The 51,537-nt window shown below is 39.8% G+C and overlaps 1 protein-coding gene across 1 annotated transcript; it reads left to right on the top strand.

Moving 5' to 3' along the window:
* Positions 1-1,980: 1,980 nt before the first annotated feature.
* LOC108709326 (lysophospholipase D GDPD1) lies at positions 1,981-49,921 on the top strand. The gene is made up of 10 exons (XM_018249066.2): positions 1,981-2,379; positions 20,927-20,969; positions 25,867-26,002; positions 36,549-36,594; positions 38,289-38,410; positions 40,554-40,643; positions 42,572-42,705; positions 44,242-44,301; positions 47,508-47,559; positions 49,543-49,921. The coding sequence occupies exons 1-10, from the start codon at positions 2,244-2,246 to the stop codon at positions 49,663-49,665; spliced, it is 942 nt and encodes a 313-aa protein (XP_018104555.1). The 5' UTR covers positions 1,981-2,243; the 3' UTR covers positions 49,666-49,921.
* Positions 49,922-51,537: the final 1,616 nt, after the last annotated feature.

Raw genomic sequence — 51,537 nt, 5'->3', positions numbered from 1 at the left:
AGCCCGAACCTGCACAACCCACGGGTAAACCGGCCTGCACATCACTACAGCACAGAAAAGGCAATTGCAACACGGGATAACCCCCAAGTGTTTATTGTGTCACAAACAAAATCACTAGGTTTTGGGGGCTGACCCCTTCGTCGGGTGACACCTTTTTGTACCAACAGTACTGGCCTTGGGAGGTGGGTGGTGATGTAATTTGGAGGTGGGGCAATGATGCAACAGGGTGTGGGAATGGGCAATTAGAGTGGAGTAATCAGACATGGAGAGGGGCAATGAAGGAAAGGTTTTATGGGAAGGGTTGCCACCCTTACAAATTTCCCTGCAAATATGTTGCTAGTAATTTTATAATATTTGCTCTGACTCTGGCTAAGCTGAGAAATACCACCTGAGTGCCAACCCTAATTGACAGTTTACCTAGGGGACCTTGGGAGAACAGCTTCCTGATTCAGAGAAAAAACATATCTTGGCTAGGGGAGCTCTGTATAATTATTACATTTTGTATATGGGTTACTTTATTATTTATCTAACAATAGTGTATATAATATTAGGTGAGTGCAGGCTGTATCCGGCTAACATAATACAGTAGAACCCCCATTTTACATCCCGATTTTAAGTTTTCCCTCTTTTTACATTGTTGATTTGTAGTTCCGCCTATATACTATGCATAATACATTTCCCTGATTTTACCTTTTTCATGGATTTTACATAATTTTTTTCTGGTCCCCTGAAAAACTCAAAATGGGAGTTCTAATTTGCATACCTCCCAACTGTCCCTTTTTCGGAGGGACAGTCCCTCTTTTGACATCTCAACCCACAGTCCCTCATTTGTACTGGAAAGTCCCTATTTTCTCTGCTCTGAACAGCCAGAAAAAGAAACAAAGTTTCTAACTTAATTGGCTTTTAGCAGAGAGCACAGAACAGCCAACAGGTGCAAATAAGATACTTTGTAACAATTTTGAAACACAAAAAATATAGTTTAGATAAGGAGAAAAATTTTCAAACTTTCACAACCTGCCAAATTTTGTAAAATGAACATGGTAATTAGGGGGTGTGGCCACATAAAGGGGCGTGATACAAAAATCCGCTGTTCTACGTGCAAAAAAATTTTTTGTCCCTCTTTTTACTTCCAAAATGTTGGGAGGAATGCTATTTGAAACAGAGAAGAAATTACACAGAGAATAATAGAGTGCTTATATTTAAAACTTGAAGTAGGAGGGCCTCGGAGACGTTGCAAGGGGGAGATCTATGGGACGAGAGGCAGGGCGGATGGAGACGCAATAATTCTATCAGGCATGTTTACTAACATTGGAGATAAATATCTGGAGAGATTTCTGGAGATGTTGCCCATAGCAACCAATCAGCAATTAGATTTAAACAGCAACCTATAAGTAAGAAAACAAAAGCAAAGATTTGATTGGTTGCTATGGCCAACATCTCCAGAAATCTCCCCAGATATTTATCTCCAATGTTGGTAAACATGCCCCTATAGCCCATAAAAAAGATGGCCGAGGTATGACATCGCTTGGAGGAGGGGCCGGGGGTGACGTTGCATTGAGGCGGGACGAAGGATGACATCACAGGGAGGAGAATGAATGGGGAAGCTGGGACCTGTCAGGAAGAAGAAAGAGGCGATAGCACAGCTGACATTGCCGGCAGGAGGGAGGAGGATGAATGGGACAGGGGGGACCTGTCAGTACAAAGTAAGAGGAGATGGCATATCTGTTACCAGCAGTGCGATAAGAATTTCATAGCAATACGGAGATTTTTAGAGAAGGGGAGAGAGCAGGACGCCGTGTAGCTTTACAGACAGATGTCCTAAAATGGACACCGTATTCCTTGTGTCTCGCCTGCAGAGCAGCTCTGCGTAACTACAGTCGCATAGGCATCGCATAGCTGCCGAGGAGGAGATACGCCGGGGCTCTGTCTCGTCTCACTTGAATCAGTGCCTTCAAGGTCTTCATTCGGACATCTGTCCCGTGCTGCCCTGTTTAGAGAGAGAGCGAGAGAGCTGTTTGTCACTGCGAGGAGGAAGTGCACATTGCCCCTCAATAAGGCGCAGTGTTAGCGTTACAGATAACTCACTGTCTCTGGTGCCCCGGACAATCCAAGGAGAGACCTTCCTCCATCCCGTAGCCGATACTGGGGATCTGACCATTGTTTCCCGCGGAGCCCTGAGCGGCCCGACTCGCAGCAGCTTCAGAGGATCTGTCCATTATCAGCGGGTGCTGAAAAGCCTCAGCATGTCTGTTGCTCTGTATTTCCTGACCACCCTGGGGGGGTATGTGCTCACCTCAGCTCTGCTCCTCAAGTTCCCCAACCTACTGCACAAGAAGAAGCAACAAAAGTTCCGCTGTAGACACATATCCCACCGAGGGGGTAAGTACTTGCTCCTTCCCTTCTGCTCTTCTACTTACTATTTGCCCTACACCTGGTGGCAGCACCCACTTTTGCCTTCTCCTTTTGCTTAGAGGGGGGTGCCCAAACTGCCCACCCAAAACAGCTTATTTGTACGTTTAAAGGGAATGCAATTCTAAGCATCTCTCTAAAGGACTTCATTCATCATTGTCAATGGTCTTAAAAAGGGCATGTAAAGTCTAAAAAAGAATAAGGCTAGAAATGCTGTAATTTGTATACTAAATATAAACATGAACTGCACCACAAGCCTAATCAAACAAATGATTTATGCTTTCAAAGTTGGCCACAGGGGGTCACCATCTTGTAACTTTGTTTAAAATCTTTGCAAGACCAAGACTGTGCACATGCTCAGTGTGGTCTGGGCTGCTTAGGGATCAGCATAAATTATCAAAACAGCACAAGTCAAATAATATCTGCCAGAAGCCGATACAGCAAGACTGATTAATAATCAGAATATACAGACTGCACTGGGTCCTGTGTTGTCACGTAATCTAATATGGATTTTATAGTTTTTGTATTGTTTAATACAAACTTTCTCAAACTCTGCAGAACCAGTGGCTGCAGCAAAATAATCCTCCAAATAGAATCCCAGTTTATCTGTTTAAATCTGGCTCCATGATCTTTGTCCCTGCAGCTGGAGTTGGAAACCGTAAAGGTGGCCATAGACGTAACAATTACAATCTTTCTTGGAAAGGATCTTTCCAAGAAAGAGCGTTCGTTTCAATACACACGTGTATTGAGCTGAATCCTCAGATATACAGGTTAGAGTCCTGCGCGGGTCCAATCCTTGGAACCCATACCCGCAACCTGCAGTCCACAACCCAGACCCCCAACCCGCATTCTTACCCGCTACCCTACGCGATCTGCAAGTACCTTATCCGCAACCTGGACCCGGGACCCGCTGACCATCAAGAATCAGTAAGTGCTGTCATTGTAAACTGGAAGTGACATCATCAGAAGTATGCATGAGAAGACCCGCGACCCGCAAACCCGCAGAACCGCCGACCCACGTCTATACCCGCACCTGGAACTCCTACCCGCAACCCACAGGGTACTGCAGGTTTTTGTGGGTAACCCGCGGGTACCTGACACGCTGCAGGACTCCAATACAGATAGAAGCAATAGAATTCTACCTGTATCTGACGTTCAGCACAAATAATGGCCAATGTTCTGGTGCCTTCAAAGGCACCCAATCAGAATTTTCCGTTCAGCCCGATTGTCTAAGCGACCGATATCCAAGTCTTCTGCCAATAGCGGTCGGCTCTTTTCACACCATACACACATCGAATATCATGCGAAAATTTCTTTCATATGATATTATCTGTGTGTCTATGGCCACCTTAAAGGAGATGTAAAGGCAAAAATAAAATCCAATACAAATCTCTACACAATCACCGACTGCTCTACAGGGAAACAAACAAAACTGCTTGAGTTCTGCATGGCTGGGAAGTAAGGCGGGGGCTCCCCCTGCTGTTCACAAGTATGATTGTTTCCCTGCTCAGCAGTTAGGGACCGTCTGACAATTCCTATACAGAGGAGTAAATGAAGGGAGAATTTCACTGCATACAGTCAGGTTTCCTATAAAAACGGTACACATTTTTTTAATTAAAGTATTTTGGAGATAGGTTTCTTTTTCATTAAAGTAAAAATGGACTTTAATTTTTTTGCCTTTACATGCCCTTTAAACCTATATCTTAAAGCAATATTTGTTTATCCTCTTCTGTACCCTGGTTCTGACTCTTGAATTATTTTTTCATCTTCAAAAAAAAAAAAAAAAACAGGTTTTGGATGGATATCCCCTTTAATGCTGTGTCCTAATGTGAAGCTTTCCTTCCCTATGATGCCATTAGTTTGGTATCAGAGTCACAGAGCTTGCCCTTTGGACTAGATGTTTTGTTTTTCAAGGGCATGTCAGGACGGATGCTGGGCTATTGCATTATATTAAGAAGTATGATATGTTTTGATGCCTTGTATTGCTTTTTTTTCCCTTGGGGTTTGATTCTTGGGCCAGCTTCTTGTGACCTTGAGCGAATTACTTATGTGTTTGTGCTTAAACAAATGATAATCTTAGCAATGTGTTCTTGATTGCAGCACAGCATTCCCATCCTTTTTGTCCCCAGTAGAATGAATACGTTTCCTAGGGTTTAATAAAGGCATTTGGTTATCATATGTATGTAGTACACTTGGGATCTTCAGGGATGTCCATCCTGCTGCACTTTAACTGTTGCTAAACTACAACTCTCAGCATTAAGTGCCACAGCTCACATACATTCATTTATACTATGGATAAAATAATTCATTTCAGAAATTATCTACCAGCCTATCCGCGTGATAACATGTCAAGTCATTTTTTTTTATACTTATACCCGCAGGGGAAGAATAACTTTAAAACACAATAATATGCTTTATCTTTAATTTATTGGAATGAGACAGAACAGTGAATTGAGCTGTGTGAGTTGCATTGCAAATACAGGATCATGTTACTGTTCCGGCAGTTCTGTTACAGGAACCCAAAATATGATGTTACACCATAGACTTTTTCATGGAATAACCTTGACTTTTTTTTATGTGAGATTAACAGGAGACAAGGAATAGCTGTGTACTAAACTGGAGGGAGCATTAGTTATTTCTCCCTCCGATCTAAAGGCCTGCTTTGTCTGAGCTGCACTGAATGCTGTGTTTCTTGGCTCTTTGCACCAAACCTGATATGCCATACACAGGGAAGCAATTGCAGTCTGCTCATTGTTGTCAGTCCAAATGTAGTGCAGCATTTCTATGGGGAATAGCTGCAATGCACTGCAAACAAATATAATCCTCCCTCTACATGTTTGTCATCTTGGTTGTTCTTTTAGTAGGTAGCATATTGGTGCAATAAATCTCTATTTTGATTAATTGTGGTGTTTTTTTCTCTGCAGTGTTTCCCAGGGAATGTTGCACTGGGTGACTGTATTTACAGTTGTTATGTTCTAGTTAAGAAACTAAAATCAGAAACTTTGTTATAATTGTTTATATGCAGTATGGCATCTTTGTGAGTATGAGTCTGATGCGAGACAGGTACAACTGTTCTTCTCACAAATTCTCAATCAGATGACACAGCATGCCCTAAACCATAGTGCTTGTTGCTCTTTAATTATTTATATTAATTAATTTATTAATTAATTTGGTAGTTCTTTTATCAAGTGCCAGATATATTACACAGTACTGTAGATAAGTGACATAAAGACAAACCAACAGGCAAAGAGGCCACTGTCCACCAGGGCTTACAATCGAAATATACTTTGCAAAATACACAGTAAGATGGTTTTTCCATTTCTTAAAACTGGATGGTTGGAACAAATTCATTGAACCATAAAAATATCAGAATCACCGATGTTTGCTTAACCTAATCATGTAGTTATGCATGTTGGCATATTCCATGTGAGATCATTAAAAGAGAGATAAGGATATTGTATTCCCTGACTCTTGATGCAGTTAGATGCAATATCAAAGTGTGTGATCTCCTGAAGTTCTTGCTTTGGATCAGATTTGCTGCAGTGTGATGTAAGGGAGGTCAAACAGCACCAGTGAAAAAATACCAGCCCAATTAACGGTATGGGCAATAAAAATGAGATCTAATTTTTATGCAGCTGCACTCATATGAAAAACCAGTGCAGCAAGTGCATAAGGCCTACCCCTTTCATGACAAAGGGGTCTTACTTATTACTAAGTAAGAAAGGGCATTCACCTGCAGTATATTTTTGGATCAACTAGACTGGTTTTAGATACCCACACAGCAACAGTATATTATAAGGAGTCATTTACAATGACCCCATATGCAAGTGCTAGAGTACTAAGGCGTGCAAAAGTGTTAGGGGTAGAGTGCAGCACGCGGGTCCATTTTGGAGACTTGCGGTGATTTAGAAGAGGGCACAAGTGTGCAAAAAAAAAAAAGATGTTTTTTTCCTGTTCCTTGCGTGTTGCACCCTACTTGCAGTTTGTAAATGATCAACACTGAAGTCTTAGGAAATATATGCTGCTTGCTTTGAAGCTTTGTTGTATGTCTGCCCATAAATTAAACCTCTCCTTAAAGGGGTGGTTCACCTTCATGGTAACTTTTATTATGTTATAGACCGGCCAATTCTAAGCAACTTTTCAACTGGTTTTCATTATTTATTTTTTTATAGTTTTATAGTTATTTGCCTTTTTCTTCTGACTCTTTGCAGCTTTCAAATGGCTGACTCCCTTCTAAAAAACAAATGCGCTGTAAGGCTACAAATGTATTGTTATTGTTACTTTTTATTACTGATCCTTCTATTCAGATGTAGTTAAGATGCAAATTGAAGAGCTGCTGAATAAAAAGCTAAATAACTCAGAAACCTTCAATAATAAAAAATGAAAACAAATTGGAAATTGTCTCTACATCATACTAAAAGTTATCTCAAAGGTGAACCACAACCTTTAAAGGGGTGGATCACCTTTACCATAACTTTTAGTATGTTATAGAATGGCTAATTTTAAGCAACTTTTCTATTGGTTTTCATTTTTTCTTTTTTTTAATTAATTATTTGCCTTCTTCTTCTGACTCTTTCCAGCTTTCAAATAGGGGTCACTGACCCCATTTAAAAACAAAGGCCCTGAAAGGCTACAAATGTATTGTTATTGCTACTTTTTATTACTCAGCTTTCTGTTCAGGCCTCTCCTATTCATATTCCAGTCTCTTATTCAAATTAATGCATGGTTGCTAGGGTAAATTGTACTTTAGCAACCAGACTGTTGAAATAGCAATCTGGAGAGCTGCTGAATAAAAAGTTAAATAACTGAAAAACCCCAAATAATAAAAAATAAAAACCAATTGCAAATTGTCTCAGAATATCACTCTCTACATTATACTAAAAGTTAATTTAAAGGTGAACAACCCCTTTAACTGGCATGACTTTAGGTTTAGATGGCAGTGTACAACACAAAGATTTATAAATAAAAAGAAAACATAAGGAAGGATCATTGATCTAGCACAGCGGCAATATACTTTATACAGGGATAGTGAAGGGTCTTATAGTACTTAAAATTGTATTATAACATTTTAAATAAAAATCAGCTGTTTTTAAAGGGGATCTATCTTGAAAATGAAAATTTAATATAAGCTTCATCTTGTTAAATTTTGTACCTTTTATGAAATAATCAGGTTACTCTTCACTCTTCCCCTCTGAGCAACCTGTCTCTCTTCATTTAGTTTTTGATTGACAGTTAGGTCTAATACATTTTTGGGGGGGTGGGTTGCACCCTCAACCTAGGTGTTCACTCTTAAAAAATAACTGCTCTGGTGGAAATCCTGTATCTCAGTATGTAGGACCAGAGCCTGTTATTTTGTTACTCTTTTGTTTGTGCTGGAGTTGGTTATTTGAGTTATTCTGCTAAGAAAGGGAGCCCCTTAAAAGATGTATTAGACCTACCTGTCAATCAAAATCTGACCCAGACCTCAGCATGAAGAGAACATGAAGAGAACATGAAGAGTATGAAACGGTATAGAATTTTTAGAAAGTGTCTTTTTTCAGTGAGATGAAGCTTATATAAAATTTTCATTTTCACGATAGATCCCCTTTAAGCAGCCAATATACTGCCTCTAAAATCATCTACTGTCCCCTACACTGAAGTGCCCTCTCCTGTTGAGACATATAAGTGGAGGTAGGCATTGAGATCACAAGGCCAAATCCTCTTGAAGAGGGCACAAGTGGTAGATTCTTCAGAACGTCTCTTTCTTTATTTTCTTTATGTGATCTAGTGAGGTAGGATATCATATTTCAATTAGGGAGTCCTAGAAACTTTAGGTTTCTCAGTAAAGAGTGGCTAAAGCACATTTTGTTCTTTCTTGAACAAGGGTGTTATAAATAAAAAATGAAGGTGTGGAAAGAGTCCTTGCTATGAGAGAACTTAATGCACAATTGGAAAGCAAGGCAATGTTCCCTATCTTGAAAGAGGCAGCAGAGGTCATTAATCAACACTGGGCAAATTTGCCTGTGGGCAGTTACCCATGGCAACCAATCAAATTGTTGCATTCATTGTTCTTCCTGCAGCTGCTTGAAAAAAGCCAAGCACTGATTGGTTGCTATGGGTTACTGCCTGCTGGCAAATTTGCCCGTTGTTGATAAATGAGCCCCAGTGTCATTACTACAATGTAGCAATAGGTGCCTTTCCAAAGTGGCAGCAAGATCATTTAACTGCACTGATGCTGGGTAAAATCAATGAAGCACAATTGTTGGTTCTTAAGCTGCATGAATTGGTGAGGCACAAAGAAATATTAAACTTGTTGTTTTCCACATTCCTAAAGAACATATCAGTGAGGTCTCCATGACACCCTAAGCTACAGTAAATTCATTAATAATTCCAACTGTGGGTCAGGCACCAAAGGTGGGGCAAAGCTATAGCTACAGGGCCCAAGGGGAATGATAATTAAGGTCATATTTGGGAAGGATGATTACCTGCTCTCCTACATACTCCTAGAATCTAAAGGTCAGTTTGTGTGACATTTTTGGTGAACACCTGTCTGCTGCCCTGGATATTCTTGGAACTATGACTGAATGGTTTTACAGCTTCTAATGTATCTGTAATATTGATAACAAGGGATGCCATGACCACATATTGGACCACAAAGTGACATGGGGGAATAGTCTGAAAACCTCTGGGTGGGCGGCTTTCTTGCAGAACTATGGAGATATCGGGAGACTTGGATAATGCATTTTGTGCAGAAAAATATTCAGGTATTATAGTCTACCATCATAGGTTTGTTTTTTTCAGTTTATTATTATTACTAGTGAGTGAAATACCATACCACTTATATTTAACGATGGCCAAATTGAGCAAAGAGTGCTATAATACATCTGTGGCTTAGCCAAGCTTAGGAAAAAAAACCTGAGACTTCCAGAAAGCCATAAATTGTTAGTATACGGTGGCATTAATTGATGTGCCCTTATTACTTGTGAGAGCAAGTAATAATTATATATTGCTGAAGTCTGTAGTTTACTTTCACATCCCTCATTTACCTGAAGGCCATAATCAAACATGAGAAGATGTGTTTTTTTTTTTATATATAAGTAATAATTATTCTAAATGGTGCTGGTACATCCAGAAATTACTGCTACTATATGCTATTTTTGTATCAAGAATATTTACATAATTTAATTGCACATAATATAATTGTACATAACCCTCCAGTCTTCAAACCCAGTTTACTGCTTGAGTGTTAGTACAATGAGATCTGAATTGTCCATGACAAGATCAGACACACCTAAACCTGATAATGGAAAGTTGTAGGACATTTGTCAGTTGTGGTTATTTTGGTTGGCGCTCATACTATTGTCTGGTTTTGTTGCAGTTGTGGTAGTGTTGTATGAAAATGATTACTGACTTTACTTATCATTTAAATTCAATCTATACCTTTCCAATATTGCCGCATATATCCTCAGGCACAAAGGTTACTTTGTAAGGGGGTTATTTGGTGTGATGTTAAGATCTAGGTGGGATTAATTTACAAATTATTGTGACTTTATCCCATATCACTTAAGACCAGATAAATACATCAAATTATGTTTAATTGTTTTTATCCCTGTGAAATGCCTATTTTATTGTAACAGATGAATACAATATTTATTCATTTTCTTTCTTGTTCATTTCATACTATAATCACGTTATATGGATGGTGTGACACAATATAACTCTTTCTTGTACAATTCAATAATAGCGTTGTCTGCACATCCTCTTCTATTGCTCCTCTTTGGCAATGATAATATGTTAGGAGTTGCGGAAAACAAGAAATAATAGATTGAGTTTGTACCATTTGTACTGTAGCAATATGAAGCAGCATAAAACATAAGTTGCTTGAGAAATAAACTCAGTAGTGGAAGATACAGATTTGCTGCCTAAGCCCTTTGTGGTGTTGTATGTGTCTTTTTTGTCTCATAGGCCTTCTATGTGAGCTGGTAAGTTTGTGTGTTTATTCTTCATGGTACTTAGATTGGACATGCCATTTTAAATTGTGTGCTTTCACCTGCAAGAACAAATCAGTTATGGGAACTATAGATGAACTACTAAGACAACTGCTTCCCCAGTAGAACAGATCTTTTGGAACAGACAATGATACTGTTCCCATTCATGAACATATATAACTCTATAGTATTTCATTATGCTAATAATAACCATGGAGAAATTGAGCAACTGTGAAACATCACATTTCTTGCATACTTGGCAATGTGTGACTGTGCCAATTTATTCAAATGAAATGAACCTCTTATCTGGGGTCGAAAATGCTGTTGTTTCTTGCATTATTATTTGATAATAATGTACCTACAAATATCATCCACACTTTCCCCAGTGTTCTCTATGCATATACAAAATTGTGTTTGTGTTCTTGCTTCTCAGTGTAAGCGAGGAGCTGGGTGATCATTTTGGCAGTGTTTAATTTCAGTTGATTAACATTCTCTTTTGAGATTCACCATTTGGCAAAAACCAAAGGACTGCATTGCAGGTTGCAGCTCTTTTTCTACTTACGCACTGTAAGCAAATCTGATGCTATGTTATCTTCCTATTGCTTTTTTTTCACGTGGCTCTCTTGTTGTTAAACTACAACTTCTATTACCCGGGGACAGCCTTTTGTAGGGCAGTAGGCAGGCCCTGATTTGTGGAAAGGCCACCTAGGCCCGGGCCTAGGGCGGCAGGATTTTAGGGGGGCGGAATGCTGCCCAACCACACCCACATTGGTTCAAAAACACTGGGGATTCGCTGGAGATACAATCATTTTTAAATTTGCCGTGCACCAATCCCCATTGCTCGGAGGGGACAGAGGCGATGAATGGCAGTGAGCCTAGGGGTGCCCACTATATAAATCCGGCCCTGGCAGTAGGCTACGCAAAGGGGCAGATTTACTACGATTCGCCAGCGTTACCGCTTTCAGGCACTTGCAATTTACTAACGGGCGCAGATGTAACTTCGCTAGCCAAAGAGACAGATGCTAGCGGTCATTCGCACTATATCAGCAGGCGAATTTTCACTGTGGCGTAACGGACGTTACTCTGCAAATTCACTAAAATGACAATTTTACTGAACGTAACCTCTTTCGCCAGCTCAGTCCAGGCGAAGTGCACTGGAGTGCATAGTTCTTCCTAAGTCTTCTGTTACTTATATCATATTTTTAGTGGAAAAGGTTTCTATGTCCCAAAAAATGCTGGTGTCTTCCCTTTTTCTGAGTGATGGCCTGCAAAAGTCCTTAAATTTTTTTTGGGGTAACTGGGTTCCCCCCTACATTTTCTAACATATGGAACATAAACTATACAGCGGGCTCATGTGTAGGGCAATATAACAACTCTTTTTTTCTTTATTAAGGTTCCCTGGACTTGTGTAGTGTAATGTATTTGCTGCAACATATATGTCCATTCAACTTTATAATTTCCCACCATATGCAAATTAGCCTGAGCGAAGTTGCGTTGGGTGGTTCACCTTTAAGGTAACTTTTAGTATTTTATAGAATGGCCAATTATAAGCAATTTTTTAATTGGTCTTCATTATCTATTTTTTTTTATAGTTTTATAGTTAGTTGCCTTTTTCTTCTGACTTTTGCAGCTTTCAAATGGGCATCGCTGACCCCCATCTAAAAAACAAATGCTCTGTAAGCCCACAAATGTATTGTTATTGCTACTTTTTAATTCCCCATCTTTCTATTCAGGCCTCTGCTATTCATATTCCAGTCTCTTATTCACACCAGTGCATGGTTGCTAGGGTAATTTGGTCCCTAGCAACCAGAATGCTTAAAATGCAAATTGAAGAGCTGCTGAATAAAAAGCTAAATAACCTTAAATACTAAAAAACTAAAACCAATTACAAATTGTCTCAGAATTTCACTCTCTACATCATACTAAAAGTTATCTCAAAGGTGAACAACCCCTTTAAGCTAGAGTAAGTATTTATTTCTGGTTCTTCATTTTGCCTTGTTCTGTGCTTCCTCTTCTTCCACTTTAGCAGATCTGCCAAGGTTACCAATCTCATATATTACTCTCCATGATGAGCAAGGAATTTAAAGGGAAATCATATTTTCACCTTTATTTTTCCATCGGTTTGTTTACACAGGGACCTATAGCAGTAACTTGTTGATATGATTTTTGGGGCTTAAACTGTCATTTCTTAACTCATATATGTGAACCCATCTGCAGTTACTCCAACTGACGGAAACTTGGTCGGCTACACAATTACCATTTCACCGACACAAACATAAAGATCTTTGCTAAATTCAAACAAAGCCGCTGTCCGAAAAGCATCTGTGTATAGGTAGCATCAGTGAAAAAGATAAGGGACATTGCAGCTGTTTACATCTCTTTCTTTTCCATGCCTTGGCTAACTTGACCTGCTTAATGTTTCATTAGTTTCAGTTCCACCTTTTGAGTTTACTGGTTCTTTCCATAAATGTGACATATAATGCTCTGTGCTTGGATCAAGAAAAGGGGTTGTTTTGTAGGCCAGAGTTCTCCTGTACCTAATTCATAAATAATTCATAAAGGGAATATTTGACACATAATAGATAAGTAGTTAAATCTTCTAGCATTTGATTTAGCAAGTATGGAATTAAGAACAGGTAAGGGATCCGTTATCCAGAAAACCCTTATCCAGAAATCTCTGAATTACGGAAATTCTGTTTCCCATAGACACATTTTTAAAAATGACTATTTTCATTCATCCAGGTCATGGTATATCTAGTACAGGTATTGGACCTATTATCCGGAATCATAGGGACCTGGGGCTTTCCGGATAATGGGTCTTTCCGTAATTTGGATCTTCATACCTTAAGTCTACTAGAAAATCATATAAACATTAAATAAACCCAATAGGCTGTTTTTACTTCCAATAAGGATTAATTATATCTTAGTTGGGATCAAGTACAAGCAACTGTTTTCTTACTACAGAGAAAAAGTTAATAATTTTTAAAATTTTGGATTATTTGATTATAATGGAGTCTATGGGAGACGGCCTTTCCGTAATTCGGAACTTTCAGGATAACGGGTTTCCGGATAAAGGATCCCATACCTGTATAGGTAAATCTAAAAACAACTGGACTTGCTGAGTAATCAATGAGTAATCAGTTCAACAGAAGAAGCTGCTCGGATGAGTAGTGAAACGTCTTTATTGATTACTCAGCAAGTCCAGTTGTTTTTAGATTAACCTATACTAGATATTTTTAAAAATGATTTCCTTTTTCTCTGTTATAATAGAACAGTACCTTGTGCTTGATCCCAACTAAGATATAATTAATCATGATTTATGGTTTACAAGTTTTTCTAGTAGACTAAAGTTATGAAGATCCAAATAACAGAAAGATCCATGATCAAGAAAACCCCCAGGTCCAAAACATTCTGGATAACATGTCCCATACCTATATTAGGCTTAGATCTGCATATCAAAGGGAAACTCTACCCAAAAACTGTTTTTTACATAATGAAAATTTTTATACAGTATATAGAGAGAGAGAGCAAACTATTTAAAATGAGAATTAAATCCACCCATAACAATTTTGCAGTGATGCAACCCGCAAAGAGCATTTTTATATGTAAGTGCAGTTAAAAGCAGTATTTATTAACCACTTTCTGTTCTCTGGTTCTGACTCTTGAAACAATGTAGCAGAATTCAAATCCTCCAGACCTGTTAATCTGCTTTCTTCTGCTCGACTCTTCCATGCATTAAAACCAGAATGACAGAATATATGTAAATAGACAGATACTGCCTTAAATAGTTAAAATCACCTTATACAATTGTTTGTGAAGATTCTCATTCATCCAGGTCATGGTATAACTATAGAAATAAGTTAAATCAACTGGACTTGCTGTGTTTTCTTCCTTGAAGACGTTTCACCAGTCATCCAACTGGCTTTCTCATTTCAGAATAATTTGTAAATCTTTCTCCGAGAATATATATCCTCTGGAATGTTCCAATCAGCATAATCTGTTTATCATAATCCACAATGATGTCATTAATTGGGTGTTGATCGTATTAGCAAAATTGGAACTTTGATGTGTTATTAAACCTTCCAGGGAGAGGTGCCAAAACAGCATTACATGTGGCAGACAATAGATGTTGCACCCCCGCCTCTATTCAGACTTGGTTTTTTAATTTTTACATATATGGCTTCTTTAACACCTCTTTTGAACCAGTCGCTCTCCCGGTCTAGAATCTGGACTTGGCAGTCTTCAAACTTGTGTCCATTTTCTTTTAGATGTAGGTACACGGCAGAGTTCTGACCACATGGCTCTTCTGTGTTGTGCCATATGCTGGTGTAGCTTTTGTTTGGTTTCCCCTACATACAAATCGGAGCATTCCTCACTGCATCTTAGACCATTAAACAAACATGAATGCAGTTTGGAAAGTTGCTTAGATTTGCCTTTTCCGCCATTATGTTAAAATCACATTTTGGCTAAAGTATCTCTGTGAAATGTTAAATGATGTTTTGCAGCAGATGTCAGCTGACTTTTAAGAGGAAAACATACCAACATGTAAGTATGTGTAGAACTGGTGATGGCTTTGAGCTGAATGAAGTGGAGTAATATATTTCTCTTGTTGTTGGTTTGCAACTTTGTCGTGCAGCTCATTACAAAGGAGGTATTTGTTCCGCACTGTGTTTGTTTTGCTGAGTGATCTCTCTAAGATACTTGTATTTATGTCCCTGTCAGGGTCTGATGTGTATAGACTTGTGCTTCTCTACTCAGCCAGTGTATTAAAGGCATACTGTCATGGGACAGATCAGTTAATAGTGCTGCTCAAGCAGAATTCTGCACTTCTCAATTTAATTTTGAAATCTGACATGGGGATAGACATATTATCTACTGTCCCCAATCATGTGACTTGTGCTCTGATAAACTTCAGTCACTCTTTACTGCTGCACTGCAAGTTGGAGTGATATCAACCCCCACCAGAAGTCTAACAACAGAACAATGGTAAGGTAACCAGATAGCAGCTCCCTAACACAAGATAACAGCTGCCTGGTAGATCTAAGAACAGCACTCATTAGTAAAATCCAGGTCTCACAGCAACACATTCGGTTATATTGAGTAGGAGAAACAACAGCCTGTCAGAAAGCAGTTGCATCCTAAAGTGCTGGCTCTTTCTGAAAGCACATGACCAGGCAAAATGACCTGAAATGGCACCTACACACTAATATTACAACTAAAAAAAAATATACTTGTTCAGGAATTACATTTTATATGGTTGAGTGAATTATTTTCAGTGTAAACAGTGTAATTTAGAAATAAAAACTACATCATAAAAATCATGACATAATCCCTGTAAGATAGAGGATCTCAATTATAAGTAGTACATTCTGAGTGGGGTAAGATAAAATAAACAATAACGTCACCTCAAAACCACAAGTTTTATTGTAGCATAAGCAGTGTTGGACTGGCCCACAGGGATACCAGGAAAACTCCCAGTGGGCCCAGGTGTCAGTGGGCCCTTTTGCTTTAAACATTTGGCCTATTTCATGGTCATTCCCTATTTCTTTATGGGAAAAATGCTTAATAATGGAAGAATATAGTAAGTAGATATAAAAGACTAGGAGAATAAAGAGGTTAAGTGAGGATAGGAGGAATAATAGCTTGGAAAGTGGGCCCATCGGTCTAAGGTTTTCTGGTGGGCCCCTGGCATCCCAGTCTGACACTGAGCACAAGAGCATCAGGCTTCTGGGTTTAAAGACCAGGCAACACTTGTGTTTAAAGGAGAAGGAAACCCTGTAGAAAAAACCCTGTACCCCCCACCCCACGTAGACCCCCTCCCCCCAGGCTAACTGCCCCTCCCCCGGGGAAATGCCCCATATTTTATACTTATCTATACTTATCTATAGATATCTATACCCCTCGTCACAGACTCTGGCTCACGGCATCCATCTTCCGGGTCCTCGGTAAGATGACTGGGAGATTGGTACGTTGGCGCATGCGCAGTTGGAACAATTTGCCGGTTTTCGACAACTGCGCACGCATATTGTCTGAGATTGCCGATCTCCCAGTCAGCTTACTGAGTAAAAAGATGTTGCGCTACACACACCTAATGTTTTTGTCTGTCTTTATAATTTTCAAATGTTGGGAGGTATGCAAATACCCAGTCACCCAGTCTGATGTTAATAGGCTTTCCTAGGGGTTTACCATATACTGCATTGATAAATATATTTTTCTATATTACAATTAACAGTCTCAAGAATTATCTTGCCATCTTCTGGCACTGCTCAGCCATGTTCCCTTTAATTCATTTTTTCTTTTAATCATGTGTACATAAAACATTTTTATACAAAATTTCAAATAATTTTCCTTTACTGACATTCTTGTCAATTACTTCAGAGTAAGGCCTGCCTTTCTTCCTATGTTCCCCCAAAGATCCGCTACAAACAAATGTAATAAAAAACATTAGTTTGTAAGAGCCCTTAATTATGTGTTTTCACGCTGAATTCTTTGTGTGCATCACAATTGGTTGTGTGCACTGGCCTTAAAAATGTGTTGGTGTGTACATTACTGCTTAGTCCGCCACTAGTGATGAGTGAAATTTTTTTCACAAAAATTATGTCCATAAACTCCAATGGGTGAAAAAAATTGTTGCACAACAAAAAAATTTGATGCGCTGCATCCTGTGACAAGAAAACTTTCGTCCATAGACTTGCAGAATTTTCGCTGTTTCACGAATTTTTGGCAAAGTGAAATGGGTCACATTCGCCCATCACTATCCTCCACCAATAACCAGCTGCCATCACTCCTGTAGTATTTATGTGGCCCAGTGTTCTGACTAGTTATGTTAGTTAAGTGATTTGTCAAATTCTTACAGTATATATGTACAGTATTTTTTTGGGGTGAGGCCCCTGCCCCGAAGAACTTTCAATCTATTAGGTAAAGGAAACAAACAGAAACAAAAAGGAGGTGGCGTATAAGTGCATAGGGGTGTGTTGCTGTAGAGGAAGATTAGCAAAATGCTTCATTTAGAGCTATGAGACACAGTCAAATGTAAAAAGAGTTGGGAAACAATACAAGCATGAAAAATGTTCCCAGGGGTGCCAAAAAAGGGCTGTGATTAGGGTTGCCACCTATATCTTTTTTCCCTATTAATAACATTGGGATCAACCATCATTTTACCGGCCAGGCTGGCAAAACACCAGCCAGGTGGCAACTAGGGTGGTTAAAGAACTTACAGAAGAGTGTTATTATAGGCACAGCTCTACCGAATCCACAATGTGCTCATACATTTACCTTTATGTATCCTAACTTATTTGTCTTACATTTGCCAACTAAACAGTATCTTCTTGAAGTCGTGCAAACAATAAAATGGCTTAGTCACATTTTAATAGGTCCCGGCCCAAGACACCTGCAGACAGTCATGTACTTGCAAGTCATTCCATTAAGAAGGAAGTTAGCATGAATATTGACTTTGCGACCCGCTGACCATCAAGAATCAGGAAGTGCTGTCATTGTAAACCAGAAGTGACATCATTGGAAGTAGAAATGATCAGAAAAAAGGAGTAAAAATCGCTATTGAGAAGACCTGCGACCCACAAACCTGCAGAACCACTGACCTGTGTCTATACTCGCACCTGGAACTTCTACCCGCAACCCGCAGGTACTGCAGGTTTTTGCGAGTAACCCGCGGGTACTCAACTCGCTGTAGGACTCTACCAGGCAGTATTCGAAATGGTGGGCTCTTAATGGACCGAGAAAAGACTTCAGACATTGGGGTTCTGGCTGATCATTGTGTACCAAACTGTGGCTACCCCTTTAGTTTTTAGCTCAAAATGCTACAGATATAAAACTTATTAGTGACAGCCGTTCTGTTGTAGTTTAGAGGATATCAAAGACACAAATCATTTTTTTCTAAATCCTGAATTGATTTTTCTCCATGTTACTGATTTGGGTCCCCTAGCGGTGCCGGCCCCACAGTTTGGTTGCTGCCACTTCACTGGAAAGATAATTAAAGCAAAAAATGTATATATTTTGTCCCTAGCATCCAGACAGCATTGTAACTGCTTACCTGCTGCAGGTCAAGTATCTGACTGAAAGCTTCGTATAGTTTAATTTTCTGGGTTCCATTCAGATCTACAGTATATGAATCCTGCCTATAATTGACTAGCAAGTACTTTTTTTTTTCAAATTTTCCACAGCTAAATGTACGCAATGATGTAGAGAGATTTTAAGGAACAAGAAGTCCCTGTTCCTCATGGTTTACAATCTGTGTATATTGCTTAATTGCAATTTGCCCAATGCCCCAAGTAGTTGACACAACAACCATTACGACCCTTTGAAGAATTGGCTAACGAGTAATTCATTTTATTTACTGAGCAATCAAACAGTTGCCAATTAGTCACAGATTAAAGCAGTGTAACAATGTGCTGAGCTCTTCTTGATTTACAACAGGGCTTGAAATGATGCAATTCTGTTTGCAAAGCATTTGTATGGGACTGTGTCTAACATCTGTATTGCTTATGCATGCAGACTTCGCATTAATAACATTCCTATGACTCTGCGGTTTCTCCAATGACTCATATATTCCCTATTGCACCACTTTTGCAAGGAAACAGTTTTTTTTAGCTTTCTACTCTCCTTTCAAAGGTTGAGCTTGTGTAAATAAAGGTACAAAAACAGACAGCCTTCCAAGATTAGGCCAGGACTCCCATAATCCTTTCTCCTACTCTTCTCATGGAGGCTGCTGGGAGCTGAGGGCCTGAAAAATGCCTTTATCTGGAATAGACTTGGCATTGGTCACATACATTACAAGAGAGAGAATGGAACCTTTCAAACTTAGGCATACCTCCCAACTGTCCCATTTTTCACTGGACAGTCCCGATTTTGACAGATCAACATGCAGTCCTGGATTGTAACACAAATGTCCCGACTTTCTCTTTGATCTCTTGCACTGAACAGCCAGAAAAAGATACAAAGTTTCTAAAACCTAATTGGCTTTTTGGCAGGGAGCCCAGAATATGTTTTGGGTGCACTAAGATACTTTTGTAACAATTTAAGATAAGCAAAGAAACTGTGACTTGCAGCTTAAAGGGCTATTCACCTTCATTAGCAAAACTGTTAGAATACATAAAAACCACAGAAATGTGTTCAAACTTATTACCTGCCAAATTTTGTAAAATGAACATGGTAATTAGGGGGTGTGGCCACAAAATGGGCATGGTCAAACAATTTTGGCCAAAAATATTTTTGTCCCTCTTTCTCTTTCCAAAATGTTGGGAGGTATGCTCAGGGGTAATTGGTTTCAGAATATTATATGTAAACACATTTTGTAACTGTATGATGAAATATATTGTAAAGTGGTACAGTTTTTCTTGGAATTGCTGCCCCTTGTCACCATGTTTTGTCCCTCACCCAATTTTTGTAATTTACAGCATTGTAAAGCCTTCTGAAAACAGAAGGTATTTGATTGCGCCGTGCAGGGCCGGACTTCTGTTTTTGTCGCACCTAGACAGCCCGGGTCTTAGCGCCTGATCGTGCGCACGCCCCCTTCGGTTGCATGTGCCGGCCACCAGGTCCTAGTGCCTGCCGGCGAACTTGCATGCATCCTCCCCCCATGAGCTTGCGAACGCGGCTCACAATACATCTCTAGATGCGGCTGGGCGGGATGCCCTTGGCCCAGGCCTTTGTGGCCTCGCCACAAATCTGGGCCTGGCCTTGTGCCATATCCAGAGCACTGCCTTTAGGGCTCTTACACACGACCATTTTTTTCTGTGCTCTCCTGCATTGCGCTTTCTCCCTTTCACCTGCATGGGAGTTCAAGAATAGATGCACTCAATTATTGTGAAGGGGGCTGTACTCACACAGACGCATGTAAGCGGCAAACGCAGGTGGGACGGTGACATGCAAATAACTCCTTTATGTTTCTCTGGCCAACTATACTGCTGGTTTTATAGCACAGATACAGCCAAATATCCAAACTTGCATTTGCTTAAGTGATTCCATTATATTCTGCCTGGTTGTACTTGTTTAGCAGCAGCATGTTGCTGTTTTTTGCACTTGACGCGCATTGAGTCACTAATAGAGCAAAGGATTGCATTTTGAATGGAAAAAATGCACTTAGTTGTGTTAAAACATTAATTTAAATGCAACATTTTTTTAGTTGAGCATGCTTTTAAAAATGCAGAAAAATCACCTGTGTGTAAGAGCCCTTACAGTATTTGGTCTTCATTATCATACATTGGCACAGCTGTTGCCAGCAAGAACATTATGATCAAACAGGAGCACCCCCTACTGGACAAGAATGATCACTGTTTATTGATGTGAACATTGAATCAATCAGTTGCAAGCAGTTCTGCATGGGAGCCCAAAGTGTATAAAGCTTTAATAGATGGGATTTTGCTTCCATTAGCATATCTCTTGCAGTCTTGCTTGCTTCTAAATTACTCCTATTGACCTTATTCAATCGAAAATGGGTATTGTAATAGATTGTAATGCCACGTAATAGTGACAATATGATTGTTTTTTAACTGAATAAATACTTATAACATTTTCATTCTCTGTGTCTTCAGGTGCAGGAGAAAACTTGGAAAATACAATGGCAGCTTTCCGACAGTGAGTACAATGCTTGTTATTAATACACAGAGGCTTATTGAAATGCATGAAATTATATATTTTACATATACAGCCTAATGGAAGGAAATAAAATTATATTTTAATTTCCCTATGGATTTTCTTTCGTTTTATTTCCCCTGTCTTGTATTTCTGCCTTAGGGCTCTTACAGACGAGCGTTTGAAGCTGCGCTCCCCTGCATTCCATTTTTATGCGTTCAGCCACATTGGAGCGCAGGAGTAGACACATTCAGTTTTTTTCAATGGGGCTGTACTCACACAGGCGCATGTAGGCGCCGAACGCAGGAAAAATGCAGCATGTTGCATCTCAACCTGCATTCGGCACCTACATGCGCCTGTGTGAGTATAGCACCATTGAAAAAAACTGAATGCATCTACTCCTGCGCTCCCCTGCGGCTGAACGCATAAAAACGTAACGCAGGGGAGCGCAGCTTCAAACGCTCGTCTGTAAAAGCCTCTACCAGCTTTGTATTCCCTAAGCAGTAATTAGGGCTCATTTATCGAAACTGGGCAAATCTGCACCAATAACCTATAGCAACCAGACATGTTTTTGCCTTCTCACTGGAAAAAGCTAATCATTGCTTGATGCTATAGGCTACTGCCCAGGAGCCCTATTGTCTTTTAGGGCCCTTACTCACGGGCGTTTGAAGCTGCGCTCCCCTGTGTTCCAGTTTTATGCATTCAGCTGCAGGGTAGCGCAGGAGTAGATGAACTGAATTCTTTTCAATGCGGTTGTACTCACACAGACACATTTAAGCACCGAACGCAGGAAAAATGCAACATGCTGCATCCAACCTGCGTTCGGTGCTTACATGCATCTGTTTGAGTACAGCCGCATTGAAAATAATTCATTGCGTCGTAACCGTTTGAGGTTAAAGGGTCGTCGTCTCCTGGGGCTAGACGGGTGCACAGCAGTATTGGAGTCCACACAAAACAACACAAAACTTGCAAAACTTGTTTGCTTAATGTGCAACTGGCCGCAATCAGTTTTATTTGTCTGGTTGGCAGGAAGAGAGGAATCAAAACAAACAAAAATAAAATCTTGCCGGCACTAACTAAACAATTAGCTTCTAACGAACTAGCTGACGATCTAACATCCAGCACCTAACGGAAAACAGTATTTGTGGCACAGCACGTACTCACAGGCATCTGGCTCTCTAACAGGCCTGCATTGCCTGTCCTTTTCCCCAGGATTGAGAGAGAGAGACACACAATCCCTTCCCTACTTAAGGAGAGAGAACACCTGTTCCTCTCTCAGGTGTTGGGCAAACCCGGAGTGTCCATATGGAATCGGATCCCGCCCAACACTCAACACTCTCGTAAACCGGGCCCTTTTCTGGCTATTGCAGCTAGCCACAGGCTACCTGGTTGCATTTCTGTTACAGCGTCTACTCCTGCGCTCCCCTGAGGCTGAATGCATAAAACCGGAATGCAGGGGAGCACAGCTTTAAACGCCCCTGAGTAAGGGCCCTTATGATAATTACTACAGTATAATCAGATTTGTGGGTTTTTGAGCTACAATCACATTCTTTGACTGCTTGTAACAAGAACATTTCTGTAAAGTCGCTTATTTCTAATACTTTAATTCGTTCTTATTATTGTCTTTTAGCCTCAACATCACTAGGACAAATTCCATAAAGTATTCAAAACATTCAGGCTCTGTGTCTTGCAAAGCCTATTTTGTTTTCCCTTCAAGAAAGAGTAAAACTTTTTAAAGGACCAGTAACATAAAAAAAAATGTTTAAAAATTTGTTAGTGCACAACGAAAAATAAACACTAAGACAAAAGAAACTTTTAAATAGCAAAGCCTTTATTAAAAAATAACTTACAGAATGTCCACTTCCTGTCTGCTTCAGGAATGGCGAAAAGGCGACCATCCATCCTGCAACGATCAATTTCTTCTCCCTGGCTAGTCACTGACAGGCATCGCTTTCATCCACCTCCTGGTCTCCCGACGCACACTTCTTTCTGCTACTGTTGTGGGGAAGTGAGTTCTGCTGGAGGGGACTCCAGTTGGTGAGAACTTGGAGCCGGCTGGATCGATGTGCAAAGTCCTGGGGTAGGAGCTGTAGTCATGTCCCCGCTTCATGGCTGCTGCTTCGTGTCTGTGGCTGCTGCTCCCGCTGTGTGCCCGTGACTGGCTGCTGACACTGTGCTGACACTGTGCTCCCTGCGCTGCCTCTGCTAAGCCATCCCTTTCCCATGGTCCCAGCGCATCCGACACTTCAGTACTGGTGGCGGCGTAGTGCAGGAAGCGGAGGGGTAGCGGCTGGGGCAGGGAGTGGTGGAGGCCCGGGCAGTCCGCAGCTCGGCGCTACCACCTGTGACTGCCCCAACTGCCATGAAGCTGAGAGGTTGGGTCCCGCCGGTGCCGGCGATTCATGTGCAGCTGCTGCGCCAATGAGTGCGCAAAGCTTTCTGCGGCCAATGAGTCACTGTTGCATCAGCCTGGCGCTGAGTGTTTATTCCCGTAAAACAGGGATTAGTGGAAGCGATGGCCAGGAACATTTTGGCATCTACGGAACGTAGTGCTTCCTGCACTACACCGCCACCAGTACTGAAGTGTCGGCTGCGCTGGGACCATGGGAAAGGGATGGCTTGGCAGAGGCAGCGCAGGGAGCACAGTGTCAGCAGCCAGTCACGGGCACACAGCGGGAGCAGCAGCCACAGACACGAAGCAGCAGCCATGAAGCGGGGACACGACTACAGCTCCTAACCCAGGACTTTGCACATCGATCCAGCCGGCTCCAAGTTCTCACCAACTGGAGTCCCCTCCAGCAGAACTCACTTCCCCACAACAGAAGCAGAAAGAAGTGTGCGTCGGGAGACCAGGAGGTGGATGAAAGCGATGCCTGTCAGTGACTAGCCAGGGAGAAGAAATTGATCGTTGCAGGATGGATGGTCGCCTTTTCGCCGTTCCTGAAGCAGACAGGAAGTGGACATTCTGTAAGTTATTTTTTAATAAAGGCTTTGCTATTTAAAAGTTTCTTTTGTCTTAGTGTTTATTTTTCGTTGTGCACATTTTTAAACATTTTTTTTTTATGTTACTGGTCCTTTAACGTGATTTAAGCTGAGATAATCAGCCATTGAACCAACATAATGAGAAAATTCATTTGCACATAACGCACAGTTACAGGTTTTTGCAGGTAGCAACATGGTACAACTGTCCACAATTCCATAATAACTAAAAGGTGCTAGGTGAATGTCCATCCAAATTTGCCATTAAATACATATATAATATGTGTATGTACTGTATATATATATATATATATATATATATATATAGCAATTGAAGATGGACCAGCACTCCGTTTTCTTTATCAAAAGTGTTTATTCAATACACTGTGCATCCTGGATGCACAGTGTATTGAATAAACACTTTTGATAAAGAAAACGGAGTGCTGGTCCATCTTCAATTGCTACATATCCTTTTGACCGAGCACCCGGCAAGGAACTACAGAGGATAGAGTGCAGGTGTCTCACATTAAATTATATATATATATATATATATATATATATATATATATATATATATATATATATATATATATATATATATATATATATATTCCCAGCATGCTGTGTGGTAGCACCAGTGTGTGGGCAAGATCAAAAGTGTGTTTCACGCTGCCTAGGTGTTACCTCCTACTTGATGGTAGGCAAGTGCACATATTTTGCACATTCTTTAACCAAATATTTATTTAATTGTTTGTGCTGAAGGTACAACTGATCCTTCATAAAACATATTTTCTCTTTGGTTGGGCATAGCTGGTCCCTTATAAAACCATGTGACATGATATTTGAATACATTTCTGTTCCAGAATTATTAGGTTTACCAGTGTATAATACTATATAATCTAATCCTAATCCTGCCTTTACACCCTCCTTCTAGCTTTCTAACAGACAGCAGTTTTGTACAGGTATGGGATCTGTTATCTGGAAACCCGTTATCCAGAAAGTTCTGAATTGCGGAAAGGCATAGACTCCATTATAATCAAATAATCCAAATTTTTAAAAATGATTTCCCTTTTTTCTATAATAATATATCAGTAGTTCGTACTTGATCCAAACTAAAATATAAATAATCCTTATTGGAAGCAAAACCAGCCTATTGGGTTAATTTAATGTTTACATTATTTTCTAGTAGACTTAAGGTATGAAGATCCAAATTAAGGAAAGATCTATTATCTGGAAAACCCCAGGTCCCAAGCATTCTGGATAACAGGTCCCATACCATACGACTAAATTTTACTGTCAGGGCTGCTAAATTAGCTGTCCCATGCCAATTCAATATAGGGGGGACATTTCAAGACATGCCACTCCATGTAGTTATTCCTCCTTTCCAATATAGTTTAGGACTCCACGAGCATTTTTGTCGCGATCCGATGCACTGCAACAAAATGTCTGTATGCTAGTTTTCTGACAAATAACTGATTCCAGGATAATAGTGCTTATTTTTTGCAAACTGTGCACATTGTACTTGTATTAGTAATGTGCCCTTAAGTTTAAATGCCTTACTTTTAAGATTCTGGTTTTATGTTTATTAGGGATGCACCGAATCCACTATTTTGTATTCGGCCGAACCCCCGAATCCTTCACGAAAGATTCAGCCGAATATCGAACTGGATCCGAATCCTAATTTGCATATATAAATTAGGGGTTTGGCCTGCTGAAAAAGGCAGAATCCTGGCCAAATCCAGAACCGAATCCTGGATTCTGTGCATCCCTAATGTGTATGCCATTGGGTTGCCATTCAGAGGACACTTAGGCAATGGATTGAGTGCTGCCCCAGCAGTTAATAGTTGTTTATTACATTATGTACATTGTTATGTTGCCACTTAGTAACCAAGGTGCACTATTTATTTATTACACCTTGTAGTGCAGTCAGCCTGGGGACAGATATGCTAGAGCTTGACTGCCACCTCACAAAAGATGAACAGGTTGTGGTGTCACATGATGGGAACCTGAAGAGGTCAACCGGTGTCAATATCAACATACCAGATCTGAACTACTGTGTAAGTTATACTTTATTTCTCTTGGCAATATGGGTCTTCTCTCACACATGCAGTCAAACTTCAGATCTCTTTTATTGCGAGCCTTACAACATGTAATTAAAGCAGCCATGGTAAGGAGGAGCCATATAAAAGTGACTTGTATTGTGCAATAATGAATGGAAAAACTTAAAGTAATAGGAACACCAAAAACTGAAAGTGTCTTAAAGGAATGACAGTATAATGCAGTGTTGCCCTGCACTGGTAAAACTAGTGTATTTGCTTCAAAAACACTACTATTGTTTATATAAACAGGCTTCTATGTAGCCATGGAGGCAGCCATTCAAGCACAGGATACACAATGGATAACACAGGCAGATTCGGGGAGATGTAGTCTACTGGCGACTAATCGCCTCTTCTGCGGGGCGACAATCTCCCCGAACTGCCTTCCCCTGTCTTCAACCGGCTATAATGCCAAAACGCCAATGCACTTGCGGAGCTTCGATTTCTGAAGTCGCCCGAAGTTTCCTCTTGAGACAACTTCGGAAATCGAAGCGCTGCAAGTGCATATATATAATTATATATTATAAAGCAGTTAAAGGAGACGGAAAGTGAAAATCACTGGGGGTGCCAAATGTTTCGTACCCCCCCCGTAATTGTAACCACTTAGCAGATACCCCAGGCTGGTGCTACTTCAACTGCGCTGGGCCAAGGTTTTTCTCAGAAATGGAGTGAATCTCTACCTGCATCTTCTCTCTTCATGCGGGCACACATGCGTAGTAGAGAGAAAAGCAATTATTAAAACAAAAAACATTTCCTCTCTACTGCACATGTATCTGTCCCAGGCATTGCAGAAAGGTGAAGGGGATGAAAAGGATCGCTCCTTGGTCTTCACTCAGAAGTACACTGGGCTGGTGCAGTTTTCTGCTAACATAAACACTGTCCTGAGGTATCAGGTAAGTGATTACAATCACTGGGCATGCTTAAAGGGGAAGTAAAGTCTAAAATAGAATGCTAGAAATGCTGTATTTTGTATACTAAACATAAACATGAACTTACTGCACCACAAGCCCAATCAAACAAATGATTTATGCTTTCAAAGTTGGCCACAGGGGGTCACTATCTTGTAAATTTGTTAGACATCTTTGCAAGACCAAGACTGTGCACATGCTCAGTGTGGTTTGGGCTGCTTAGGGATCATCATAAATGATCAAAAGTCAATAGTGATGTGCATGCCGGCATGATACCCATGGGTTCGGGCCAACCTCGCACCCCCATTTGCGGTTGGTGGGCTGGTCCGGGCTGAGCTCTTCTCCCTGCCCCCCCCACATTATAAGAAAATCGGTGGCCAGGGCCCCTTAAACGTCCATGCCTTCCCGAAGTCAGCAGCTCTCAGAAAGATGGGGGGCCCGGCTAATTGGGGGCCTGGCCCTTGGGCCCCCTACAACTCTCCCCCCTGTCCCCCCCTGATGGCGTCCCTGACTACAAGCCAAATAATATCTGCCAGAAGCCAATACAGCAAGACTGATTAATAATCAGAATATAATGACTGCACTGGGTCCTGTGTTGTCAAGTAATCTAATATTGGATTTTATATTTTGTGTATTGTTTAATAGAAACTTTCCCCAACTCTGCAGAACCAGTGGCTGCAGCAAAATAATTTTCCAAATAAAATCCAAGTTTATCTGTTTAAATATGGCTCCATGATCTTTGTCTCTTCGTCTGAAGTTGGAAACTGTAAAGTGGATGTAAAGCCAAAATAAAATCCAATACAAATCTCTACACAGTCGCCGACTGCTCTACAGGGGGAAACAAACAAAGCTACTTGAGTTCTGCATGGCTGGGAAGTAAGGCGGGGGCTCCCCCTGCTGTTCATAAGTATGATTGTTTCCCTGCAGAGCAGTTAGGGGCCGTCTGACAATTCCTATCCACAGCAGTAAATGAAGGGAGAATTTCACTGCATACAGTCAGGTTTCTTATAAAACAGTACACATTTTTTTAATTACGGTATATTGGAGATAGGTTTCTATTTCATTAAAGAAAGTAAAAAATGGATTTTATTATTTTTTTGCCTTTACATGTGCTTTAACATTTGGCATCCCCCTCCAGTAATTTACACTTCCCTCCTCCTTCTTTCCCTGTACTTTAGAAAAGCTCAGTGGAATCTAGAATTGCAGTCATGGAATGTTGTTAATGGGAGATACTTCTCTTTAATTAATATTAAATTGTTTGTGTATGTAATGTGTATAAAATGTATAATTGATAATTCTTGGTGTGGTATTTCTGTAAAGCACAGTCCAACCTTGAAAATCAGGTTTACAAACACTGTGATGCCATTCTTTTTATACATTTTTAATGTTAATTTTCCCCATGCAGAACCAGTTTTTAATGTTTTTAATTGATCAGTAATAAGTGCAATTCCAAATGGGTAATTCACTTAACGCTCAATTGTCTACTGATGCATTATCCTCCAAATTACAAGTACTAGTGAAGAATATCAGAACAACTAATGAGGACAAACACAGCTGCCAAAAGCCATTATTTTGATACCAATACAGTAGGAGACTGGCAATAATGTGATTTAAGGGTAGATTTAAAGGGGTGGTTCACCTTTGTTAACTTTTAGTATGTGATAGAATGGCTAATTCTAAGCAACTTTCCAATTAGTCTTTTTTATAGTTTTTGAAATATTTGCCTCCTTCTTCTGAATCTTTCCAGCTTTCAAATTGGGGTCACTGACCCCATCTAAATAACAAATGCTCTGTAAGGCTACAAATGTATTGTTATTGCTACTTTTTTTACTCCTCTTCTATTCAGGCCTCTCCTATTCATATTCCAGTTATTCAAATCAATGCATTGTTGCTAGTGTAAATTGGACCCTAGCAACCAGATTTCTGTAATTGCAAACTGGAGAACTGTTGAGTAAAAAGCTAAATAACTCAAAACGTGCAAATAATAAAAAAATGAAACCCATTTGCAAACTGTCTCAGAATATCACTCTCTACATCAAACTAAGTTAACTCAGAGGTGAACAACCCCTTTCAGGGTAAATTTTCCCCTCCTTCCATCAGTATGGTTTCTATGGTGGTTATGGTGTTCATGGGGCTAACATTTTTCGTGGAGCAGTTTATTGAACCATTTCACATTATTGTAGGATTGCAGGATATATTTGACACTGACATTAGAGACTGTACCAGGCCAACCCTGTATAAGGTCAGTTGGTAAAGCATTCATTATAATCCACACGTATTTTCTTTATAGCTTTACATCAGATAATTGCCACCTAGTTCAAACAAGCACCTTCTCAACTCCCAGCATCTTTGCTTTCATTCATAAATCGTAGCCCAAACTGCCTCCTCTGTTTCTTTAGTACAGGTAAGGGACCTGGTATCCAATATGCTCAGGACCTGGGGTTTTCCGGATAAGGGATCTTTCCTTAATTTGGTTCTCCATACCCTAAGGGACAGGGCACCCAGTCAGATTCTGGGAGATTAGTCGCCTGGTGACAAATCTCTTCTTCTTCGGGGCGACTAATCTCCCCGAACTGGCTCCCCTGCCTTCCCCCAGCTAAAATGTAAATTGCTGGCGGGATGGCACTCGGAACGATTCATTTTCCGAAGTTGGCTCACGAGGAAACTTCGGGTGACTTCAGAAATGAATCTCTCTGAGTGTCATCCCGCCGACCATGTCTGGACTGAGAATCAAAATAGGCCCTGCCATTTCAGATACACAGAGGCCCAAACAGCCCACAAACGGGCCCAAACAGCCCCTCACCAGCCCAAGAAGGTGTGACTTTCTATGGCACCTCACAGCAGCCCCTCTGGCATTTGCCAGAACCCACAGATTGCCAGTCTGGGCCTGCAGCCGACTAATCTCCCTGAATCTGCCTGTGTGCCAGTGCCCTGACCCTAAATCTACTAGAAAACCATGTAAACATTAAATAAACCCAATAGGCTGGTTTTGCTTCCAATAAGGAATAATTATATCTTAGTTGGGATCCAGTACAATCTACTGTTTTATTATTACAGAAAAAAAGGAAATCATTTTAAATCATTTGGATTATTTGGATTAACTAGAGTCTATTAGGATGACCTTTCCGGAATTCTGAGCTTTCTGGATAATGGGTTTCTGGATAACGGATCCCATACCTGTACACGTTTCATTGCTCGCTCTATAACCCCTGCACCGTGGAAATCTTACTAACAACGCTAGTACATTCACTTTCATACAACTCCCAGCACATTTTTTCTCACCAAACACAGGACTCCCTTTCTTGGTTCCACACAGGGATTCCTCCCTTTTGTTGCCTATCCCTTCAGTATCTGACGAGTGTCTGTTGTCAGTACTTTCATTGTTACAACTCCCAGCACCTTCACATTTATGTACAACTCCTACCGCTTTCACTGTAATGTACAGCTACCAGCATCCAAATCCAGCTTGTATTTCCCCCAAAACAAGCTCCACATGCCCTTTAAAAAATTATTCAAAATCCTATTTTATCACATTAGTTAAGCAAAATGAACTTTAATTACAGCGTATAAATTATTTGAATTGTGTTTCCTTCAGTCTGGGAATTCAAAATGATAGCAAGCAGGCAGCAGCCATTTTGTGGACACTGTTTTTAAGGCAAGACTTGCATCATCTCAGAATCTTGTTTGTGCAGCAGAATGGGGGACCTGATGTCCATCCCCATGCCCTGGCTACACAATTAAATGGTGAAGAGAACTGGGGGAATGTGGGGAGAGCAGTGACATCTAGGAAGTGCTGAATGGAAAGTGAAAGTAATTGTCTGCCCCGCCTCTATGCCCATGGCATAAAGGAGGGGCAGACAATATTTGATTGACATCTGAGATTTTTAAATGAGCTTACTACAGCTATGAATGCTTTAATAAAAAATAGAAATTGGATTTTATGTTTAATTTGAAAAGGACTTTTATTATACAGATTTTTGTGTCTGGGTGACAGGTCCACTTTAAAAGCTCCACATGCCCTTTAAAAAAAAAAAAAAATTATGTTTGTTATTGCTGCTTCTATGGCAAAGTTTAAAGTCAGTGCTGTGAATGCACAGACAGATTAATGGGGGTTGCAACTTGACATGATTGCAAAAGTGGAAAATGGATACTGTGACAGAATAGCTATCCATTCTCCTGTTACACTGTACATATAGCAGTATCTGTTACTGCTGCTACTATCCCTTTAAAGGGATACTGTCATGGGAATTTTTTTTTCCCAAAATGGATCAGTTAATAGTGCTGTTCCAGCAGAATTCTGCACTGAAATCCATTTCTCAAAAGAGCAAACAGATTTTTTTATATTCAATTTTGAAATCTGACATGTGGCTAGACATATTGTCAATATCCCAGCTGCCCCCAGTCATGTGACTTGTGCTTTGATAAACTTCAATCACTCTTTACTGCTGTACTGCAAGTTGGAGTGATATCATCCCCCCTCCCTTTCCCCCCCCAGCAGCCAAACAAAAGAACAATGGGAAGGTAACCAGATAACAGCTCCCTAACACAAGATAACAGCTGCCTGGTAGATCTAAGAACAACACTCAATAGTAAAAACCCATGTCCCACTGAGACACATTCAGTTACACTGAGAAGGAAAAACAGCAGCCTGCCAGAAAGCATTTCTCTCCTAAAGTGCAGGCACAAGTCACATGACCAGGGGCAGCTGGGAAATTGACAAAATGTCTAGCCCCATGTCAGATTTCCAAATTGAATATAAAAAAATCTGTTTGTTATTTTGAGAAACAGATTTCAGTGCAGAAGTCTGCTGGAGTAGCACTATTAACTGATGCGTTTTGAAAAAAACATGTTTTCTGATGACAGGATCCCTTTAAGTTCGAAACAGCACATTTTTAAACCAGAAAAGCACCACTTATATAGGGAACCACGTACCCCCCATTGTAAATTAGAAGGGTCTTGGAAAAGAAAGATAAAGACACAATACTTCAGGCCTGTTGTGAAATATAGGATATTTAAATCATTTCATTATGAGGATATTTGTATGCAGAAACACGGAGGACCACAGGAATGAAGTCGAGTGTTATAATAAAAATCCAAAAATTTATTAATTCATTAAAAATGGCACATCATGGTAGGAACATTTAAAGAACCATAGGCTTAACGCATTTCGTGGCTTTTTAATGTTTATATATTGTTCAAGTAGATTTATGGTATGAAGATCCAAATTATGGAAAGATCAGTTATCTGGAAAATCCCATGTCCCGAGCATTCTGGACAACAGGTCCCATACCTGAATAGACTTTTTCATTTGCTCTATTACTTCCACATTAGGCATACATGTTAGTCAATAAAAAAGGTTTGGAGTGCGCCGGGCCCTTCTGAAGATTTTTTAGCGAATGTTTAACGCTGCTCACAATATAAAATCATTCGCTGCTGAATAGAACACTGCTAAAAAAAGGTTAGCGCTAACACCTGCTCTGGAATTTTGTTAAATATTGCAATGCAAATTAGGAGTGGGAAGGGGAAAACAGTTTTTACTTCCTTGTTTTGTGATTAAAAAGTCACGAGATTTCCCTGGCAGAATCCAAATCCTGCTAAAAAATGTTGAATCTTGGCCGAATCTTGAACCGAATCCGTTCCCCATCCTCCCATCCACTTCCATTCAAAAATCGTTTGCTAAGGGAACAGGCCGGGTCAATGGAGGGCCATCACCACCAGAGCAGTGAAAGTGAACACAGGGTGCGGTGGATTCATAACATTTATCATTGTTATTGCTGGGCTCTAGGTTTATTGGCACCTCTGACTGCCAGTGAAATGAAACAAAAAGTCAGCGCTGCTGTTATGTCTGGAGCCCAAATGTACCCTGTGCCAATAACCGCAGACAAATGCTGGTGCACCTTTACGTTTTCGTATGTTAAAGAATGGCTAATTCTAAAAAAAACTTTTCAATTGGCCTCATAACTATCAAAAATCCTGACGGTAAAAAACTTTCCAATTGTTTAAGGGACCTTCTGCCATTGGCTTCTACATGATCTTGACAGGTTTTAGCTGGAGTATTTTCTGATTCGAATTTTTAACAGCTTCAGAGCATAATAAATTTGAAAAAAAAATAGTTTTTTTCCCCTCTAAAAATGTGTTTTTCCCCTATGTAAAGTACAGTGTTCCCATTCCAAGCAAGATCAAACATGTACAAGTGCGGCAAAAGTCTTTTGTAATGAAATGACCTCCAAATCCAGTAGGATATTCCAGTACAATTATATACCACTTCTGAACTGAGATTATCAATCCTTCAAACTCCCAGAGTTTATCTCAATAAAACACGTTGTAGACAATCTTTCAATCTATGGATTTCCTAATCAGTTTCATTCTGTAATTTATATCTGATCAATAAGCAACCTGGATATGATCTAAATCAGTGTGACTTACAGCCATCTGCCCAGACCTATGATTTATCCTTCTACCCAGTGTTCTACACCTACTCTCTCCGTGTGTCCTTCCAGCACTGCAAACTCACTGAGTAGTAACATCACATGCATATAGAAGTATTCTAGTCCTGGGCTGGAACTCGGGGTAGGCGCACAGTTGCGCACCCGTGTCCTTGGTTGCGCACGGTTACGCACACGCGTTCTCCGTTGCGAAAATAATATCTGATTTACTAGTGAATCCTGAAGATACCCCACCAGAACACATGTAAAAGTAAGTTTCACTGTTTCCATCTAATAAAAGAAACTGAATAGTACTATAAGACATTAAAAATTAGCAGCCCCCATGGAAAAGCAATCAGACGCATTTAATATAGAGTGTTGCTGGGTTACAGTTCTTCATAATCACAATACAAAACTAAAAGGAATTCATGCTATGTAAAGCGCAGTGTTCCCATTCCAAGCAAGATCAAACATGTGCAAGTGTGTGAAAGGTCTGTTGTAATGAAATGACCTCCAAATCCAGTCAGGATATTCCAGTACAATTATATACCACTTCTGAACTCATCAAGCTGAAAAATGCATCAATTTAATCACTGATATACCGAAATTAAACATTTTGTCATACTGCTGTAAGCCCAATATATAACTATGTAAAAATTAATTTTTTTCAAATATATTTTTCAAATTCCTAGCGAAAGTCAGGGCGTCCTCCTTTGCACACAGCCAAGCAAGCGCGTCCTCCCTTGCGCAGGGGAGGGGCTGGGTGCGTGACACCCTATATGTGCTTTCCCTCCGCTATAAATCCAAAAGCTCCACTAAAATAAAACAATTCTGCTGTCAAGGTTGTGTCCCTAAGTGTTTGAGATTGTAGAATTTGTAGGGACCCACTCATATCACATTACAGAACATTTCAGTGACAGGCAATGCCAGCCGGACGCCCCAGACAAGTGAGACAACCTGGCTGGCCACATTGAACCCAGTCCCCTTCCCTGCGGAAACGAGGACGCGCTGACTCACTAGGGAACTCTAATTTGAAAAATACATTTTTAAAACTTTTTATATAATTAAATATTCGGCTTACATCAGAATGGCAAAATATTTAACTGGATACATTTTTCAGCTTGGTGAGTTCAGAAGTGGTATATAATTGTACTGGAATATCCTGACTGGATTTGGAGGTAATTTCATTGCAACAGACCTTTCACACACCAGATATTAGATTTGCTTTGATGTATATATCTATATCTACAGGGTTAAGCCCTGTCCAGGTTTCCAGGTTGCCACATACCCCTGACATGAGATGCTGGACTTTTTATCTGGCACCTGACAGAAATTGATGGACATGATGAAAGGAGGGGTGTTAGCAAATGGGGAGGTGTTGCTGCACAAATACATGTAACTGCATCTTAGTGTACAGATTCTACAGCTGCCACAATTCTGCTTTGCACTTTGGTATACAAAAGCTAACCCGAAATATCTGAAGCGTTATGCCATAGGTAAAAAGTAAGGCACATAAATAGCATCACAACGTTATCCTACTGTTATCCATCTAGTATTTTGATTGCCCCAAGCCTTAGATTGTGCTTGCATCCAGAGCTAGTTCCCTAAACCATGCAAGATCTTCCATTCTTCTCTAGTCGTGGCCTTCATGAAATCTATCCACCCCACACACACTAAATATAAAGAACTATGCCAAGTCCAGTACAATGGATTACAGTGCCGGGCCCAGGCCCCCACTTCGGCCCCTGCCGCAGCAGAGCGCAAGCGTGCGCAACAGAGAACGCGTGTGCGTAACTGTGCGCAACCAAGGACGCGCGTGCGTAACCTTGCGCAACCAAGGACGCCTGTGCGTAACCATGCGCAACCAAGGATGCGGGTGTGCAACTGTGCGCCTACCCCCTAGTTCCGGCCCAGGACTAGAATACTTCTATGTAACAACTAGGATCCAATGGGATTGTTCATGTCTTTCCACTAAGGACTTCATGCAGACATGCTCTTACAGTCAGCCTCACGAAAACAAATTGCACATACAGGTAAAATAGTTTGCTGTGTATAATGTTCCCCTCTATAAATAGCAGACCTGCTGTAATGACCAAAGGCTTGCGGCCCCTTCCACTGGCCCCCTATTTGTGCTTTCCCTCCGCTATAAGTCCAAAAGTTCCACTAAAATAAAACAATTCTGCTGTCAAGTTTGTGTCCCTATGTGTTTGAGATTGCAGAATTTGTAGGGACCCACACATATCATATTACAATACATTTCAGTAACGGGCAATGCCAACCAGTGTTCCCATTCCAAGCGAGATCAAACATGTACAAGTGCGCCCCAGACAAGTGAGACAATCCGGTTGGCCACATTGCGCAAAGCACCCTCCCCTGCGCAAAGGAGTACGCGCTGACTTTCACTGGGGGAAAAAAACTTTCTTTTTATATAATTAAATATTGGGCTTACATTAGAATGACAAAATATTTAACTGATTATTTTTGGTATATCAGTGATTAAATGGATACATTTTTCTGCTTGTGAGTTCAGAAGCGGTATATAATTGTACTGGAATATCCTGACTGGATTTGGAGGTCAACAGACCTTTCACTGACTTGCGCATGGACTTGCTTGGAATGGGAACACTGCGCTTTACATAGCAGGAATTCCTTTTAGTTTTTCATTGTGATAATGAACTAGGGATGCGCCGAATCCACTTTTTTGGATTCGGCCAACTCCCGAATCCTTCGTGAAAGATTCAGCTGAATACCAATTCGATTCCTAATTTGCATGTGCAAATTATGGATGGGAAGGGGAAAACATTTTTTACTTCCTTGTTTTGTGACAAAAAGTCACGTGATTTCCATCCCACCCTAATTTGCATATGCAAATTAGGATTCGGTTCGGCCGGGCGGAAGGATTCGGCCGAATCCTGCTGAAAAAGGCAGAATCCTGGCCGAATCCCGAACTGAATCCTAGATTCGGTGCATCCCTATTATGAACAGTAACTGCGCAACACTCATTAAATGCGCCCGATTGCTTTATTTGCTAGATATTTTCCATGGGTGCTGGTAATTAATGGAACTGGAATTGATTATAAGAGCAATGCCAAGACAGTCCTAAACATTAAATTAAATTCTGACAGCAATGGAAAAATGATGCATATGTTAATAAAGTGTATCTTTGTCTTGCAGGACCTGCCTCCCTATCTTTGCCAACTGGACGTGACCTTTGAGAAAGGTAATAGACATTCTTTGCTCAACTGCTTCTAAAATAACGCTACCATATTGGAATGTATTTAACAACTCATTTAAAGGGCATGTAAAGTCTAAAATAGAATAAGGCTAGAAATGCTGTATTTTGTATACTAAATATAAACATGAACTTATTGCACCACAAGCCTAATCAAACAAATAATTTATGCTTTCAAAGTTGGCTACAGGGGGTCACCATCTTGCAACTTTGTTAAACATCTTTGCAAGACTAAGACTGCGCACATGCTCAGTGTGGTCTGGGCTGCTTAGGGATCATCATAAACAAAGCTGCTTGAGTTCTGCATGGCTGGGAAGTAAGGCGGGGGCTCCCCCTGTTGTTCATAAGTATGATTGTTTCCCTGCTCAGCAGTTAGGGACCATCTGACAATTCCTATCCACAGCAGTAAATGAAGGGAGAATTTCACTGCATACAGTCAGGTTTCTTATAAAAACAGTACACATTTTTTAATTAAAGTATATTGGAGATAGGTTTCTTTTTCATTAAAGAAAGTAAAAATGGGATTTTACTTTTTTGCCTTTACATGCCCTTTAAGGTGTTATATTATTTAGGCAGGTTTGAAAATCCTTGGGCCTGCTGCATGATCCAATTGATGGAACTATGGCCAACAATCAGATCAGCCTGATAGAGCTCAGTGTGTGGATGCCTGAATAGGGCCCAGATCCAGGCTACCTTGCCAAACTATGTATGTGTTTGTGTGTGGCCACCTTTAGGCTGTGTGGTCATTGACCATACTATGTCTACATGTTTGAGAAGTTAGTAGGTCAGAAATATAATAAAATATAAAAAAAAATTGTGATAGTTCACCCATCACCTGGTGCTGCTGTGTTTAAAGGAGAAGGAAAGGCTAAAATTAAGTAAGCTTTATCAGAAAGGTCTGTATAAATACACCTGTAAACCCTCAAAGTAATGCTGCTCTGAGTCCTCTGTCAAAAGAAACACAGCATTTCTTTCCTTCTATTGTGTACTCATGGGCTTCTGTATCAGACTTCCTGTTTTCAGCATAAACCTCCAGGGCTAGGGCTTGAGCAAGTTTGCTCCTCTCTCCCTCTACCCCTCCCTTTCCCCCTCCCTGCTGTAATGTGAGCCCAGAGCTATGAGTGAACAAGGAGAGACTCAGGCAGGAAGTGATAAGCTAAGACAAGCTAATACGGCAGCTGCTATCCTAAACAAACAGAGAAAGCTTCTAGAGCTGTTTACTCAGGTATGGTAAAGCATTCTGCAGAATAAATATAGTGTTATAGCTTGCACTATTGTGGCTAATCTATTGGCAATAAACTGTCTTTCCTTCTTCTTTGAAGGAATTGTTCAGTGTACAAATAAAAACTGGGTAAATAAAAAATGTATGTGCAAAATAAAAAATGTGTCTAATATAGCTAGTTAGCCAAAAATTGAATGTATAAAGGCTGGAGTGACTGGATGTCTAACATAATAGCCAGAACACTATTTCCTGCTATCTATTTACCCAGTTTTTATTTTTACCTTGAACAATTCCCTTAAGAAACACAAGGTGATGACATGATGCAGCTGTGACATTACAGCATCCACGATAAACCCACTCCTGTTTTTTTTTTATCTTAAACCATTTTTTCATGGTTTACATTGTTCTTGTAGGGGTTAAATAGAAGCCTAATATGAAGTACTTGAAATCTTTTTTCTAGATTGCTGCTGCCAAGGTGGAGAGGACAAACGCATACCGCTGCTGAAAGATGTTTTTGAAGCCTTTCCAGACACACCGATCAACATAGACATCAAAGTCAATAACAACATTCTTGTTAAAAAGGTACTGCTTAGTTGTTCTTTGGGTGGGCTGAATGCTTATTGCAAATACCTGGTGCTGTCAGGTTTTTAGAGTTCAGGCAGTACTACTATAAGCAATAATATAGATCAATGGAGGGCACACAATTTGGAGAAAAATATTATCGCTGTGTATGGTAAGAGGTGCAAAAAAACCTAAGGTTACCCATGCATCAAGTAACCTAATATACACTACTCAGTATGTTAGGTATGCCCACTCAGAATAACTTTTCATTAGACAAGGGTGGTATCATAAAAATGTATCTTTATATAAAGTTAATGTGGCAATTGCAACAATGTAATATCAGAAAAACATCAATATACATAGTATTTGAGCATTAGAGCAAATATATATACCACCCAATTGTCTATACAGAGTAGAAAAAAGGCAACAAGAAGCGGATACACCAAAACAGAAGTTAAACGTTCAAAGTTGAAGACTTGCTAGAATGGAGTAGTGTACAAATCACCTTGTCCGGAAGACCAGAAGTGTTTAGTAGGGGTCTGTCAACCTCCAGGCAGTCTCAAGCACTTCAGGTCCAAGTAATGTTTCTAATTCTGAGAGATGTGGTCCTTGATCCAATAATTCCCCTGGCATTATCTGTAAGAACCATATTCTCTTTGGCCAAAAAGGAAGAATCGCTATGGATTATTGTCTGGTCTTGCTGTGTTTTCTTGACCACCTTGCAGATCATTGGGATTGGTGGAAAAATATACACTAGATTGAAGTCCCATGTGATCACATTGCATCTTGCTCCCATGGATGATCATTCCTGTAGAGGGAACAAAACCTCTGAACTTTGGCATTGAGTCTTGTCTTTTAGAAGAGGTGGAGGTAAATGGTTGGCAGACATATATAGCATGTATTTGATCCACCTAGCCAAGGTAAGTCTAGAGGCTGCCATACCCTTATTTTTTTCCACAATAAATTTAAAAAAAAAAAGGTTTTAAGATATTCTTAAACCTTCAGTTCTTGATAAGAATACTGCACAAATCCAAGGAATTGTATCTTTTTTCTTCTTCAAATTGCAGATCTGGACAGAATGCAGGTGAAATAATTTATTGGTTAATATTAGATTCAGAAGCAACCTTAGATCTGAAATCTGGCAGGGTTCTTAAGATGACCCGATTCTGAAAAAATGAATATAAGGTTCGGCATGCCAAAGCTTTGCAGAGGTAATGGCAACAAGAAAAACTGCTTTGAAGGATAGATGTTTTATATCCACTTTTTCCAGCGGTTCAAAAAGGAGGATCACATAAACCTTCCAACACCAAATTAAGATCCCACTGAGGTACCGGGTTCATAACAGGAGGCTTTAAGGAGAACTAAAGTCTAAAATAGAATAATTCTAGAAATGCTGTATTTTGTATACTAAACATAAACATGAACTTACTGCACCACAAGCCTAATTAAACAAATGATTTATGCTTTCAAAGTTGGCCACTGTGGGTCACCAACTTGTAACTTTGTTAAGCATCTTTGAAAGACCAAGACTGTGCACACGCTCAGTGTGGTCTGGGCTTCAGTTGGGAGGTTTAGTTTAGGGGTCGTCATAAATTATCAAAACAGCACAAGTAAAATAATATCTGCCATATAACCGATACAGCAAGACTGATTAATAATCAGAATATGCAGACTGCACTGGCTCTACACAGTCACCAGCTGCTTTATAGGGCAACAAAGCTGCTCAAGGTAAGTAAGGTGGGGGGGGGGCATTTGAAAGTATGATTGTTTCCCTGCAGAGCAGTTAGGAACCGTTTCCTATCTGCAGCAGTCAGAGCAAGTAAAGCAAAGGGGGAGTTTCAATGGATGCAGTCAGGTTTATTATAAAAATGTTTGACATTTTTTTATATTAAAGTATGTTGGAGATAAATTTCTTTTTCATTAAAGAAAATAAAAATGGGATTTTATTTTTTTGCCTTTACATGCCCTTTAACACTGCTGAGGGAGGGAATCCTGACTTTGGGTACTTGTGTTGGGCATAAAGTACATTCTCTCCATTCTCTGCTAGCTAGGAAACAAGTACAAAGTGCAGCACAGACCACAAATTGTGCTTTATTGTAAGGAAACCTTTCAGAGAAACCTGTGGGAGGAAATGTTACTAACATGTGTTGTTGTATCCCCCCAGGTCTCTGAGCTGGTGAGGGAATATAAAAGAGAACATCTGACTGTGTGGGGCAATGCAGACTACGACATTGTGCAGAAATGCCACAGGGAGGTGAGTATAGATAGAGATATATAATATACTGCGTGTGTGTGTAGCAATAGAGATGCACTGTGAAGCTCTATGCTCATTTCACTCATTATGGTGCAGTGGCCAATATAATTACATGACACTGTTGGAAAGATACTAGGTTAAAGGACAAGGAAACACAAGTATATATCATACATCCCTGCAATGACCCAACTCTTGAGCTACTTCAGCCAATACTGCCCAGATTACCTGCATACAATGCAGAATAGTGAAGCAGGCTCCATTTCTGGCCACTTCGTATCATTTCTTAGCTCTCCAGTGGCAGTCGCCAACCAGGAACATGTGCAGTTGAAATCAGCACCATATTATTCAATTCTGATCTTGGCTGCTACTGGGAAAATGCTGGCAAGTGGCAAGAGATGGTAGCGGCCAACCATGCTGTGCTACTCTGTGTTGTATTGACGGTTATGGACAAGCAGGGCAGTATTAGGTTTTGTGCGTGGTGCAGGTCAGATTGGGAAAGGAAAGTCTGTGCAGAGGGCTAAGTTATAGAAATTGGTTTTGTTCTGCTTTAAAGGAACAGTTAAGTGTAAAAATAAAAACTGGATAAATAGGTAGTCTGTGCGAAATAAAAATGTTTTCAATATAGTTAATTACCAAAAATGTAATGTATAAAGACTGGAGTGACTGGATGTGTAACATAATAGCCAGAACACTACTTCCTGCTTTTTTCAGCTCTCTAACTCTGAGTTAGTCAGTGACTTCAAGGGGGGGCCACATGGGACATAACTGTTTAGTGAGTTTGCAATTGATCCTCAGCATTCAGCTCAGATTCAGCAACAGTTATGACCCATGTGGCCCCCCCTCAAGTCACTGATTGGTTACTGCCTGGTGAAAACCAAGAGAGCTGAAAAGCAGGAAGTAGTGTTCTGGCTATTATGTTAGACATCCAGTCACTCCAGCCTTTATACATTACATTTTTGGTTAATTAACAACATTAGAAACATTTTTATTTTGCACAGCCTATCTATTTACCCAGTTATTATTTTTATACCAAACAATTGCTTTCCTTATGCTCAAGAATATGACCAAGTATAACTGTCAATTTGTTTGAGTAATAAAGGGGGTTATTTACTAAACTCCGAAAAATGAGTGAATTTTTTTAATAAAATCAGACTTAAAAAATTACGAATTTTTCGGAATTTATTTAACCCAGAGCATGGAAAAGTCTGAATCAGAAAATCTGGCATCTCAGACCTGTCGAAGTTGCATATAAAATAGGAGAAGTCCCAAAAATTTTTTTATGTGCGCTGAGTTTCGTGCAATACCCGAAGTTTTCGCCGTTTTCAGGCAAAAAAGCATAAGAAATTTGAGTTTTCGGGTGAAAAATCTGAAAAAATCGTGAAAATCAGATTTTTTTTTCTGGAAAATGTTTAAAAAATAAGCGTGAAAAACACGAGTGGATTTGATCAGAGTTTGTAGTAGAAAATGTTGAGATAAAATCAGACTTTGAAAAATAACCCCCTTAGTATTACTGGCTCTTCTCCTGGATAAACCCAGCACTGGCTGCAGGGTGAAGGCATATACAGAATTATTCCATTCCTATTGATAGATCAGTCCCAGAGGTGCAGCCACACAGGACTGTCTTCAAGTTAATTAGATTGCAGTTGTGCTTCTAGATCAAATTCAACAACAGGACCAGTTTTTCACTATGGTGACTGTGGAACAACATCAGAAATATCTTCCTCTGCAGATTTGACATGAAATAACACTGCAACAAAGCTCGGCTTTCTAAGACTTGTGCCATGGACTTTTGGTTCAACGTTGGAAGTACTCAGAGCAATATTGTCAGGGGATCATTCTAGGGATAAAGCCACAAAAGCAGTATACCTTAATCCCTTTATTTCTAGACCTGTTTCAAGAACTGTTCAAAACTTTGTTTTATTTTCTAGAACTGTGACATCCCTCTGCTCTTCTGCTTTCAACGGGTCTTGCTCCTGGTTGGTTTATTTTACACTGGACTCTTGCCCTTCTTTCCTATTCGAGAACAATTTCTGGAGATTCCAATGCCTTCTATCATCATGAAGTAAGTAAGACACACCAGCAAGTATGACATCCCTCCATCATAAACCTTCTTATGCTGATCCCTCATGAGCCAATATTGCAAGTCCACAAGGGCCGTTATGAGTATGGGGACAGATACAGGTATATATCTGGTTGGGTTTGAACTGTTGTTTTTTTATCCAATAGGCTGTGACCAACAGCCACATTCTGCCACACAATGACAAGCAGCAGCCCTTGGGATTACTTTCAGGGATTTAAACAAGTTAGGAGGTTGCACAGAGGTCACAGAACCCCTGAGCCCCATTATTTTATTGTTAGAGGTAGAGCTGTGGCACATTTCTGAATTGACAGATATTATCATGCAGGAAAATACGGAAATTTAAGCAAATACTAATTAATACAATCGTAAAAAACACCGTTATCCACCATACATTGTCTTTTGGTTTTTTGCATTACAATACTGATCCATCAAAACAATCAAGTCAAAATTAAGGAAAGCAAGAGGGCACTATTTTGAACCAAATGATTTGCCTTTTGAATTCCTGTTTAGAAAGTTTCCCTTGTGTTAAGCGTAGGGATGCACCTAATCCAGGATTCGGTTCGGGATTCGGCCTTTTTCGGCAGGATTCAGATTCGGCCGAATCCTTCTGCCGAACCGAATCCAAATCCTTATTTGCATATGCAAATTAGGGTCAGGGAGGGAAATCACGTGACTTTTTGTCACAAAACAAGGAAGTAAAAAATGTTTACCCCTTCCGACCCTGACTTTTTGCATATGCAAATTAGGATTCGGTTCAGTATTCGGACGAATCTTTAGTGAAGGATTTGGGGGTTCAGCCGAATCCAAAATAGTGAATTCGGTGCATCCCTATTTAAAGGGTTGTTCACCTTTCAATGATACTTTAATATGATCTAGATACTGATACAATTTGCAGTTGTTCGTCTTTTTTTTTTAGTTTTCTTTTTGTAGTTTTCTAATTATTTAGGTTTATGCTTCCTACATCTATTTTCCAGTTTAGTATTTCAACAGCTATCTGGTTTCTAGGGCCTTATTTATCCTAGCAACCGGGCAGTGGTTTGAATGAGAGACTGAAATATAAATAGGTGAGGGACTGTATAGGAAGTTAACTAATAAAGCCTAAAAGAGCAATAGTTTTTGGCTCCCGAGGACAGTGACCCCCATTTGATAGCTGAAAGGCAGCAGAAGAAAAAAAATGAAAACCAGTTGCTAAGAATTCTATAACATACTAAGGGCAGAGACAGACGAGAAGATTCAGGGCTAGATTCACGGCTAGACGGGATGGCACTCGGAGCGCTTTGTTTTCCTAAGATGCCCGAAGTTTCCTCGCGAGGCAACTTTGGAAAACAAAGCACTCCGAGTGCCATCCCGCCGGCGATTTCGATTCTAGCCAGCGGGGAGGCAGTTCGGGGAGATAAGTCACCCAAAGAAGAGCCGATTTGTTGCCGGGTGACTAAATCTCCCGAATCTCGTCTGTCTCTGCCCTAAAAGATATCTTGAAGGTGCACCATTCCTTTAATGTGTTTTCTTTCTCTTCAGGCTTAAGGATCTGTCCAAAATGAGCCGGAGTCACAAGTTTGTGGTGTGGCTTGCAGACGCGTAAGTAGCACAGATGCTTCATGGTCTTTGTACTAGTTTTCCCTGATACATCAGTACAGTACTGTCTAACTTTTTCCTGTTATCCAATATGCCAAATGTGTGTGTGCCAGATTATTATAATAAAAGGACAGCAGGATAAGGCTATATATAAAAAGTCTGATTGAAGGTCACATTCAGCCCAAGGCCTCTTGCTTTTGCCTAATAATCTTCCTAGTGAATGGATTCTCCTTTCCAAAATGAAAGCATCAGAAAAAGACTTGCTTTGCCACATTTGGAGTACCAAAACATTATGGTGATATAGAACTGTGTGTGGGCCACTACCTCTTGGCACGCACTTGGTGCAGGGCCATTTTAAAGGGAAACCATCGCAAAAATTAAACTTAAATATAAGCTTCCTCAAACTGAAGTATGGAACTTTGTAAATACAATCAATTAAAAATTCTACATTGTTTCTGAAATAATCAAGTTTATCTTCACTATTCCTCTCTCAGCATCTGTTTCTGTTCATTCTCGCTTCATGCAGCAACTGGATGTCAGATGAATGATCCAATATATATTACAGGGTGGCTCCCTTTTCTAGCAGATAAATTAGAGCTCACTCAAATAACTGATTCCAGTACAAACAAAATAACTGCCTTTTGCACACATTCTGCATGTAGAGAGACATGATGTCTGGTGATTTTAATAGAGTGAGCTCTAATACATCTTCTAGGCAAAAGGAGCCCCCCTATAAGATATATTGGATCATTCATCTGACACCCAACTCTTGAATGAAGAGAGAATGAGGAGAAACAGATGCTGAGAGAGAAATAGTGAAGATAAACTTTATTATTTCAGAAACAGAATTTTTAATTGATGTATTTAAAAAGTTTCTTATTTCAGTATGATGAAGCTTATATTAAATTTTCATGATAGGCAAAAGGGAAATTTCCTAGGACCTACAATCAGTCTGGTATAGAAGCACCCCCCTCATTTTAATGAACTGAAAAAGCTCTATGGCACACACATTTGTATTTCTATTGGAACTTATATTCCTAAGGGTTCTACCTAAAGATCCTTAAGAACCTCTAGAAGGCTGGTGTTTTTATTTATCCATTCTTATGACTGATGGACCAGGGTAGCACATCTGGGAATCATGTCTACTTCAAAGTACACACAGACCTTAACCTTCATGCTCCTAGCAAACAGGAACTACTATTTGTCTGCTATGAAGGCAGTATATATTCTTCCTCACATTACAGTCAAGCTAGAGCTGCAGGCAGGACCAGTGTCAGACTGGAGCACCAGGGACCCACCAAAAAACATTAACTCAGGGGCCCACTCTCAGTATTATTATTCTTCTTCTCCTCACTCAACCTCTATTCTCCTAGTCTATTTTCTTTACATAATATAATCTAATATTCCATCTGTTTAGCCTCTTTATTCTCATAGAAATAGGGAATGGCCGTGAAATAGGCCAAATGTTTAGAAGCAGGAGGATCCACCGGGAGTTTTCCTGGTATCCTGGTGGGCCAGTCCGACACTGGGCAGGACAGTATCGTAGAGCTTAGCCCTTGGCTTGTGGATTTGTCTAAATCAAAGCAAGCGTTATACAGTAAATGGTAGTAAACACTGAGCATACAGATTGCATTGAAAAATACAACCAATATGCAATACAAGAGGTCAGGGGGCCCTGCCTAAAAGATATTCCAACCTAAGAGGAGAAAGAGTATATGACACAAGATGTGATTGAGGGAGACAAGGACTCACTTTAGCTCAATGTTTAGCTTATGCCCCTACAAAAGGATAGTTGCTAGCCTCACCTCACACATTTGGGACCTGTTATCCAGAATGCTTTAGACCTGGAGTTTACTGGATCTTTGTTTAATTCTTTGTGTCTTCTAAAGAATCATTTAAGCCTCCAATAAGGATTCATTTAATTATACCTTAGTTGGGATCACAGACAAGGTTTTATTATTACAGAGAGAAATTAAATCATTGTTAAAAACTTGAATTATTTGATTAAAATGGTGTCTGTTGGGCCTTTGCCTTCCTATAATTCAGAACTTTCTGAATAATGGTTCCCATGCTGACCTTTGAAAATGGCCTCAAATGTTACATTTATAATCATATTAAAGGAACTCTGTCATGATTTCTATGATGTCATTTTTATTTCTAAATTACACTGTTTACATTGCAAATAATTCACTCTACAATATAAAATTTAATTCCTAAACCAACAAGTGTATTTTTTTTAGTTGTAATATTGGTGTGTAGGCGCCATCTCAGGTCATTTTGCCTGGTCATGTGCTTTCAGAAAGAGCCAGCACTTTAGGATGGAACTGCTTTCTGGCAGGCTGTTGTTGCTCCTACTAAGTGTAACTGAATGGGTCGTAGTGGGACTTGGATTTTACTATCGAGTGCTGTTCTAAGATCTACCAGGCAGCTGTTATCTTGTTTTAGGGAGCTGCTATCATTGTTCTGTTGTTAGGCTACTAGGGGGGGAAGGGGGTTGATATCACTCCAACTTGCAGTAAAGAGTGACTGAAGTTTATCAGAGCACAAGTCACATGACTTGGGACAGCTAGGAAACTGACAATATGTCTAGCCCCATGTCAGATTTCAAAATTAAATATAAAAAAATCTGTTTTTGAGAAATGGATTTCAGTGCAGAATTCTGCTGGAGCAGCACATTAACTGATGTGTTTAAAAAAAAATTCCCATGACAGTATCCCTTTAACCTTGACATGTCATTAGGCAGCAAGATGAACGGAACATGTATACAAATTGTCAACCCTACATTATGATGAGTAGTATGCGAAATTTTATCAAACTCTATGGCATGAAGAGACTGCAGACGGAAAATAGTGCATTTGAATTGTGATCTTTCTCACACTGTAGCAAATAGGCTCTCGTTCAAACCACTGATTAGTTGCTAGGGTAATCTGGGCCCTAGCAACCCAATAGCTGCTGAAACTCCAAACTGGAGAGCTGCTGAACAATAAGCTAAATATATTTTTTTGACAAAACACAAAAAAATTAAAACCAAGTGCATCTTGTTTCAGAATATCACTGCCTACATCATACTATAAGTTAATTTCAAGGTGAAGTATCCTGTTAATCTTGCAATGAATCTTTCAGAACTGGCGCTTGGGGTCTACATCGAGTTCCAGACTTTATATCCCAAAGAACAAGATAATATTAACTATATATGTTTTCTTTTTCAGATTAATAATGAGAAAGGCGCTGTTTGATCACCTGACAGCACGAGGGATTCAGGTAAAGTATGATTGTTTCACAGAAAATGCACACTAAACCTGTAGAGGAAAATAGGGAATCCTAATGGGGTTATTTAACAAAGTCCGAATTTATCTCAATATTTTCTACTACAAACTCCGCTCAGGTTTTTTAACGCTTATTTATTATTACATTTTCACGATTTTTTCATCAATTTTCACAATTTTTTTGGGGAAATTTTCACCCAAAAAACGTCAGGGTATTGTATGAAACCCAGCACATATCAAAAAATCATTGGGACTTCTCCCTTTGACTTATATACAACCTCGGCAGGTCTGAGATGCCGGATTTTCAGATTCGGACTTTTCCATCCTCGGGGTTTATTTTTGTGATTTCTGCATTCAGAGTTTAGTAAATAACCCCCTAAGTGTTACTGCAGAGTCCTTTTCAGGGTAAAATTTATTGGAATTGGGATTGAATATGCATGCAACTATATACTATATATTTTTGTAAATGGTAGGGGTCATACAACACTAACCACTTTATTTTTATTTCCCTTCTTCAGTATTCTGTCATTAGAAGAACAATCAGAGACAAACCTGTTAAATAAGCATTACAAATGGAAAAAATGTAAAATATTTCTAGGCATTTTCTTGAAAAATATCCTCTACTTGAAGAGTTCATTTGACGGGTTTCATATCTTGGCGGGTTTTAATTTCCCAGATAAACTTATTATATGCGACACTTGCACAAAGTTTTAGTACACAGATGTAATTAAATAAACTGTAAAATGACATATAGGGGCAAATTCACTAACCTGCGGAGTTGCGTTAGCGCAGCCTTTGCCGCACTTCACCAGGGCGCAGCTAATTCACTAAAATACGAAGTTGCGCTCAGGGAGGCAAAAGGTAGCGAAGTTGCACTAGCGTTAATTTGTCAAGCAAAGCGAAGTTACGCTAGTGATGCCTAATTTGCATACGCCGCCAAGTTAAAGTACAATGGACGTATATGTAGCAGCAAATACATTACACTACACAAGCCTGGGAAAGCTTCATAAAATAAAATAGAGTTGTTATATTGCCCTATACATGTGCCCACTGTATAGTTTAGGTGCCATATGTTAGGAAATGTAGGGGGGAAGGAGGGTACCCCCAAAAAAATTTACGATCTTTTCCAGCCTATCACCCTTAAAAAAGTAAAAGACGCCAGCGTTTTTTGGGGCTTAAAAAAAATGTAAACTTTTTTTGAAGCAAGCCCCATCTACTCTATTGCACTTCGCCTGGTCTGAGGTGGCGAAGGAAAGTCTGGCGCAAGAGGTAACGTTCAGTAAAATGCGCAAGTAAGTGAATTAGCGTAGTTACGTCCCTTCGCCATAGCGCTACTTCGCTTGGCATAAAGGGTGCGAAGTAGCACTAGAGTAGGTCCACTTCACTAGCGAATGTACGCCAGCACCCGTTAGTAAATCAGCGAAGTAAAGAAATTACGTCACGCTGGCGAATTTGCGCTAGCGTTAGCCTCTTCGCGCTTTAGTAAATTTGCCCCATAGAATGAGAATAAACTCATCTCCAAACTTCTTTTTTTCATAGACTAGTTTCTCTACATCAGGGAGATTTTGTATTTATTTTTTTTGGGGGGGGGGGGTTGGAATAAATTAGATCAAAACATCCAGTTCTGCTTTATATTTCTAGCATTTAGAAAACTTAGCCAAAACTGTTTGACTTATTCCAGAACCATTCAATAGGTATACAGAATCGTTTTAGACTTTGGTAAACCCTGTAACTATCTATCATAGAAATCTTTGTCTTGATTACATCAAAAGAGAAGGAGAGTCAATATCACTCAGGATGCCAAAGGTTAGGCAATGTTTTATTATTATAGAGTAAAAGGAAATCATTTTGAAAAATTTGGATAAAATGGAGTCTAAGGGAGACAGTCCTCCCATAATTCAGAGCTTTTTGGACAACAGGTTTCCAGATAACGGAACTCTTACCTGTAAATCATAAGTGTTCTTTTTTTTCTGTGCAGGTATACATATGGGTATTAAACAATGAAGAGGAATACAAACGAGCGTTTGATTTGGGTGCTACCGGCATAATGACAGACTATCCCACCAGGCTCAAAGAGTTTTTGGAAAAACATTCCCATTGAGTAACTACATCACAGAAACACCACAGCCTCCAGGAATGAGCAGCGCCAATCATCCGTCTATACTGTACATCTTCATACCTCACACGTGGCAATGTAATAATGTAGAGAAACCTCAAGTACAGATACATATGTATGGAACAGCATCTTGTATAGTTTCCATCTGTAAATAGGCGATGAGACTAAACCACAGTACTGTATATTTAAGGAGTGAGAGAAAACTACATAAACCCAGTCTGATGGGAACTGTTATGCTGTACTTAATTGTTCTGAATTTAATTTTTATTTTAATAATTGGTTCAGTCGTGAATTCTCCCATCACTTTAATGTGTATTTTCAGATCATGTTTTGGGTAAAAGTGTGTGTTGGGGGCATTGAATCTCCCTCTTGCACACAGCTGCTGACTGGGAGAACTGTTACTTGATGGGACCTTGAGGAATTGGGAGGAAGGGTTTGAGCCTGCTGAACTGTAACTCTCAAAATATATATATATATATCATATCTAAAAGAATTAGGCACCAGTGATTTTTAGAATGGAAGGGGTTCTATTTACACAGTGTAACTTTAAATAGATACTCTGGTACTCTGTACAACAGTGATGTTGTATGATCATTGTGGTATAGCAAATATTAAGCAGTATTGTGCAGATTGGGATGGATCCCCTCCTGTGAAAGCCTCTAAGGCACGGCCCCAATCTATTTTTACCCATGAGCAACATTCAGATGTTAAAAGGGTTGTGGAGTAACCCAAGCATGAAAAATGTTTCTGGCTGTTGCAATATTAGGCTTGTGATTGGCTATTTGGTAACCTTTATGTGGATTGGTAGCCTACTGGAGACTCTGGCTGTAGACCTGTTTTTTCTGGTTTTTATACAACCAAAACTTGCTTTCAAGCCTGGAATCCAAAAATAAGCACCTGCTTTCAGGCCACTGGGAGCAACATCCAAGAGTTTGGGGAGCACCATGATAAAATGATAACTCTTCCTAAATCCCCTTCCAGACTGTGTTCCGTACACTTAGGTGGGTCTTGCCTGCCAGTCTTAAATTCACACTTCTTCTTAGTGAAACAGATGCTGCTACTAGAAAATCACGTAAACTTAATATAAACCCAATAGGCTGGTTTTGCTCCCAGTGAGAATTAATTATATCTCAGTTTGGATCAAGCACAAGCTACTGTTTTATTATTACAGAGAAAAAGGAAATCATTTTTAAAAATTTGGATTATTTGATTATAATGGATTATAATGGAGTCTATGGGAGACGGCCTTTCCGTAATTTGGAACTTTCTGGTTAACAGGTTTCCGGATAACGGATCCCATACCTGTATAAAATTATATTTGGGTGCTAGTTATAATCTATATTTTTATTAATATTTTTATTACTTATCCTTCTAATTCAGCCCTCTTCCAATCAGCTTTTAGTCTGTCATTTAAACCATTTTAATAGAGTTGGCGACTCAAGCAATAAGATGGCTTCTTGAATAATAATCTTAAAAGTTAAAAAATAAAACAAGTTATAATATCACTACCCACAACACTACCGACAACGTATTTATAATAAGGTAAAGTTCACCTTGAATGATCTTATTTTTGAGCTGTGTAGTTAAAAGCTTAATCGTTCTGGTCAGTGATACAGAGAAAGTGAGATTAAAGGGCATCTTTGATTTTATGTGGGTTGAATGTATATCAATGATCAGTATAAACATGAGCAGAAATCCCTGGAGACATTTGGATATAGGTATAGGACATTATTATCCAGAATTCTTGGGGCCTTGGTTTTCTGATTGAGCCTTCCTCTGATAACTTTGATCTCCATACCTTTAAAGTAAACATAGTTCTAAGCAACTTTTCCCTATACATTCATTACACATTTGTCT

The sequence above is a fragment of the Xenopus laevis genome, chromosome 2S, assembly GCF_017654675.1.
Source record: "Xenopus laevis strain J_2021 chromosome 2S, Xenopus_laevis_v10.1, whole genome shotgun sequence".
Taxonomy (NCBI): Eukaryota; Metazoa; Chordata; class Amphibia; order Anura; family Pipidae; genus Xenopus; species Xenopus laevis.
The sequence above is the reverse complement of the archived record's forward strand: the minus strand, read 5'-3'. Positions and strand labels throughout refer to the sequence as shown.

Bases quoted from the DNA above. Each gene is read 5' to 3' on its own strand.
- LOC108709326 (XM_018249066.2), top strand. From the start codon at position 2,244: ATGTCTGTTGCTCTGTATTTCCTGACCACCCTGGGGGGGTATGTGCTC. The intron at 20,970-25,866 runs GTGAGTACAATG...TACACCTTGTAG, and splicing joins ACAATGGCAGCTTTCCGACA to TGCAGTCAGCCTGGGGACAG. The intron at 42,706-44,241 runs GTAAGTAAGACA...CTTTCTCTTCAG, and splicing joins ATGCCTTCTATCATCATGAA to GCTTAAGGATCTGTCCAAAA.